This window comes from Cryptomeria japonica, chromosome 9, assembly GCF_030272615.1.
Source record: "Cryptomeria japonica chromosome 9, Sugi_1.0, whole genome shotgun sequence".
NCBI classification, from domain to species: Eukaryota; Viridiplantae; Streptophyta; class Pinopsida; order Cupressales; family Cupressaceae; genus Cryptomeria; species Cryptomeria japonica.
The window spans coordinates 147493000-147565088 of NC_081413.1; positions in this window are offsets into that span (position 1 = coordinate 147493000).

The following is a 72089-nucleotide window of genomic DNA, read 5'->3' on the forward strand; positions in this document are numbered from 1 at the left end:
GTAGCAAGCTTGACCTTCTTGAGTTCTCTTCTTGTTTTACTTAGTTCCTCAAGATAAAATATAATCTCTCCTTCTAAATCCACTTTAGCCTCAATATCTTCTTCATCCTCATCTTCACCAACCGGTTCATCAAGTGCCATAAAGAGATTATTTTTTTGTCATTCTCATGGTAGTCATCTTCTGATGCACTTTCTTCATCTATGGTATCATCCTCAATAGTATATAGGCTATTCTACTTCATGTATCCTCTCTCCTTCCTTGCTGGTAGACATTTATTTCATTATCTTTACCAGCAGATCTACTAAGACCTCTTGACTCATCTCTATCGGTTTCATTATAAGGACATTTTGCACTAAAGTGTCCAACTTTACCATAGTTAAAACATTTTAGTGGTAGCTTTCCTTTATACTTTTCGGATCCTCTTTTGAGATTTTTGACAAAGTTTTATACCTCTCTATCAAAGTCTTCACTGGATCCTTTATGAGCAGCTACTTCTTTTCCCTTCTAGGTGGTGTTGAACATCGCCTCTTTCCTTAAGGAAGAATCACCAATTGTTCTCATTTCATAGGTTGTTAATGAGCCAAATAGATCATCCATTGAAAATATCTTTAGATCCTTGGCTTCTTCTATGGCAGACACCTTTGTATCATACTTAGGTGTAAGGGACCTAAGTACCTTCTTGACAAGGATCTCATCTACAATATCTTCTCCAAGTCCTTTGATGGTGTTCACAATTTTATTAAATCTGTGAAGGTAGTCAGCAATCTTTTCACCATTCTTCATCTTGATGCCCTCAAGTTGGCCCCTTAGCGCTTGCAGCTTGGCCTCTTTGACTTTTGCATCTCCTTCAAATAACCTCTGCAATTTATCCCATCTCCTTGGTTGATGCACAATGCATGACTTTGACAAACTCATTATCAGATAGCCCACTCAAGATAGCATGTTTGGCCTTTGCATTGTTCTCATACTCCTTCTTGGCATCTGGATCAGTGGGAGGAACACTAGGAACAACATACCCATTCTTGACAGACATCCATACATCAAAACTAGGGAGGAAATATAGGTCTCCATTCTTTTGCTCTAGACGGCATAGTTGGATCCATCAAACATGGGGGCTTTTGAGGAAGCAGACTCATTTATTTCCATTGTGTTATAAGTCCAGAATCTACCCAAGGTTTATAAATAACTGATAACCTAGGCTTTGATACCAATTGTTGAACACAAAGTACCACTGAGAGGGGGTGAATTAGTGGTTCCTAATCTTTTTTATTTTTAAAGAAACTTCAAAATACCAGTTGTTATCTTGAGCACTAAATAATCAAACTAGTAAAGAAAATGAGGAAACCAAAAAGGAAAATCACACATATGCAACCCATGACACCAGATGTACAAGGAACACCTAATATGGGAAAAACCTTAGTGAGAAATGCTACTGGAGACTACTGCTCTAATCCAGCCTCACAAGTGAAACATTGAATTACAAAGTTTTAGGGCACCAACCCAAGGAGCACCAACCCTTGCACCAAGCTCCAACTTGGTTATTTTTATTGAAATACAATTTGATACAGTTATAGCTTCTTGTTGCAAATGAGTGATGCAACTCTTGATCAAATAGGTTACTGCTAGTTGACTATCTTTTCTTCTCCACTAGATCTCACACTACCGGTTATGAGATCACTCTCTCTAATTCTTGGCCTCTCTTCTCTCTCTCTCACTCACAGTCTCACAACTCACTGTGTCACATTTGGATGCCACCTTTCTCTACCGCACCTCAATAGTTTTCTCAACTGTTAGACTTGCTACAGTTATACTTGTACTCAATCACTATCGATTAAACCCTCTCACTAGTTTTCTTGTTGACTCACTCTCCAACTTAGTTAGAATAAATTCTAAGGGAGATGATTCTTCTTAGTAGTCAAGCTCACTTCACTCTTCTTCTTTTCCTCAAGCATCAATCATTTATGTTTCGAGCGCATCTATTTATCATCATGGATTCCTGCCAAGAATGCATTCAAACACTGCCATGCTAGGTTTATTCTTCTCCAACTCAATCTGAATCTGATTTAATTCGATATGTTTTTCAAGGGATAAGATCTTCATGACATCGATCAATCACCAGCAAAGCTTCGCATTCCAATGTACGTTTTCTAAATCTAGTGGTCTGCACCATGCTTTTATGCTTTTCTCTGGCATTCGCCATTAATGACTTTGTTGTTTCCTTCACCAAACAAGTATGAAGATAAAATCTTCTTTGTAGGATCAATTCAATCGCTTTGCCACCTTGCCTTCCTCGAGCCACAATCCTCTGGCATCCTTTGTGACTTGCAGGTTCCTCAGTAAAGTGGACCAGCTCACAAATTGTTACATTGATGCACACTCCAATGACCTATGCAGTACCTCCGCCTGACATCTAGTTGTCATGCTTGTCGACATCCACCTCTGCTTGGATTCCTATGTTGGTTTGACATTCTTTGTCAACCAAGGTTGACTATCGGTTTAGTTTATCTTACCAGTATGACCATCAAACATCCTCTTTGTTTTGTTCACCAGTTGTTGTACCTTCATAACACACAGACAAACTTCATCTCAGTTTATGCATTACTAGTAAGCCTTCTTTACCGGTAGATGACACAAGTCACATTTACCGGTAGCCTTCCTTCTGTCTTGCTCTTCTTATACCTATCACCATTTCTTACCTACCACTAACCTAGCCAAACTGGTTGACATCAATGTAAAATTAATGCCAATAATGCCAACAGTACCCACAAAGATCAACTATCTATAGTATAGAGATGTAAGCGGCTAAGGTCATACAACACCTTGTTAGGGGTACACCCAGTGAAGAGTGTTTTAGCTTGGTTAAGAACTATACAATAAGGAATGTTAGGAACTAGCCCTATTAGGAGCTACCCACATTACTGGGATTTACAAACACAAGCTAATGTGTCACCTTGTTAGAGGATTTCACCTTCAGAGACGCTAGGATCCTACCACACCCTATTAGGAGTGACCTTGTTAGATGATTTTCTTATTGCAACTGTTAGGAAGACAACACATTCAACTGATATGAAGTTAGAACCTATGTGCCTGATTAGATCCTCTTTCTCTCAGCCTTTATTACCAATTAAATATCAAACCCTATCTTCTCCTTTAACCACATGATCAAACTCTCACTTTTGATCCATGAAACCATACAACTTACATGTCCTTATAAATAACTCTATTAAGTTGGCTAAGAACCTTGGAACAATTCCCTAGATTCAATGAATCTAGTCACCTTTTATATTTTCCCACTCATTACATTTTTCTCATGTCGGCCAAACAATTAATAACTTAAAAACATAATAAGTCTACCAGTTACTGATCAAAGTAACTCTGCTTTACCGGTTCTCTGCTCTTCTTGACTGTAACTATTGTTCTGATCATAACTCGCTCAATATGTTGAATCTGCTGATGCGGTTTGGAACATAGGTGCATGATCTTGTCTCCAACACTCCTATAAAAATCATGATGTCTAACTCTTCACCAATCATTCATACCAGTTTCTTGATCATTGCTTTGTTCTTGTTTACTAGTTGACAACAACTTAGTAGTTTTGTTGTCTAACAAATTCCACTACTAGCTAGGCTATACTGGTTGGTCTAGATGATTTAGATGACTAAAAAATCATGGTTGTCATCAATGACAACACAAACAAAGTCATCAATCAACCTATTACAAGAATATCATCATTATCAAGACAACAATCTCCCCCTTTGGCATTGATGACAACACTTTGGAATTTTTTTGTCTAAGTGTCACATTACAACAATCATGATTGTCTCAACTCAGATACAAAATTCCCCCTTAGAAATTACATGCTATTACAAAATTTTGACTGACTTATACTGCTCCCCCTTTTATAGCAATAATAAAAGTAAGAAAATACATTTGAAACAAATGAATACAATACTTCAAAATTTGCATTACCAAATGTAAAAGAGTACAAAAATTTACAATTACATTATGAGAAAAAAATCAACAAAATTAGTCTTCAAGAATTTCAAATCATTCTCCTATGTCTCCAAAAGAGTAGATGTAATCTCAATGTATGTCCTGACTTGGTATGCAAGCTCTTTTATAGAATCAAGTGTACTCATTTCAGGTGTAGTCAAAATTGCCTCTGTCTCTTTGTATCCTCTCTGCAAGATTTCTAACTTGGGGACTAGGTGAGTCTGTAACTCCTGCAATGATGTAGTCCTCTTACTCTATTCTACCTCATATGCCTTAAGCTTATGTTTTATCACTATCATAGATATACCAAAAATTGTTTCTGAATCATTTAAAGGGTCAAATGATTCACTCAAACTCTTTAGCTCCTGCTGAGCTTCCTTTCTCTTCTTGTCAATATCATCAAAGAACAATGAAAAGTTGTAGATTGTAGAAAGAATTGTACCTCCACTCTTCAATGCTTCTCTAATTTGGTCCATATTAATAGTAATAGCTACTTTATCTTTGTCAATTGTCTTGATCAATGTCTCAATTCTTTTCTTTTCATATATTTAATCTACATTGCATAGAGCGGCCTCTCCAAGACTCTTCATTTTCTCTCATGCAAATGTGACCAAGTGGTCCATTTTTTCAATGGGAGTTGTGAGACTATTAGTGTCACTCTCCTATAACAGACTGGAAAATATATCAACTGCAGTCTATATAGTTTGAGCTTCTCTCCTTTGAGCTCTCATCATCTTCTTCTTGGCCTTGGATTTCATTTCAGATGCAATCTCCATTAATTCAGTGGGACTCAACATATCCATGTTTATCTCTCCTTGGATAGAAATTGTATCATCATCATCATCATCATCAATGATTGTCTTTGAAGTAAGTGACTGGTAGGTCACTTTCTTCTCATGTCCTTCTTATTTCTTCTCCTCTTATGCCTTTACTAGTGACTTTGTTGTTTGCTCAACATCAATTTGTTCACTTCCTTGAGTATCTTTCTCCAATTCTTCATCTTTCTCTTGTGGCTTAGTGATTGGTGCATCATTAATTTGTGCATTCACCTATGTATCTGTCTTCTATTCATCTTTACTAGTTTTAATCACTTCTTGTAACACTAGTTCTTCTACTATGATAGTAGGAATTGATTCAGTACCACCTTTTGGTTCTTTCTTTGTTTGAGTAAATATCTCATCAATTTCAAATACATCCAGTAGTTCACCTTCAATTATTGGTGCCTTAGGAATATCTTCTTCCTCAAAAGTTTCTATCATCTCCAGTTCCTCTTTTTCAATTCCTAAAAACTTTTTCAAAATTTCCTCAGTCTCAGCTTGCATAGACTAGGACTTACTAACAAGCAATATTATTAACCTCTTTTTGGTAAGAAATAATGGTTTTGATTCTGAAAGAATTTCCTACACTTCCTCCTTAGATGTCTCCGATTGTAAATGCATAAGTACATACTCTATCATTTCTTTATCCTTCCTAATTGTATTCTGCCATCTAGCTTCGAATTTACTATACAAAGAATCAGGTATCTGTCCTTGTAAATAAATCAATTCTATGCTATAATGATTCATAAACCAAACAACGAAATTGTTAAATTTTTTATGCTCATCCTCATCAAAATGATTATATTGCTTATGTACACCAGCCAATATACCATAATTCATTATATTCAACAACAATTTCTCAAGAGAACTAGGATTATTTACCTTAACTGATTTGACAATGGGTGCACCAACCACTTTAGACTTCTTCCCACTTGCCACTTGCCCTCAATTATTTCTTTCCTCCTTCTGATTCAGTTTTCTCTACTTCTTCCTCTACTACAACCTTGAAAACATTTTGTGCTTTTTCTTTCCTCCTTTTCCCTATAGCTTTAGGTGCTTTAGGTTCTTGAGGCTCATCCTGCTTTTCTTTTCTTTTAATTTGTATCTTTGGAGGAGGGGGCTTCTCCTCCTTGACATTTTCACTCCTAACTTGTCTACCGGTGGGTGCACTAGAGGTTCCTACCTTCTTTTATTCAAATCTAGTTCTATCCTCATCAATCATCTCCTTTGTGAATCCTTGTGCAATAATAAATTTTTCAACTTCTTTCCTGACCTTTTTTACTATTACCACTGTGCCCAATACAACATGTACCTATAATGATTTCTCTTTAAATGTCCCAAACCTAGGGACATTTGGATCTACCGATTTAGATAGGAGGTGGTCAGTATAAATAATAAAGATATCTTCTCCTACCTCATACCCGGTAGGCATGACCCATGAAGTTCTTGGATTTGCAACCTCCATCTAACAAGTATTAGTATCAACCATAAAATAGATAGATTCTTCATAGCTTTTCACTACATGTTTCGATATCCTTTCTCTGTCATACATTCTCTTCCGAAAATCCTTGAAGTATCCCTAGATAGTCTTTGTAAATTCATTGCCAAGCATCTTAATGTTGTTCTTAATTTTCAACATTGCTGGTGTATCCATAGACCATTGAATATCACCTATACCGAGAAAGAAATTTTGGAAATAGAAAAGCAATCCAATAATCAACTGACCAAATTTGAATTTTTGTCGCTTGTCCTTCTTGATTGATTCAAGATTCAATACCAGTTAGGCTCTCAAAGCTTCTAGTAGATCATAATCAACATTCTCTTTCAACATCTGGTAAGTTGTGTGGATAGTAGCTCTAGAATGCTATTCATCTGGCTCAAATGGTATACTCTGTAGCTGATGACTAGGGATGCAAACTTCACCTTTGGATCTTCTATACCATTCACTGTCATGTCATGACCATCCCATTTTGATTTTGTCAATCGGATAACTTCATTATTCACGATTGATCTCAACATAGGAGCTTCACTGGTTGCCCATAATCTGATGATAGCATGGATAGCCTCTTTTGTGATCTTGTGTGGTTGATCTAACCACATAAACTGATCACGAATCCTGCTCATAACATATCTCACGTGCTCTTCTTCAAAATCATCTATAAAGTTTATAGCATGGTGAAAATTTTTATCAGATACCCTTCTGAATTCATCCTTCATCAATCCTTATTTATCACACAGTAATAAGTATTGATCAAAGATGGAAAATGTGGCCAAATCCTCCAGTTTGCAATGGATGTATGATCTGAAGTCTTCAACATGCAAAACTCCGTAGGGTATGCTGGATAGGGCTCTAGTTGGATCTATTTCTATGGACTTATAAGGATGTCTCTTGAATTCTGGTCGAGGCATTTCAGTAATATCAACAATATGTGGTGTATCCATTGTGAAAACTCAAACACAAATTTTGATTCATAGAGAAATGCCTTTAAACTTCTTCGCAACTAGGGTTTCTGGTCTGAATGCACTTCCACCAATTCACTTTTCCACAAATATTCATAATTCGCTATCAACTTCGCCAAAGTAGCAATCAAATTCTCTTCCGTGCTTCTGTCTCTCTCCAAATGTGCTCTCAAAAATACTAGTGAGAAATGAGATTGTAAAACACCTTTTATTTCCCTTTTGCCATTTGCATTTAATGCAAAACCTGTTGAACATACCCTAATCACCATTCAACCCTAAGACTTGCTATCGGTTTACATACCACATCCAATTTATAGGTTTCATCTCAAAATCACTTCATAACATCATATTGCATCAAAACATGCAGATCTGACTTACCACACACCATTTAGGGGGTTCAGAAATGGATCTGACAATATGCTACCCCTAAGCTTCATACATAGCTTAGTTTTTCGATGAGGGATTTTCCACACCAGGTGAAGAATTGGAGTCCTCCGATGGTTTCTCCTCACTTTTATTCCTATGTATCTTATTCATCTCACTTCTAGTTTCTTCCACATCTACCTTCTTCTTTCCTTTCCGGTCAATAGACTCATTAACTAGTTGGTTCATTCTAGCTCTACCAAACCTTGCAATTGTAGTGTCATAAAATTGCAAACTTTGTAATTTATGACCATATTAAGGTCTTCACGTTGGTGATTTGAATCCCCAAGCCTAATCGGAGACCCAAGACTTGCTCAACCCCCATAAACTGCAATTGTTCTGCCCTTTGCACTACCTAAATATTCTTCCTATCTTTAGACAATGGCATGACAGGGGTGTGGTGCCCATGTCCCCCTTAGGATAGGGGCATGGTGCCCTTGTCCTTGCCCTATTTTGGGGCCCCCTTTGTCCTATCTTTGCATTGGAATTTTCATAAAGCAAGAAAAAATTTCGCTGTGTCGGCCTGTGATGAAAAATCAGTCAATTAACCCTAATTGACAAGTATATATGTCGCATTTTTCCTTCCCATTTCTATAAGTGAGGAGTGGGATAAGTGGGAATACATGAGATCACACATTCAATAATTCAAGAGCATTCAAGCATTCCTTTCTAGCATTAATCATTCTCAAGTCTCCCTTCAAGGCTAGGTGTTGCATTCAAGTGAAGGATTCAACCATTGAAGATGAGATCCCATTCAACATTCAATTCCATACAAGAAAATCTACCTACATTCTATCTACAGCCTCCCTTGAGGTGACTTACATTTCAGTCTTTCATTTACATTTACTTACAAGTACTTTCATTCATCAATTGGCTAATTTTAAAATTGTGGTTTCACTTGAAGGCAAACCCCCAATCCCAACCTCCTTTCCACTCTTTTTGTGTGTAGGTTATAGGTGCGTAGCTCTGTTTGTAGATTTAGACTCCATTTGTAGAGGCAGAAAAAAACTTTTCATTTCGCAGATTTTCTAGAGGACCGTGGACACTTTCATAATGGTCCCGATAACTTTTCCTCAAATTTTTAGGGCAGCTTCATCTTGATATATTATAGCCATATCTAGGTGCACAACTTCATCTCACGATTCTATCTCAAGTTATAATCAGTTCTTTGCTGCTTTTACACTTAGTCTTACAACACAATTCAATCATTTTCTATTCTAAAAGAGGGGTTAGCTTATCATTTCTATCCCATTATCAATTCATTTAGTATTCAATCTTTTCCCTAAGAGTTTGGATCTAGTGAATTCCCCCCTCTTTTAAATGTAATGTAAATAAGGTGTTTGAAGGGAAATCCATAGTGAAACTTTCATCTCTCCTTAGAGGGAAGCAAAAATTTCCTCTTGATGTCTCCATCATTCACCCTTTTTCACCATTACAGCAATGTGTCCTATTTTGTGATAGTGGAAACATGCCATTCTAGATGCTCTCCAAGGTCCAACATTACCTCTATCAGTTCTTCTTCGACAATTCATAACTACATGACCATAGTTCTGATACATTGAACATGTCACATTCCATCTATTCTCCTTTACATATGGATTAGACTGATTCAAATATGGTCTCTGCCAAGTAGGGTTCCTCTGGTCATTGTAAGATCTTTGCCATTCACCATTAGACCTTTGATTCATGTAATATCTCTGATTGTTTACTCTTGAACTTCACTCAACAACTCTATGCCCATACTTGTTGCAATTGAATCAATATCCATCAAAAGTACTAGGCTTATATCCTTCATATGCATTAGGTCTATATCCATAAAAAGTATTGGATCTACTTCTACAAACATTTGTAGTATGACCTACCTTATGATAGTTAAAACATACTGGTTTGTAGGTTCTTTTACCGGTGTTCTTCTTGGTCTTTGGTGTAGATTTGGCTTCATGTATGGTGTCCTTAGTACTCGATGGCTCTCCTTGTTCAAAGGTTGTGTATCCCAAGCCATGTGTATCTCCATTCTACCTTTGTGTTTGAATCTGCTCATCAAACATAGCAGTGCTCTTGTTGGATTTATCTAGTAACTCATTTGCATTAGCCAACTCCATGGTAAGCTCCTCATTCTTCTTTGTGAGACTTTCTCTAAGAGACATAGCCATGTCTAGATCATCTTGTATTTCCTCTTTTTCCTCTTTTTCCTTGTGAAGATGTGCATGTAGGGTACCAATCTCTAGGTTCAACTTAAATATCCGATGATCCTTATCTCTTATTTTGTCCTCAGTTGTCCTCTTGGCTTCTAACTCTTGACTCATCCTGATGGTAAGGACTTCTAGCTCTCTCCTCAAATTTGGCTTTTCATCATTTAGCTTTTCCACCTCATTAGACAAGGCATCAATGTTTGCTTCCTCGGATGAACTATTTTCACTGAGTTCCAACAATTGCTCAGCTAGTTCTTTCTCTTAGCCAATGAAGCTTTGTACTTGATCTTTAGTTTACCAAGGGCTTCTTCAGATTATACAAGCCTTTGTAAAAGCTTTCTGTAAATCATTGAACCTTCACCCATGTTAGCCTTAGAGATCCTTCTCAAGTGGTTAAACCTTAAGGGAATTAGGCTCTGATACCAATTGATAAACTTATAAGGCATTGAGAGCGGGGGGGGGGGGGGGGTGTTGAATTAGTGTAGGAAAAAACTTAATAAATTTGATAACTGCTTTCACCAACCTGAAAATCAATATGCATGGAAGAAATATAACCACATAAAAAAACATCCAACAAAGCTTGCAAACCATAACACAATGATTTTTCACATGGAAACTCAAATGGGAAAAACCATGGTGGGAATTAGTAACCACAAAGATTAACTACCTGTAGTATAGAGATCTGACCGGTTAAGGTCATACAACACCCTATTAGGGGTACACCCGATTAAGAGTGTTTTAGCCCTGTTAAGTGCTATACAATAAGGCCTGTTAGGACCTAGCCTTATTAGGAGCTACCCACATTACTAGGATTTGCAAACACAAGCTAATTGATGGCATTATGTATGAATTGATTATGTGTTGCATTGATGTTTTGTCATTGATGTCAACACTAGATGTTATGGCTGGTTATGGGCAGACTAGTTTGGGTTACCGGTAGAAGATATAGTGTTAGCGGCAGAAGAGACTTTCTATTGGTCACTTTCGACATGTTTGGATCAGTGAAATATGTTTGATTTCATGTGTTATATTGTCCATGAGCATGTTCTGGTTAGTTGGTATTGGCTTGGCAATCAGATGCTATCGTACACTCTGGTAAACCCTTACCGACATTGATTTAAGGCTTTACCAATAGAGCTTTCATTAAGGAATCATGATAGGATGCATAATTGGTGTTGGTGTAGCTTCTTCATGGATTTCAGGATGCTAAAGATGTTCTTTGATCATGCTTCAACTACTTGAAGACATTGCTTTGGCATGGTGGACCCAGAATAGGTCTGGTACCAATCTAGGTTATGGACTGGTATCATGCTAACGTGTACTCCACACATTACAGGGATGCTTCAAGAGGATTTATGGATTTGTTATTATTGTTTTTGGTCTTAAGACAACATGGCATATCACTGTAATATGGAATTATGTAATGATCTTATTGTAATATCTTTTAGGTGGCCGACCTAATTGGTTTAGGCCTTAGGGTTTGTATAAATAAGAGGTAGAAACTATTTGTAGAGTATCATGGTTATAAAAAAGGTCATGGTCAAGGAATGTAATGTGTGAATATTGTAATATCATTTAGGTAGAGGAGTTGGTCAATCATTGGTGATCGAATTGGATTCAAAAAATTATTTAGTCCTCCGACATTGTGCTTAAGCAGGATTGTAATCAGGCATGGTAGATGCTATTTCTGGCAGTTCACTCTATTGGATTGTTGTCCATTTATCTTGAGATGGTTGTAGCCTCTCTGTAGTCAATGAGACTCTTTTGTAATGAGCAGTACGCTCTAGGCAGTGTGCCTTCCTGCATGTGCAGGCCCCTCATTGTATCACATACTTTTTGTAGAAGTATCATCCGACCGTGGGTAGGCTTCCCATCATGATTTTTCCCTTTCTGAGTTTTCCATGTACAAATCATGGTGTTATGTGGTATGGTTTCTTTGCATTGATTATCTGGTTAATTGTTAAGTTGTATTATTTACCAGTATCTGTTCCTACCGGTATTTGTATATGCTTTACCGATACTTGATTTGTTTTAAGGTTGTATTGTGGATTAAAAGCTATAATATGTTAACAACCAATTCACCCCCCCACCCCTCTCAGTTGTTCACTAGTTATACTAAAAATTGGTATCAGAGATTTGGTCCTATTTTGCAGAAGCTTAACCGCTTGAGGTTGATCCTATGGCAACTAACACTTCTAATCCACCGACAATTATTTTCAGAAGAGAAATCCCTAAGCTTGATAGAACAAATTATGGGATATGAAAAATTCAAATGGAGACTCATCTTAGATGTCTTGGGAAGGATATTTGGGAGATCACTGAGAAAGGATACACACCTTATGATCTAGCATCTAGGAATCTTGCTCTTGCAGACTTGGATAAGAATATTGAAAATGATTGCAAAGCTAGAGAAGCCCTCTTGTGTGTACTTACTGATTAGCAGATCATGCGATTGACTGATAACTAATCGACTAAGGTTTATGTGGGATAAATTATAAACTCTGAATGAAAGTGACCCTACTATCAAAATTGCTAAACTTGATGGTTACTGAGTAAGATGAAAAATTGAAAATGTAAGATAATGAAAGAATTGTTGTATTTATGGAAAGAGTAAATGAGATTGTTATGGGAATTCAATGTTGTGGAGGATTTCTAAGTGAAGATGAAATAGTTTCCAAAGTCTTGAGATCCCTTCCACAGACTTACAAGATGAAGGCAACTGCAATTAATGAGCTAAGAACAATGGAAAACACTTATGTTAACTGAGACATTCTGATTGGGAAATTATCTACTTTTGAGTTTGAAGAATTTGGATCTTCTAGAGCTATAAAGTCTGAACCTAATTTTCATGCATCATCATCATCATCATCTACCAGCAAAAGTGATTGGAAAGCCCTATATGCAAAAGAATTGGAAGACATCAGGAAAGAAGATGAAGAACTTGAGCAACTTGAAACCTTATTTGCTAGAGGAGTACTTAAAGGACCAACTGGAAGTAAGTATGAAGGAAAAGCACCTTTAAAATGTTTTGCATGTAATAAGATTGGTCAATTGGCATCTAGATGTCCTGAAAGGAATGTAAGGTATGAGGAAAGAGTTAAGAAATCTTTTAAGCCTAACCAGAACATATATAGATTCAAGAAAAGAAAACAATGATACATATCAGACAAGGAAGGAGTAACTGATGACTCTAGAGATGAACCGACAGAAGACTTTGCTAGTGGATCTGGCAATGGAAAAGAATGGGCGTTCTATGCTTTGAAGGAAGATGAACCGAAGCCTATTATCAAGAATGAAGAGAAGGCCCTGGCAGCAAAATTTGAAGATAAGGATGAATGGGTAATTGGTAGTGGATGCTCACATCATATGAATGGAGATAAAGGGAAATTTCTGTCCCTGCAAGAATATAATGATGGTCAAGTCAGATTTGGAGATGACAAGGCATGTATGATCAAAGGTAGAAGTATTATTTCTTTGGATTACAAGCATAATACTAATAATTTCTATTATGTAGAAGGTTAAAAGCATAATATTTTGAGTGTTGGTCAATTGGCTGATAAGGGTTTTCAACTTTAGTTTAAAGATAGAAAATACAAAATCATTAACAAGACTGGTTTGGAGATTGCAATCGGTATTCAGATAGGAAGTAATATCTTCCACTTAAACATTGGTAATAAGACATGCTTGATTTCTCATATTTATGAGAGTTGGCTATGGCATAAGAGGTTGTGTCATATTAATTTTGATTGTATTGTTAAGAATAGTTCAACTAAGGCAGTTAGAGATATACCTAAGATTATGAAGCTTCATAATCTGGTATGTAAGGAATGTCAATTGGGTAAGCAAGTTAGAAGTTATTTTATGAACATAAATGATAAATCTAATGATATACTTGATTTGATTCATATTGACTTATGTGGTCCAGCAAGGACTAGAGGCTTTCAAGGTGATAGGTATTTCATGTTGATTATTGATGACTATTCAAGAATGATGTGGGTGACTTTTCTAAGGGAGAAGTCTGAAGCTTTTGAGAAATTCAAGATCTTTAAAGAAAAGGTTGAAACTGAAACTGGATTCAAAGTCAAATGTCTAAGATCGGATCATGGAGGTGAGTTCACTTCTCATGAATTTAATAGTTATTGTGAGACAAATGGAATCTGGAGACAACTATTTGCACCTAGGACTCCTCAACAAAATGGAGTAATGGAAAGAAGGAATGGAACCATTTTGGATGCAGCAAAATCTATTATAATGGAAGCCAAATTGCCTCATATCTACTGGAGAGAAGCAGCGAGTACAAAAGTCTACATATTCAATAGAGGTCACATCAAAGGTGAAACCGGTAAGACCCCTTATGAACTATGGTTTGGACATGCACCTACTGTTAAATATTTCATAATTTTTGGAAGTAAATGCTATACAAAAATAGATGATTCAATTGGAAAGTTTGATCCTAGATGTGATGAAGGGATATTTCTTGGTTATTCAATTCATATAAAGCATATAGATGTTATAACAAAAGATTGCAGAAAATTATTGAGAATGCTAATGTGAAAGTGGATGAAAAGTACAAAATTAATTGTATATCATATGACAGGGAATGAACAGTGGAAATGATCATAACTGAACCGACAATGCCTCAACCGGTACAGGAAGCTGAGACAATTACACTGACACAATCAGAAAATGCAACTATGACTGATGGTCAGAGCAGTGAGCCTGAAGTTCAAAAGACACCAAGGTATGTAAGATTAAATCATTCTGAAGATCAAATTATTAGAGATAGGAACAAGGGAGTTATGACAAGAAGAAAACTGACAAATGAAGAGGTATGTCTTATATCTCAAGTTGAACCGGCAATTGTTATTGAAGCTTGTAAGGATAAACATTGGTTAAAGGCTATGAAAGATGAATTAGATCAGATAGAGAAAAATGAAACTTGGTCTTTAGTTTCTCGGCCTAAAAATAAGAATGTTATTTGTACTAAATGGGTTTTTAGGAATAAACTGAAGGAGGATGGTCAAGTTGTAAGAAAGAAGGCGAGATTGGTTTGCAAAGGTTATTGTCAAATGGAAGGAATTGATTATGGTGAGACATTTGTACTTGTAGCTAGAATTGAAGTTGTTAGACTATTTCTTGCCTATGCAGCATATAAGAATTATAAGGTTTATCAAATTGATGTTAAATGTGCATTTTTTGAATGGTGAGCTTGAGGAAAAAGTATACATTGAGCAGATTGATGGATTTTCACTGACAGATGATAAAGATATGGTTTGCAGGTTGAAGATGATAACTCAATGATGAACCACTAGTACCAAACCGATACTGAGAGGGGGGGGTGAATCAGTACAGACACAAATACAGTCCAAAACTGGTTTGATAGCAAACACTCACAATGACTGATAAATAGAGATACTGGTAAAATAGAGTGCAACTGATAACATCTAGTATAGCTCAGTCAGTCATGAACTGGTCACTCACTAAGCTTTTCTCTTAGCTCAATACCACATTATCATAATATTCACATGCATGAACTAGTTGACTTAACCATCAAATCTTCTCAACAGTGAGTTCAATATGCTTTATAGACAGGCATAGAACATAGAACCTTCATGTGCATAACAGATAAAACAAAGCATCACAAGACAAAAGCACTTCACATGACACACATATTTTTCACGTGGAAACCCGACTGGGAAAAACCATGGTGGGATGAATACCCACAAGCTACTTTTTGAACTCTTTAGAAGTCTTCTTTGTTAGGAGCCTTGTCCGGTTAAGAACATTACAATAGGTTCTGGTAGGAACCGATCCTTTTAGGGATCACCCGGTTAAGGGATACCTAGTTAAGGGTTAAACCCAGTAGGGTCACCTTGTTAGAGGATTTTAAGAACTCAATAGCTGAAAGGATCTCCTAAGCTTCTCTAGCTTCTCAGAACTCATTATCTTTGAGTTACCCAATTAAGGGATTTACAGCAAGCCGGTTAAGACCACCCGATTTAAGGGATTTTGAATCAAGCCAGTTAAGGCTACCCTGTTAGGGGATTTTACAACTGTTGAAGTGGTTAGAGATCAACAGGTATTACAATGATCTATTAACAACACTTAATACTAATACAAATCCATTTAGGCTCCTCTTTTCCTTCTACACATTCACTTTGCAGGTATCTCTTTTCTCCTATGGTCTGGCAAGAATCTTGTATTGCTTTCATTGTATACACACTCACAAATTTTACCAACAACTTCAGACAGAAACCTAACATCGACCTTATGGGGAACATATAGGTCAGTAGCAAAAACCTAAAACCCTAAACTTGTTAGGTTGAGAAATTCAAACGGTTCGATCCTGACCATTGAAACATACTGCATTAAATGCACCAGTCTTGAGTCAAACTCAAGACATTCTCCATCGTCCATTATCCACCATTTTCATGGTGGCTGATAACCCATCACGCGTTATCACTATTTGATAGACTTCGCACATTCCCGAGGTAGATAGGAATAGTCTTCTTCATGCAAGATCCTTCACGTGCACAGAGCTTACGTGGCAACATGATCTTTCCTCCATCATACTGCTAACTCATCACACAAAGATCACCGATTGAGTCACACAGACTTGAGATACTCCAACCAGAAACCTCGAAGTGGAAGCTGCCTTACCAACCGGTAGTCATACAGTGCTTCCATGTGCCAGTTCCCATAAGTACATGTCGGTTCACTTTGAACAAATGTGTCGCTTCACTTTGGCATATACCGGTTCACACATATGCCGGTACCTCTTTCTTCACTTATCTCATGTGTTAGTTCACACTATGTCTCATATTGACATCAATGACAACATACAATATCATTATGTCTTCATGCCAGTTTACATAAGGCTCATGCCGGTTCACATAATGCCAACAGAAGAAAGCTTTATATTGTTTGAAACAGGCTCCTAGAGATTGGTGTGCAAGGTTGGATAAATATCTTTTGAAGATTGGTTTTACTAAAGGTAGTGCTGATAGTAATTTATATTATAAGATCACTAATAGTGATATTTTGATTATTGAAGTATTTGTTGATGATATCATTTTTGGAGGAGAAAATAAATTATGCATGGAATTTGCTAACAACATGAAGAATGAATTTGAAATGCCCATAATTGGTGAGATGAAATTTTTCTTAGTTTGCAGATTACTCAAACTGATAAAGGCATTTTTATCTGTCAAACTAAGTATCTGATGGAATTGTTGAATTTTTTTGGTATGGATAATTCCAAACCAGTAAGTACCCCTATGGCGACAAGTGAGAAATTATCTATCAAGGATACTTCTACACCACTAAATCTGACAAGGTATAAGTCTATGATTGGTGGTCTATTATATCTAACTCAGACTAGACCAAATATTATGAATGCAGTGAGTATTGTTTCAAGATATCAAAGTAATCCTAAAGAAAATCATGAATGTGCAGTAAAGATGATATTCTAGTATTTGCAAGGAACAACAAAATATGGTTTATGCTATTCTAAAAATGATGATTTCACTTTATGTGCATATACTAACTCAAATTGTGTAGGTGATACTGATGATAAGAAGAGCACTTCTGGTGGAGCTTTCTTTCTTGGAAAGAAATTGGTTTCATGGATCAACAAAAAATAGTCATGCATTTCTTTATCTACTGTAGAAGTTGAGTATGTTGTAGAAACAACTAATTGCACTCAAGTCTTGTGGATGAAGCAAATGTTGAATGATATCAGGGTAAAATATTGTGAACTGGTAGTTATCTACTATGATAACTTTGCATCTATTGACATGTCTAAAAATCCGGTATTTCACTCTAAGACTAAGCATATATCAATAAAGTACAACTTTCTGAAGAACAAGGTAGAAGCAAAGGAAGTCAATTTGGTTTATGTGAACGCTAAAGAATAGATTGCAGATATATTCACTAAACCACTGTCTAAGGAATAATCTGAGTACTTAAGAGACAGGTTAGGGGTTTCTGCCCCTGTGATAGAGACTTGATTGATGAAGTTTATCATCAGTCTAGAATGCATTATCAGAGACATTATTCATTCTGACACTGATGAGTGGTGCTATTACTCAGGGGCAGTAGTCAGCATTGAGATTCAAAGGTAATTTACATTATTGCTTTGATATTTTTTTCATATTTATGGCATTGATGTCAAAGGGGGAGTGATAGTGATGTGAAAAATCAATTCAGAACCTTACAGAGATATCATTCATAGGGAGAGAGCTATTGATATTCAGGAGATTGTTGGTTGTCTTCCATAGGGGGAGACTTGTTTGGCACTTCTTGGTACTTAGATGTTTTTCACATCTAGTCTTGCCATCAATGGCAAAGGGGGAGATTGTTGGCATTACAGATGAATTATTTATGTGTTGCATTGATGTTTTGTCATTGATGTCAACACTAGCTATTATTGTTGGTTACTGTTAGAAGATCTAGAGTTACCGACAGAAGAGACTATCTGTTGGTCACTTCCAACATGTTTGGATCAGTGAAGTATGTTTGATTTCATGTGTTATATGCTCCATGAGCATGTTTTGGTCAGTTGGTATTGGCTTGGCAATCAGATGCTATCATACACTATGGTAAACCCTTACCGACATTGGTTTAAAGCTTTACCGATAGAGCTTTCATTGAGGAACCATGACAGGATGCATAATTTGTGTTGGTGCAACTTCTTCATGGATTTTAGGATTCTGAAGATGTTCTTTGATTGTGCTTCAACTGCTTGAAGACATTGCTTTGGCGTGGTGGACCTAGAATAGGTCCGGTACCTATCTAGGTTATGGACCGGTATCATGCTAACCTGTACTCTACACGTTACCGAGATGCTTCGAGAGAATTTATGGATTTGTTATTATTGTTCCGGTCTTAAGTCGACATGGCATATCATTGTAATATGGATTTATGTAATGATCTTATTGTAATATCTTTTAGGTGGCTGACCTAATTGGTTTAGGCCTTAGGGTTTGTATAAATAAGAGGTAGAAACACTTTGTAGAGTATCATGGTTATTGAAAAGGTCATGGTCAAGAAATGTAATGTACGAACATTGTAATATCATTCAGGTAGAGGAGTTGGTTGATCATTGGTGATCGAATTGGATTCAGAAGAGGATTTAGTCCTCTGGCATTGAGCTTAACCGGGGCTATAATTAGGCATGGTAGATGCTATTTCTGGCAGTTCACTCTATTGGATTGTTGTCCATTTATCTTGAGATGATTGTAGCCTCTCTGTAGTCAGTGAGACTCTTTTGTAAAGAGTAGTACACTCTAGGAAGTGTGCCTTCCTGCATGTGCAGGCCCCTCATTGTATCACATACTTTCTGGTGGGTAGGCTTCCCACCATGGTTTTTCCCTTTCTGGATTTTCCACGTACAAATCATGGTGTTATGTGGTATGGTTGCTTTGCATTGATCATCTGGTAAACCAAATGATCAAATTCTCACTCTTGATCCATGAAATCATACAACTTACATCTCCTTATAAAGAACTCTGTTAAGTCGGCTAAGAACCTTGGAACGATTCCCTACAGTCAATGAATCTAGTCACCTTTTACATTTTCCCGCTCATTACACTTTTCTCATGTTGGCGAAACAATTTTCATAACTTAGAAACATAATATTAAGTCTACCGGTTACCAATCAAAGTAACTCTACTTTACCGGTTCTCTATTCTTCTTGACTGTAACTATTCTTTCGATCATAACTCGCTAAATATGTTGAATCCACTAATGTGGTTTGGAACATAGGTGCATGTTCTTGTCTCTAACACTCCTGTAAAACCGTAACATCTAAATCTTCACCAATCGTCCCTACCGATCACTTGATCATCGCTATGTTCCTGTTTACCAATTGACAACAACTTAGCAGTTTTGTTGTCTAACAAATTCCACTACCGGTTAGTCTAGATGACTTAGATAACTAACAAAACATGGTTGCCATCAATGATAACACAAATAAAGTCACCAATCAACCTATTACAAGAATATCATCATCATCAAGCTAGCAATATATCTCTAGGAGGTCAAGTTTGTACATGTTGATTCTAGATGTGTACTCCTACATCTACACCATTAGTATATATCACAACTAACTTGTGGTAATACCCATGGTTAAAGCAAAGAATGTAGTTTGCATAAAGACTAAAAGTTCTTTTTAAAAAATCATCCACTTGAAACATTAAATAGCTTGTGCCTTCGTGTTTTAATGTGTTTTCTTGTTTTCCTTAAATTTTTGATATAGGTGATGCTATTTTTAAGATTTTAATTCAGTTTTTTTATTTTTGTGTAACTTTAGGCCCTTTGAAAATGGTAGACTAGGGGCTCTACCAGTTTTAGCCTATGGACATAGACTTGCAATATGGTTGGTCCCCTAGGGGCTAGACTTGGCCCCTTCTTTTGCACAACCTAAAAGAGTTGTTTTACAAAATCAAGCATAACTTTTAACTCACTAATCATTTATTTTATTTCCTAGAGGTGTTAGAAATCTAATTTAGAGCTTTATATTATAGATTAATATTTTTAGATGGTATGCTAAAAACTAGGTACAATTGTTCAAATGTCTTCCTTATTTTAAAACTTCAAATACTCATAAATTTTGCATATGAAATTATTTTTAGCATTTTGAGAATTATAAAAAATAAAAAATATCTAATGGTGCTATTCATTTTTTCATTAGATGTTTGTTGTATTTGATCATGTTTGAAGTTAGGCTTACAACTAACTAATCATATTTTTATTTGGTATCTAAATTAAACAAGTATTTTTTTATCCATAAGATTCACTCATATATGTTCTCCTTGTACACTCTTAAGTAATCTAACTTATTCTTTTTAGGAACTTGCTTAGGTATTTCACAACTCTAGGGACATGCTAACTTTTATGTTACAATAAAGTATAAACTAGTATAGATATCTTAAATACATCTATCTAAAGAAATGTCAAGAGATATCAATTAGAACTATTTTATTTACCTCAAAATTATTTATTTCATTATAAATTATATTTAATATTGTATCTACATTATTTATTTTTTCTCTAATACAAATTTTTTATTCGATAATTGACATCTAATTTTTTTTTTAAATATTTATAAAATATATTTTTTTAAATCAATATTATAATTATGAAATGATGGATATTTTTAAATATCTTTGCTTTTATTTTATATTTATATATCTATCTAAAACTTAAAATTTTATAATGGTATATTTTATTATATATGATATTTATTTTTAAAAATGTTGAGTTTGTAATTAATATTAATATTTTAAGATTAATAAAGTGAATTGAAATACATACCTCCCACAAGTGAAAATCTGCCATTAAAACTACAAGATCTACTAACCTTTTCTTACACCCATGAATAAAACAGAGTTTTACTAAGAAGCAACAATGGGATTTGTAGTGGGTAAAATGAATGTTTTCAACTTGTTTGATAATGACACAAATTTCATTTACAAAGAAACAAAAATAAGATGCACCAAGAAAATAATTGATTTATATGATGTTGATGATAGGGTGTTTCTAATCCAATGATGTGATGTTGATTTAGATGTTTTGTCAATGTTTATCTAAGCTATCTAAATATTAGTACTATTGACATAGGGTTGCATATAAATACAAGGTCCTCGATGATTAGCTCAATATTGTTTGGCATGCAATTTAATGTTAAATGGTCAAATCATTTAATATTGAAACATTGGATTTAATAATAAGAGTAATACAATCCAATTAATAGGCTATAAGTTTAGCCTATTATTGAGAAAGAGAAAGGCTATAGGGAGAGGGCAATCTATCCATTGGAGACTACTTTGTTGGTATGCCAATAGATTTTGGGGTAGGGTTGTTTTCCCCAAAATAAACAAACTAAGCACTATAAGATTGCATTGATGACAATATTATATGTAGTGTAAACAAAGGAGTAAAAGAGTGGGTGATGCACTTTTATCCCTTACTGTATGCTATTTATTTGGATAACCAAATGTTATATGCTCTTGTATTTATTTCGAGATAGATGTACAATTCATTAATAAAGAGATTTAATGCACAAAGTAATTCTTATTATTCAAATCAACCATTATCTTTTGTTTTCTTTTATAGAGTCTTTTGCATGTTAAGCGATCCTTACTAATGAGAAAAATATCATGCTCTTATTATTTGTATATGATTAGGATCACATTAAAAAGTATTTTCAAAACATCCTAATATACTTTAAGGGATGAAATTATATCCCTACACTTTTCCATCATTTTTTTATACCACTTTAAACTAGTTCATGTTGCAAATATATCACCAAAGTAGTCAATTCGACCAAGTGGCACATTAATTAACAGGTCTACCCTAGAAATTAATAGAAAATTGCCACTGTAGGCCCCTAGTGTAGATTAATACTAAAATATGTATCCCTTTTCCTACATAGAAGTAGGTCACACAACCTAGCCTATTCCATAGATTAAGGAGATTGGTGTGCCCTAGTCTACCTCATGCAAAGTTTAAATTTCCCATTCCTAAGTTGCCCTTGTAAGAACTAGTCATTATCGTATCATCTAATTACCAAATAAATTATTTGATCAAGGACATGTATATATGGGAATACTAGGTTGTTAGTAACCATTGGGGAATATAATTTAAAATAAACCATTAAGGTCATTCAAATATATGTTTATTTCATAATAAAAATAGTTAAATAAGGCTTATAACATATTGCATTGTGCCTTGACATGATTTTGAACTATGTATATAGGAATTTCATGGCTTGCTCCATATAACCTTGTTGTATTGAGCGCAAGTCCCATGTTATGTTAATTTGAAACAATCTACTTTTAAAAAATGACTAAAACTATGAGTTTGAGTTATTGTATGCAAACATGCATGTCATAAGGGGGTTAAAATTAGCTAAAATTTTTAAAAAACCCAAAAATATAAACTTTAACAAGTAATTTGTGATACCAACATTTCAAATTTCACCATGTGATGAATATAATAATTGTAGTACTCTAAATAAAAATTCTATAGTGCTAGACCTTTTACATAATGGTTAAAATTAAGGGGATTAATGTTAAATACAAACAAAAGTGCTCATGTTTTTATCATTGAAATATTATCAAAATGAATGTAGAGACCAATTTATAGTCATTTGCTAAATTCACCATTTTTTGAACATTAAAATACTATCAAAGTGAATGTAGAGACCAATTTCTAGTCATTTGCTAATTTCACCTAATTCCATGTTATATCCTATGCATAACCCATTCCCATTATTGGAAGGGAAGATAAGATGCAAAAAATGCTTCCTAACACTAATTTAGTAGGGGAGATAATGCAAGTTTTCTTACAAATCTTAAATTGTTACATAATAAGAAACACATACAAAATATACAACATGCAAATAGATAAACACAATAAGCACAAGATAAATGATGGGGAGAATACTTTTGGAAGGAAATTCCCACACCAAAAGCACACTACTTTGTAATACTGAAACAACTATTGCAATACAATAGCAGTACATTTCTCTTCAATAGATGTCTTCAACAATCAATTCAACAATACTTTGAATAAATTTTAGTAGCATAATTCTTTACCTACAAAAAATAACATGACTAATACTCTCCAAGGCTACCCTATATAGAGAAATAAAACAAAGAAGAAATATTCTAGATGAAGAAACAATACAGGTCATTCAAAATACTTGGCATAATATTCTAGCCACCTAAAAGCATGTTAATGACACATGTGTATCTCCAAATGATTCCCCATTTTTACTTCCTAAGTTGGGTGCCCAAAATTTACTATATTAAGGTATGACAAAATATTTTACACCTCTATGTGGAATTCCTTTGTGGCATAGTTCACATAGTGGATGACAACACTATAAAGTTAGCTAGTTTCACAAAAGTGCTTGGATATATCACTCCTCCAACTCAAGTGGAGACATCCCTGCCTAATCTTACATCTATAACCAATGTTCCTACATATGCATCTTCCATCTTGGATAGTGATGCTATCAAAATTGAGATTGTTAGATCAACATGAATTCATAATAAAAACCCCAACTATAAACACAACTTGAATTCAAACTATTTAATAACATATCAAAGAATATTAGCCACAAAAAAAATGAGAAACATAAACAAATATGTAAACCTTACTTCCCCATGATTCTCCCAATGCTATTTTTTCTTCTTTGTCCTCCTCTCCATGATTCCATTGCTACAAGGATGACAAATGAAGATTGGGAGATTGTTAAAGTATTTAATGTGGATTGCTCTCCAAGTACACAACAATAGGAGATGAGGATGATTTCAAAGATGATGGATTGAGACTAAACTTGGACATTATGTGGATGAAATGGATGGATTTTGGATTCAAATTGACATGATATTGTAATGTAAGTGGATGATTTGGGAAGGGGAGGGACTCCAATTTATAGATTTTCAAATTTGGAATGGATGGTGGAGATCAAAAGATGACGAAGGGTCAAAATTGAATGTGAGAGAAAAGGAAAAGTGGGAGATCCAAGAGATTTATCCATACAAGCATTCTTTGTCTCCACGGTCCTCAAGGACATGCAGAAGAGGAACAAAGGACATTGGGAAGAGGAACAAGGAATTAAAAATTCCTTGGGAAGGGGAGCATGGGGAGAATAAAAATAATTTAAAATTCCTTAGATAGATAAAGGTGGGTAGAATTTAATGTTTGGAGGTGAGATGGGAAAGCCATTTATGGAATGTGGTTGACTCATTACTTATCTTTGAGATTAGGAATGTGCAAATGCTTACTGAGGGTGATTAGGCTAGATAATGAAGGACTATGGTGCAAGCGGACAAGTTAGGAGGATGTGATGGGTGGAGAGAGAGTGAGTGGGGAATTTTTAATTGGATAAAATGATAATGAGGTTAGGAATAATGGAATTAGTCTAATTAATTAGGAATTAATTGACCCACTAGATTTAGAAGAATTTTAGAATGTTTAGCTAAGGTTGGGGAATTAAATCAATTTTTAGAGGAAGTGGAGAGTTATATAATTAATCGATTAACACAATCAATATAATTAATTAATTAACTATTAATTTAATTAATTTTGGGTGTCTATATGTTACCCCTCTTTTATGCGGTGGTGAGAATTGGCAACTAGGAAAATAAAAAGATGCCTCAAGAAGGAAAAAGGAGGTGTCACAGACGAGATGTGACCAAGGGATGCCCCCTTGAGTATTTTGTCAAAAAAATTAAATTTGGCAATAAAATCCTTGAAAAGAATGAAAAAAGAGAAAAATGGCAAGAAAAGGGAAAATGAAGGATAAGACAAGGGCCGAGAAGAAGTAGGAGTAAAAATAGAGCAATGATGTGAGCTGAAAGAGCAGATAAAGGACATATATCTAGGCCATGAGGGGACCATAGGAGGGGGTGGAGGTGAATAAACTGGAGCCTTAGGGGAAAAGGGGAGATGAAATGAAAGAGGATATGATGTGTTGAATGGAAGACTTATGAATAAATTGAGGATGGGATTGTTGTTATGCATTATTTGGAGAGATATCCTAGGTTTTATATTGCAAAGAAATATCAACACCACTGATTATAGGAATTAGGATGTTGTGAATATCCCATGCATGGACTAGACTCTCTAACAATAGGTTATCTCAACGCATCTAAGTTTGTAGTTTTCTATGATGGGATATATGAATTATATGAGTGGGGATGACATATTGCTGCACTCAAGTCCTTTGCAGGGACTTGATTTCTAGATACAAAGGGTGGTCATCACATCTATAACAACATACACACTATTAATGCAAGCCTTGTTAGATCAGACATAAGAAACAACAAACACACCATACTAGAAAAACTATACCACAATGTACACCAATCTAGACATACCAAGATATAGGATGATCAAGGTAGCCATGAATAGGTATAGACCTAGGACAATAAATAAATAAAATAAAAAAGATCATTCAATCAAATGACTCATTTGGATAATAGATATCTCTTGCCAAGAGTAGGACATGGATTTTTATAGGTTGCCAGACATGGAAAGGATGTATCTCAATGGGCATTGATTGTGATAGATGGATGAGAGGTAATAGATAAGCCAATTGGGAATCAAGAGGATATGTGCTTGGATTTCGTTACCTTCATTGTGGATAGGTATTTAGATTACACACAAGCCAATTCAATCTTAGATGGATGGGAAAAAACTTAGTTTATTGGGGGAAAGCTTAGTGTACTGGGAGAAAACTCAGTTCAATGGGAATATTCTTATTCACAATAGTGGAGTATCTCATCATCTCGTGTGGAAGGAGGCAGTGATAGGGTGAAAGTGATGTGTGCTGAAAGTGTGTGCCTAGGGTGAAGAATGCTTGCAAAAGTGGATAAGGATGTAGTTAAGGGTATATTATGTAGCTATGATGGATAATGGGATGACTCAATGAAATGTTGGGTGGGTAAATGGGTGAGCAAGAATGGTGAAGCGTCCAAATAGATGGTGGACTCAATTTGTTTACCTTGATGCCTGAAAATAGGTTTTCACCAAGGTACTTGCCCATAACACCGTAGAGTGGTTTTCACTAATGGAAGCAATGATTTTTTCTTTACTTTATTGCATTTTTTAATTTTTTTAATTTTTTTAATTTTTTTAATTTTTTTAATTTTTTAATTTTTTAATTTTTTAATTTTGAAAGTTGGGATTCTTTCAAGATTAGGCATGGAATCTCTTCAAGTTGAAAATATTCATTGTTTCATCCAATGGTTCTCCTTCAAGTGTATCTAATTGGTAGGCTCTCAAGCCATATTTAGCAATGATAACATAAGGTCCAAGCCAATTCGACTCAAAATTGCCTTTATTTTCACGATCCTAGAGATTTCTCTGATTTTATTTGAGGACTGGATCACCAAATTCAAAATCTCGTGTCTTGACTTTCTTTTTGTAAATAAGACAAATGTGATTTTGTTAGACCTTGAGGTGATTCAAAGTATTGAGGCATCGTTCATCTAGTGATTCTAGTTCTTAATGTCTTGCCACTCTGTATTCTTCATCAATAAGAATGTTTTACAATGACATCCTTAGTGAGGGGAGCTTGATCTCAAGAGGGAGGATAGATTTGGAACCAAAGACGAGAAAATATGGAGTGGATCCGATAGGTGTGCAAATTCTTGTATAGTAGGACCAAAGGGTAGGGTGAATTTGCAGGTGCCAGTCATGACCAACTTCATTGACTATCTTTGTATGAATTTTGATAAAGGTTTTATTTGAAGTCTCAACTTGACCATTACCTTGTAGGTAATACGGGGTGGAAAAGCAATGTTGGATACTAAACTTGTGATATAATTCTTTTACATCCTTATTATGAAAAGGTCTTCCATTGTATGTGATAGTGGCCTTGGGAAAGACATAATGATAAATTAGGTAGTTCAAGATAATCTTTGAGATTTGAGTGCCAGTGATATAAGTTGAATTGCTTCCACTCACTCAGTAAAATATTTAGTGGTGGTGATGATGAATTTGTGGTTGTTGGTGGAAGTGGGCTGGGTTTTTCTAATGAGATCACACCCCAACTATGAAAAGGTCCAAGGCATGAAAAATGGCTACAATGCTTGTGATGGTGCATGGATCTTGTCTGCATGCTTTTGATAGGGTATGCATTTCTTCACATAGTGATACATCTCTTGTTCCATGGTAGGTCAATAGTAACCCATTCTTATAATCTTTTTGGTCAAAGTGAGGCCACTTGTGTGTGCTCCACAAATACCATTGTGTACTTCTCATAGTGCTCATTCAACTTCCTTGTTGCCTAAACACCATAAGAGGGTTCCATCAACATTCCTTCAAAAAAAGGTACCTCCAAGAATAGTGTGGTGAGAATATTGATGAATGAATGCTTGTTGTTGGGTTTTGGTGAGATGGGGTGGGATGATTTGGTTTCCTAGGTAAGTGTAGGTGTCTTGATACCAACGGGAACCAAGACCAATAAGTTTGTAGACCATATTAGATTTGGGCATGTCATATGTGGGCACCAAGAGATGCTCAACTAGGAAATCACACTTGGTACTATTCTATGGCATGTGTAGCAAAGATCCAATGGTTTCCACAACATCAATTTCTTTGTTTGTTGCGGGGAATCAAATCAAAATGGATTGAGGTAAAATTCTATTTGAGGTCTTTAACCGTGTAGTGTTACAAAATAAATTTGTCATCTTTTATTTGATACTCATCATTGAAATATCTAATCATGAGCTTGGAGTCACCATAGACACATAAGTCAATGATTTTCCACTTGATAGCCATGCAAAGTCCTATGATGAGGGTCTCATATTCAAAGATGTTATTTGTGTATTGAAATACAAAATTGTAGGATTTAGGGATACAATCTCCATATGGGGTGACAAACAAGATGTCTGCCCCTAATCCTTATTGGGTAAAGGAATCATGAAAGTATAACTTCAATGGCATAGAATACATGACTAGATCATGATAGCATCATTAGCAAAGTATGTTACAAGAGGACGATCTATTGTGAGGGATGCTTTGGCTAGCTGATTTATAATTACTTGTCCCTTTATAGCCTTCCTATCCATGCACTCAATGTAAAATTCAATTAGTATCATGACCCATTTAGCAATCATGCTTGTGAGGGACGCCTTTGAGAGGAGATACTTTAAGGGATCAATCTTAGCAATGCGCTTTTTTTCTAGTTAAGAATATAGTGTCAGAGATTCTAAGTGCTAATGATGATAGCTAAATAAGCTCATTCAATGGATGTGTAGTTAAGCTCATAGCACACTAATGTGTGGCTAATATAGTAGACAACACAGTCTTTTCCTTTGTCATATTCTTGTGCTAAAAGTGCGCCCAATGTGACTATTGTTGAAAATATGTATAGGAGGAGCGGTCTTTTTTAAAATAGCAAGCATGAGTATTAATGGGAAAGATAGGTATTCTTTGAGTATGTCAAAGCCCCTATAACAAAAAAAATCCCATTGAAACTTAGTATCTTTTCACATGAGATGAGTGTAGAATCAGAGATCACTGAGAGGGGGGGGTGAATTAGTGATCTGTCGGAAATCAAATCCACAAACTTATTCTTTATCCACTGATTAGCAATACATAACAGTTTAAAACATAAACTTGCAATAAATAATCCAGAGATCCATAAGACTAGAATTTTCACATGGAAACCTAGAAAGGGAAAAACCATGGTGGGGCTGGAACCCACAATATTCATATACTATGGCCAGGAGTACATAAATATTACATAGATGGGGAACCCACTTGCATTCAGGCTCACTGCCTAGAGCTCACTACTCAATTATAATGACTTGGAAGGCTACAACCTTCATAGAAGTCTCACTAACTTACAATTTGATTACAATACAATAAAATGAACTGTAAGATAGCATCTGACAATGAAAGAATGAGTTCTAGTTAAGCACTAGATCTCTGACTATCCTCACTCTACAAATACTCTGTTTATGTCTCAGTCAGCTACCAGATTGTCTATAAGCCAAATGCGCACATGAAACTACACTCAATTACACCAAAATGGATCACCACAATTGTATTACAATGAGAACCAATTGCCAAATCAATCTTATATATCTGGTCTTAACATAGAATTAATCTCCTCCAAGTCGGCTTCAATCACAAAAAAAAACATAACATCAGACCAAAAGAGTATGATCAACCACTTCCTAAGGATCTTCCCATTCATCGGGATCACAAAATCAATCACCAAAAACACCGCAATCATCGAAAGTCATTCCAAACCAAAACATTGTTGAGATAGCCTTGTTTTACTGGTTAACTATCTATCGGTTAACTCCTGCTTCCGGATATGATAAATCATGATCACCGGATCGAATCACCAAGAAGAGTTGCCATCAATGACAACCCTAGACCAATAAGAAAATATTGGAAGTCACCAGATGAGTGTCAATTGCCAACAATATCCCCATTTGGCATTGATGGTGACACTTGTGAAAAACCTATGAAACCTATACACCAAATCAAGAATAAAGAATTCTAAGGCTCCCCCTTAGATCAACAATCCAGAAATATGCATCATTGAACTGGACACTCCATACACAATCAATTTGGACATTTTTCACCTTATTTCTCCCCCTTTGACAACAATGCCAAAGATAGGGTGTGCAACAAAATATTTTGTACATATACACACATACACACACACCTGGTGATCAAAGCTATACATTCTTAAGTATATCTACATATGCCATCTTAAGGAACCCAAGATAAGTGTTCCAATCTACCCACAAATTATTAAAAATTGAAACAAAACCATTCAAAACATAAGCATGAAATTCTATAGATGCAATCCATTTGGAGTCTTGTGAGACATGTTTTGAATGCAATCCATCTTATGATAAACTAAGTTGTCTAACTGAAGACCAATTAGGTTCCAAAGTTCACCTGTCTGCCTAACCATTCTCTCCTTCTCCTTCTCAAAATTCCTAATTTGCTCCATAATAGTCAAAATTTGGCCTTCAATACTACTAGTTAAGTTAGTTGTAGGATCATAATATTGAGAAATCTTAGCTAACTTTCCTATGCAATTATCTATTTGCTTGGCTATTTCAGTAGTAAAATTTGTCAAAACTAGACAAGACTTTTATAAATTTTACCACCTTCTGCTAAGGCCTCATCAATTAGTTTTAATTCCTTTTCAAGATGGGCCTTATCATTGCTGATCATTTGCAAAAATGTTTGAACTTTGGTATATTTAAATTTCTCCATAGCCTATCAGGCTGATGCCTTGGTCAAAGTATCAAACTGAGTGGATATGTGATCTATTAAGTTCTGAAGCTTACTAGATGAACTAGAATTAGCATCAACTTGTAGTTCCTATACCACCTATTCCAAAACTTTAACTGATTTATCGAGAAGCATCTTCTCTACTGATTCTGATTGCGTTAACTCTTGACTAGCTTGTTCTTGGAGAGTAGCAACAACAACCATCCTTTCTATCAAAGACATCTGATTGAATGGTTTGTCAAAACTGATATTGAACTATGGAAAGCTCCCTTGGCTTTGAAATTTTGATGTGTTAATTGCCATGAGAATCAAAGTTTTTCGTTACCTTACCCTTCCCTTTATCCAGTTCCTCCTGGTTTTCTTCTTCCTTTTTCTCAGCCTCAACCTGTCCGATTTTGTCATCTTTGGGTGCCTCCTGTGTACCGGTGTCACCACTTGGTGCACCATCCTCTACCACAGCTAATTTATCATTCACCTTAATAGCCTCAACCTCAATAGAATCCAATTTTTTCTGCTCTGCAACATCTTGAGTGACCTCCTCTTTATTTATATCATTTACTGGAGTATTTTCTGACTGGGTGACTTCATCTTGTGAAATCATTTCTACTAGCCGGTTCTTAGTGAGAAACTTCTTCCAAATTGCACTGGTTTCTCTCCTTATTTCTTCAACTCTTCCAACCATCAAGTTGTTGACTCTATGGTTGCTCCTAAATTCCTTTTTATTTGCTAACAAAATCAATCTATCAATTTCCTCAATAGTGATACTAGTGCACTGATTGACTAGTTCAATCTCTTTTATTTCTCTATCCATTTGGCTAGCATATTTTCTCCCAGCTTCAATTAAACTGTACAAATATTTTGGAAGATATTTTTCTAATTGAATCAATGCTTTACTAAATACATCCATGTGTTAGGTCCCAGAGACAACTGAGAGGGGGGGGGTGTGAATCAGTTGTCCAATAGATTCAACCAAAATTAACTTAACCAAATCTTAATGCTTAATATCGGTAATCCAAACTTTATGCCAGTAGACAGTCTTAATAGTTAATTGCAATACCAGTAAAGATTAATGCATGAAACAGAAAGACAACAACATCCACAACACATAACACCAATATTTGTATGTGGAAACCCTGTAAGGGGAAAAACCATGGTGGGAAGCCTTACCCACAATCAAATGATACTACTGTAGATAGTATGTGTTTACAATATGGATTCTACACATGTAGAAAGGCCAACTGCCTAGAGCTCACTGCTCAATCACAAAATGAGAGTCACATTGACTACAAGTGGATGGTTAAATCTAATGATAATGTATTGCACAAAATAGCATCTTCATATGCTGGATTCAGTATTGGTGTAGTTCTGATTGTCTTCACAAAACCCTCCTTCAACCTTCAAATGATGTCTGCGTGTATAGCTCTGCTTATTTTCGCATATACCTTATTACAATTATTTTTCCCAATCGCATATCGATCTTACAAACAAGATCTTACATATATACCATAACCTAAGACCAATTGAATAGGTTGGCTCACTAAAAGATATTACAATAAAATCAATTACAAACAAATCAATATCCGATGCATCATGTCGACTCAATGCATTTACAAAAATAATAAATCATCTCCATAACATGTCGTGCTGATCTAGAATAGATAAGTCTTTCGGTGCTTATCTTGGACCTATTTCCCGGTAACATCAAATATGAAAACCCGAATTAACAATTAACCAAATCGCCAAAACCAAATGATAGAATAATGTCTTCGACATAACCAAGTAGTTTCCAAGTCATTCCAAGTGTCGGTGAACAATATAATCTGTCAGTGAACCAAATACCAGTGTTATGCATAAGTCTCTGTCTTGCCAGTGAACATAACCAAAGTTCTCCAAGTGCTGATAAGTGATGATAGGTGTTGACATCAATGACAGAACCATATCAACATATCCAAAATACCAACACCATGTACAAAACTACAACTTCCTCAATCTGTCTTTGATCCTTATCATCCATATTCTCATAATATACAAAAAATTTCTTTAAATTTTTATCTTTAATAATTTCATCTATTAATTCTTGAGTAGACAAAGGAGGAATAATATGATATTCTATTTGGGCGGTTGTCATGCCCAAACTTTTGGGCACGAACAAAATAATTTTTTTTTTTAAAGAACAACCTAATAACATTAAATTTGCTAATAAGAATGCACTAGCAAGTTTTGTCTCAACTATGTGCGAGTTAACTCTACCACTAACTCAAGTGAGCGTGAATAATTTAAATTAAATGCGGAATACTAAAGAGTTATTTATTATCTCATCAATTTTAATTAATAAATTAATTTAATCAAAACTCTCTAAATTAATTGACAAAGATAATATTAATCTCCAATAACCATTAATTGCTTTTAGGAACTAAATAAATTAGTCCCAGCACTTAGATTATTAATGCCTATATTTTATTTTAACAATAACTAAAATGTGATTAATCTAATTCGACTAAAGGGTCAAATAATTCCTTAATGAAAATTGTCCTATAAAGTTTAATCTCCAAAAAAAACTATATCTAGGTGGACTAAAAATAATCCCCCATAGCCAAAATAACTTACCAAATTTGTTATAAAATTTTCTAAAAGATTAAACTTCATAAGTATTTTAAATTTCTAAATCATCTTATTTAACGGTTTATATAATCGTAAATAAAATAATGAATGTACAAATAAAATAATTAAATTAACATTAGATTTATACATTCCTATATTTACCTATATATATATATATATATTCTACACATATATATATTATTATGAGAGGATATTTATTTTCCAATATACATTATTATAAATATCCCCCATTTAACCTAATTAAAACTTATTAAATACCAACAACAAAACAAAACCCTAAATGAACATGATATTATAAAACCAAAACAATCTACAACCTATTTTTTATTTACAATTCTACCTACCCTAACCCAAACCGGGTTAGGGTTTATTCTTTTTAGCTTGCAAGCTTTCAAATTTTACCATGGCGCCCTTTTTGTTTTGCAGGGCCGAGGGTTTATTGGGGCCGCGGGGCACACAAAGGGCAGTAGAGGAGGGTGGTTCTGAAGGAGGGGAGGTGGTGGCGATGGTGGGGGGACTCCCCGCAGGGACGGCCGCTGCCATGCCTGCGGGTCGCGACCCATAGAGGCGGCCTTGGCTGCCACTGTGAGTCGCGGCCCACAGCCACGACTGCGCCGTTGCTATGGGGCATCGCCCATAGGGGGGGCGAAGCCTCCCCGACTATGGGTTGCGGCCCAGAGTGGTGGCTGCGGCCACCACTAGGGGTCGCCGCCCACAACGCAGGGGGGGGGTGAGGCTCCCCCATTTACTATATATTTAAAAATAAAATAAAAATTTAAACCCCTTTTTTTTGTTTCCCTTTTTTTATATATATAAATATATATATTTAAATATATATATATATATATATATTTATAAATGTATATATATATATATGTATATATATATATACATATATAAATATGTATGTAAATATATATATATATATATATATACATTTATACATATATATATATGTATATATATATATTTATATATGTATATATATATATGTATATACATATTTATATATATATATATGTATATATATATATATACATATATATATATATGTATATATGTATATATATATATATATGTATATATATAATCTAACCATAGTTAAATCATAGGTAGGGTTAATATAGATTTTCATAAATGTATAATGTTATATATTTTTTTTAAATATTTACAGGAAATTATTAAAATAACTAGCATCACAACATTAGACCAATATTTTTATTTCATCTTTTAGATCTAGACATAAACCTATAGTGCAATTATTTAATTTGATTTCTGCAATAAATAAAGGAGAAGATAACAAAATTAATTAAATTTAAGCAACAACTATATTAGTCTAGAAAACATTGAAATAAATCTTAGAGATATGCAAGTTAAATTTATTAAACCCTGACATGTATTTGGAAATAAATATTTAGAACTAAATGCAAAATTTTCTTTTACTAACATGCAAGCTTTCTACTTTACTCATTTCCAATTATTTCAATATGCATAAGGAGATAAAATGAACCTTTATTTTCAAAACTAACATGCATACTACAAACATTATTTCATTATCTATAGGGAACTTAATCCAAGATAAACATTTCATTTTTGCAACAAAATAATACTTGGTAAAAATAATGCATTTCTTTAAAGTGTATTTAAAATACAATATAGCCAACAATATAAATGGGTGAGATACCCAACTAGTTTCTCATTTCTATTAAATGAAGACTTTAAATAAAATAGATACATTTTCTTTTTTTTTTAAGTAAATACAACATGCAACTTTTTATTTACATTTCTGCAACATGAAAATATAGCATCCCTTTTCTAAATCTTTTTCTGCAAACCAAGTAAAAGAACAACTCCTAGCTTGACTTTTTTCTTTCCTTTCCAAGCATCTTGGAAATAAATCATATGGCTTGACCATGGAGTGCTCACCTCCCAGCCTAGGCTTACTGGAAGCCACCCCTGAGCTTGGAGAACCAAGCTCTAGACAGGTTACAGACATGCAAACACAACAAGCAAGGGAAAAAGATATAGCAAACACTTTCCCAACTAAGGCTACACTCCATCACAAAATGTGATGATTTTACATGGGTGGTAGTGGACCAAATACCCTGAGGAGACTGCAAGAATGGTAGTTCACAAAGCCACCTCATGGCAAACAAAGATATATCACAAGTTCATTAACCCCATATCCTTATGCCCCCCAAGGCATTCAAGCCATACTTTCTCCCCTTATGACCCCCAAATGCATAAACCAGGCCATGCAGCAAGGGTCACATATACACTCCTTGAGTTCGCTCTCAAATGAGAGTCTCTCACTCGAGGGCTGTCAAACTTCTACCACCCGCAAGACCATCCTACTCTCCCAAGAGTAGAAGGCCTTGGTTACTCCCAAAATATAGAAAATGCATACAAGAAAATAAAAGACAGACCGCATAAAAATAATTTTCACAAAAGAAAATACAAGAGAATCACTTTCGCATACAACCAAACTTTCCAACATAGACATGCAACGTAAAAAGCAAAAAGATGAACCAACCTTCAATCTGCCCAAAGGTATGCTAGAACTAGTTTGAGGATGAGCAGCCCAAATCCATAATCCAAATTTTGAATCCAAAAACCAACTTTTCAAAATGCATAGTCTCCAAAAATGGAGAGTGAGTGATTACCCACAAAATCTCTCATTCTTGCCTATGAAGACCTCAGTGAGAGTTCTCACAGGTTTCTAAAACTGAAAAAGGAAAAAGTAAGAAAAAGATCAAAAAGGATCTCTCATCAAAAGGGAAGGTTATCTAACCTAGATGGCACCTTCTAATTTCAATTTTGCTCACCTTAGGAAACTCATTTTTTGAGGTGACTAAATAGTCACATGGGAGTAGACACATGCCTAAAAAATACTCCTAACCCATAGGTATACCTTATGAGCTTTAGGAAACACCTTTAAACTACCCCTAGGAGTCCATTTGACCCCTTATAAACCCATCTGAAGTTAAATTTCGGGTCAAACCTATGTTGACCACTCCAAAGACTCTCTACCCAAGGAAAATTTAGAACCACATTCAAATGTTTGAAAAAGCTATAGTTGAACAACTCCCTTCAAGAGACAAGTCAAAATTCAAGACATAAATCAACACATGTGCCAAGTGGCACAATAAAATACATTACAAAATTACACATGGAAATTGTCTCTTGTTGGATTTAAATAAATCAATAAATAAAATTTAACACACATGCATCATTTACTATTACAAATAAAATATGATACATATGGGGTGTTGTCTCTCCAAATAGACAACCCCTGGCTTTACAAACGTGCATAGGTCTAGGCTTGGTTCTCCATAATGTTTCCATGGTCACATGGATAATTTTCCTGCACATCTCAATTACACATTAGTACTTCCAAATAACCTCATATAACATTTAAACACATGAATAAGAATACACATCAAATCCTCTACATACAATTTACATTAAACAAAATCAATATATCTTGTATCAAAATAAATCCACATAAGCAACTATCATAATCCTTATAATTTTGATCCATACATAAAACATGCATCCTATTTCTATCATCATAGTAAGGTCCTGCAATTCCAATAATGACATACATCATCACAAAGTAATCCTATTCTAGAATCATATAGAGTTCTATATCTATAATGCATAGAAATGAAGCATCAATATATATAAATGTTATCCAAATCATGGAATCATATAAGTTCCAAATCCATAATGAATAAAAATAAAGCATCCATAATAGTCTCAACATGAAAAATACTGAAATGCTAGGATGAGTCGGGGTAGGGCCTCACACCGGTCTTCATATTACCATATTGAATTGCCTCATCGAGATCAGATTTCATCTTCTTATCTCGCTTAGGCATGCTTTTTGATACAGGATCAAACTTTCCCTGCTTCTCCTTCTACTCTTTCCTCTCAACACCGGATTGGGGTTTTTGGATAATCCTAGCAAACGCTCCTTTCTTCAGAGCCTTAGGAATGTTCGCATCTAACTCAGTTTTAGATCGCACTAAAGAAACTACCACATACTCTCTTTGGGGTTTTTTTTTCTTCCTCAAAATACCTTTCCCCTTTGCAAATGAACCAAAGGGTTCTAATTTAGCATGAGATGTTTTCATTGGAGTGAGAGAAGATCCTGTCACCTTGACCTTGGCTAGAGTAGGTGCAGTCTTTTGTTTCTCCTCCTTTTCAATTGCATCCCTTGTATATCTTACAACTCTAACTTCCTCATGAGAATGACCTTCCTCAACAAGGATGTCCTCTACTATCTTATCAACTTTTCTTTTCCTTGCCGGTTTGGTGAACTTGGTGTGTAATTTCATTGATTTTTATTGGAAAGTTCTGAACCTTTTCTCTTTGGAGTCTATTAGAGCATTAAGCAAGTTTTGTGCATAAGCATCCAAAGTCCCTACATCAACCTCATATCCCATAGGAATTATCCACATTGTCTGAGTTTGAACCACTTTCATGAGATATTCATCTTTACTTACCATGAAGGAGATAGTCCCCTCATCATTCTTCACAATTTCCTCAGGCATTCTGACTCTGTTTCATCTTGTCCTAAATTTTTTTGAAGAATTCCCATAATGCAGCATTCTAGTTGTCCTTATTACCAAGTCTGTGAAGACCCTTCTTTATTTGTTGGGCCAGTGGTCTATCAAAAGCCTACTGCACTCTCTTAGTTCTGGGGATCTGATTCATAAACTAATGTGCCAGACAGATAAGCAAGGAACCAAATTTGAAGAAATTCTTTTTTTCATGCTTAATTTTCTTCAAATTTATCTTCAACTCCTCCAATAGAACACCACACAGATCATAATGAGCATCTTCCTTGACCATCTGGTAGGTTGCATAAATGGCAGTGCTAGATACAGAATTGAGTCGGTTAGATTGATATACCTTGTAACTGATTACCATCATAGAAAACTTAACATCATCTTCCTTGATTATGTTGATCTTTATTGAGCATCCATCAAACTTTGCATCGGTTAACTTGTTGACAGTAGGGTTTGTGACTTTGTGTAGTGCTGGCTTCTCACCAGTTTGATTCAAACAAGTTACCCTAATTGATTCTGAAGTGATTTTATAGGGTTGTTCTAGCCATATAAATTCTACATGAATTTTGCTCAATACATACCTCAACCATTAATTTTTATTGAACAATGGAAAGTTCACAAATTGAGTGAAACCCTTCCCCTACAAATGCACAAATTCTGGCTTGGGGTTTCTGATTTCATCCATGATGTTGTCGATATATAGGTCCAAGATATCATCAGTATCAGTTGATTTGATTTCACAGTGGATATAGGCTCGTACATCATCTATATGCAAAAATCCATGTAGAATGGAAGAGAATACTCCAATTGGATCAACCTCCATGGATTTGTAAGGGTGCTTCTTAAACATGGGATGAGGTCTATCCTTGAATTCAACAACCAGTGGAGTAGTGTGAGATTTTGCCAAGATCAAGAGGAAATGGAAAGCACAAATAAGAGAGAAAAAAATAGATGATAGAAATAAACTATATTCTATCAAGATGAAAATACTGATCAACTGGATCATCAATCGTTGTTCCATACAATGAATATGAGCCTTCTTATATAGGCAAGCCTATATGGATATGTGAGCACACAAACATGACATGTGGCTCAATAAGAAACAAGGGTAGGTAGGAAAGAGGTGTGGGTAGGTAAGAGAGACAATATAATATTTCACATGAGGTGGATCACCCACTGAATGTGGAGTGTAACAACAAGATCACACCATAAAAGGTGGAAATTCTCCTACACACACTATCCCAATGTGGCACAAACACCCAAGTGTCTCATACCCAACCTACTATGAAATGTATGTACCTAAGTAAACTTAAGTATAGTGTAATAATATCCATGCTGAATAATTATTTACACCAACACACCACCTTAAGTGAAACTTAGGGGAATGTACTTAAGTCTACAATGCAACTAAGCAATGCAATATGGGTCCCGACTACTAGGCCATGTTAGGTACCCATGTGCAAATGCAAATGCATGCAAACCAATGCAATGAAATCTCTCGCAAAGCAGGGAAAGAGAGAAAAACCCTCCCCCAAAAGAGAGATGAAAACTAGATACAAAGAACTCTCATAGAAGTATGTAAAGGACAAAACCCCATGTGAGGAAAATGTCCCCCCCATATGAGAGAAGAAGAAGAAGAAGAGAGACTAGGAAGCCCCCCCTCAATGTAGAATTTGCACCAATGATAGAAGCTCGATGTATGAAGAAACTGCTCCATGAATGTTGAACAACATTCCTCCCCTTAGGACAAAACAAAACCAAAGGTGTATCCATGAAGTCTCCTCAATCATGAAGGGAAGATGTATGAAAAAAACTCACGATGAATGAAATCTCTGAAAACTGCTCAAGTGTCCTCATGTCGATGCTGAAAGATACCTCCTCCAAAGGTGGTAAACTGTGCCACACTGTTGAAAAAGGCACTCCAAGATCTAGTGGAGAAGGATGTAGAACATGTCCCAAAGACTCACATGTCTCCTCAAAAGATAAATAGACCTCCTCCAACTGTTGTACATAAGTATCCACAATCATGTCAACCTCAAAAGAATGATCATGTAGAAATGAACAAGAGGGTCAGAGTGTGCCCTCACAACAATCAAAGAAGGATCATCTTCATCAAAGAGAAGATGAATGTCATCAATGATGTCTCCCAATCTACAATGTAGGATTCCACAAACAAACCTGCAATGTCTATCAAGTAATCATTCCATGAATCTGAAGCTGGAAGACTATGAATATCCTACTGCACTGTATCACATGAAGGCAAAAATGTCATGCTATCTACATCATCAGGTGCAATAGGTGATGTGATATCAATATGAGGAGATGAAATACAAGGCTCAAGAATGGGGTCACATGTGAGAATCCCCATGTTCAAGTGCCCAAAGTTCTCCTCAAAATATGAACCATCACAAGAAGTGTGATCAACATGTGTAGAATCATCAAATGTGAAATCATCATCATCAATAAAATCTGAAAAGGAGTATAACTGAGATGCATGATCAACCACCTCAGCCACAATGATAGCTCTAGTCTCCAAGTCTCTAATGAAAAATGACTCAGGTGTGAACTCTACAACTCTCTTAGTTGCACCATGTGTGATTTGATAGATGGAAAGGAGATTGTTTGTCAAGTGGGGTACACACAACACATCATTGAAGGAGTTATCCCCAATGTCAATAGATCCTTTCCCAATCACATCCATGTATGTATGATTGCCCATCAAAATTTGTAGCATGGTGCAAGGCTCAAATGTAGAGAACATAGACTGCGAAGATGCCATATGATGAGAAGCCCCTGAATCTAGAAGCCATCTCTCTGAATCATGATTGGTAGTAGCACATAGAGCTTTTCCTTTTCTTATCCCAAAAGAGTGAGTCTTCCCACTTGTAGAAGCCATGAATGCTTTCCCTTTTCCTTTTGAATGCGAGGAAGTGGAAGTTGATGAATCATCCTTCTTGTAGACATTAGGCAAATCAATTGTATGCTTTTTGAGGATATGTGTGAGCTCATCAATCTTCTTAGAATGGCAAAGATGCTCCTTACGACCAAACTTTTTACAATAGGCACAAGTAGGTCTCTCCCTCTTTGGCAAGTTATCCCTCTTGAAAGAGGATGAATCTCCTTGTTGTGGAGAGGATGATGCTTTGTCCTTAGGCTTTGATTGCCATTTCTTCTTGTTTGAGTTGTCCTTTCCTTGATTTCCTTTATTCCCTTGATTTTTTACTAATTCTTGAGACTTAGAAGCCTTAAGAATGCCCATGCTTATCAACTTAGCTTGTTCCATCATCAACATTTCATTGAAAGAATCAAATGTAGGCATTGTGTATCTTGAGCCCATTGTCATCCTATGGGTTTAGAAACTAGAAACAAATGCTGCATATTCTTGTGGAAACTTTCCCATTAAGTTGAAGATCAATTGAGTATCCTTCTTATCAGTGCCACAATCCTTGAGTTGTGCCCTCAACTCATTTGCCTTAGTGACATAATATTGTATAGTATCAAAGTTCTTGGGAGCTAACAGGGTGAGATCACTATCAATCTGATATCCCCTAATCTCATCAACTTGACCATACAAGTCTTGAAACTTTTGCCAAGCATCCTTGGTTAGAGTACACTTTTCAATATGAAAAATGAGATCCTTTGATACATACTTTCTTAAGGTACCAATTGCCATGATATTTTTAGTGAGCCAATCCAAGTGACCAACTAGATCAACCTTAGGATCAGTGAGAGCAACAATAGTTCCATCAATATAATGAGTTAGTCCTTTTTCCATAAGTTTACTCCATCCATCAATTTTCCAAGTAGCATAATTATGAGGAGTTAAGAGAGGAAACTTAGAAGAACCCACAGCAGCAAAAAGGAATGAACACAAGAGCACAAAAGCACAAGAGACACCCCCCAAATTCACTCAATCAAAGTACCCCCCCCAAAATGATGATTTTGGCACTTTATATGTAGTGCATGTATAATAGGCCACTTGCAAAAAATGGAAAGGTGGACTTTTGATTTTGTTTTACAACTGCCCCAATAGGTTGAGAACTACAAAACAAAATATCAAAAAGATAGATCTATGCAATACAAATGACAAATTGTCCAAATAAGATCATATGATGAAAGTACAATTTATACCCAAAATTACTGAAAAATGATAGCAGATTATGAAAGTAGATGAAAAATTATGCACTCTAAAAAAAATGGCATTTGAAAAGGGGTCCTTATGAGCCCAAATGAAGCCTCCAAAGTTGTAAAAATTGGGGTTTCATGATTTTCGAAAAACATGTATCCGAAAATCCAAAAAATCCTGCATCGTTGTACAGATCATGAAATTCTACCCGAAAACCAAAAAAAATTGCTTGAAAAAAAGAGTCTAGATGAGTGAGATGTCGCTATTTGAAAATTGCCTGCAAAATTATAATTTTTGGAAAATGTCTGTCGCAGCTTCAAACTTCAAATGCCTCTAGATTTGGCCTTTGAAGTCCAATTTGGATGAAACAAAAGGCAAAAATGACTTTCTTGGATCTCCTCAATCCAATAGTGACCTCAGATTTGACCCAACAAGCTTCAATAATAACCTGCAATAGAAAGCCCCAAAATGCAAACCCCAAATAGCATCAAATTTATCTCAATTGATAGACCAATGACACTCTAATGGCTCTGATACCATGTGAGATTTTGCCAAGATCAAGAGGCAATGGAAAGCACAAATAAGAGAGAACAAAATAGATGATATAAATAAATTGTATTCTATCAAGATGAAAATACTGATCAACTGGATCATCAATCATTGTTCCATATAATGAATATAAGCCTTCTTATATAGGCAAGGCTATATGGATATGTGAGCACACAAACATGACATGTGGCTCAATAAGAAACAAGGGAAGGTAGGAAATAGGTGTGGGTAGGTAAGAGAAACAATATAATATTCCACATGAGGTGGATCACCCATTGAATGTGGAGTGTAACAACAAGATCACACCATAAAAGGTGGAAATTCTCCTACACACACTATCCCAATGTGGCACAAACACCCAAGTGTCTCATACCCAAACTACTGTGAAATGCATGTACCTAAGTAAACTTGAGTATAGTGTAATAATATCCATGATGAATAATTATTTACACCAACAAGTAGCAATGGAAGACGAGGATGCCATTTAAAATTTTGAAAAAACCAAACTTAGAAAATGCTCTTCGAAATATACCACAACTGAATGTCAAATACCCTAGATCACTTGCTGGATCTCTTTTAGCTCACTGATCACCTAGAAGCTTTTATCGCCTAATTCTGTAGCTTGTAAATACTATTCACAAAGTGAAGAATAACTCTTGTATTTGGCCTTTTATCTTGCAAAACCTAATTTTACTTTGAAATAAATGTGCCTCAAATATCCAACTGGATGCCAAAATTAGTCATTTGAATCCCGGATATCAACTAAAATTTGATTTCAACCATCTATAATCCATCAACTATAGATCTCATCAAGGGGTACTACAAGATTTGCATGAGTTTGTCTTCCCCTAAGGCCTAAATCCCTAGTTACTGAATGAAGGTTCTACACTGGATTTAGGCATAGATCCACCATCTACAATAAATTCATCCTTCTTTACCCACATCCTCTTATGTTGATATCTGATCTCATCTACCTTTCCCTTTCCCTTTTCATCTAATTTGTTCTTGTCTACCAGAGCACTATTTTTGCTTCTGTAGTATTTGACAATGTGACTAGTTTTGTTGCATGTTATGAAAACAACATTATTCTGCATAGGTCTGAAGTTCATCTGATTTGGTCTTGTCCTGCACTGATTAGAGATATATCCAAACATTCCACAAGCATAGATTCTTTTGTTTAGAAAGCTATTCATTACTGTTCTACACATATTTGACTTGTGTCCAAAGTTATTACATATGAAACATTGATCAATAAAGGTAGGAACATTATTCATATTGTTCATCATATTGTTACTGTTCATCATTCCATTATTCATCCTACTTTTGCATTGACTTGCCATGTGACTAAACTTATTGCAAGTAAAACATCTACCATTGGATTTATGAGCATTATGTTGTCTTACTAGTGGATTCTTACTCTTCTTCTGATCAAGATTTGTATTTCCTTATCCAAATCCAGAGGATTCACCTTTCTCAAATCCTAAACCTTGCATATCCTTTCCATGCCTCTGACTTTCTAGCATCTCATCAAGCCTTGCTAAACTAGCTTTGACTTTTTCTTTTTACTCATTAGTAGTAGCAAGTTCATCCCTCAAGGTAGCAATCTGTCTTTCAAGCTCTTGACTGTTATTCCTTGATTGTGTCAACTCAAGATTCAACTGATCATTCTCATAGGTAATCCTGAAGCATTCATCAGCTCTTTTCTTTAATGATTGTGCTAGATTCTCCTCATTCTTCTTCTAGTCCTCAATCTCCTTAGTCAGCCTCATCACAATGGATTTCATCTCATTCTTCAAAGCAACATTTTTTCTCTTAAGCTTGTTAACTTCATCAACTTTGTCTTGATATTCCATGATCTAATCTTTTTTCTCCTTCAACTTGTCCATCAATTCCTTCCTCTTCTCTCTATAGAAACTTGCTTGATTCTTCAACTCACTAATGAATTCATCAACATCATTCAGGTTCTTCTTTAGGGTATAGATCTCATTTCTATCTACATCAAGATCCTCAAGTGACACATTGAGTCATCTCTAAAAATCAGAATCCATAGATTCAATCTCCTAGAACTTCCTCAAGCGGTTAATCTTCCTCAGAGGAACTAGGCTCTAATACCAATTGTTAGAATTAGAGATCACTAAGAGGGGGGGGTGAATCAATGATTTGCTGGAAATCAAATCCACAAACTTATTCTTTATCCACTGAATAGAAATGCATAACAGAAAAGAACATAAATATGCAATAAATAATCCACAGATCCACAACACCATAATTTTTACGTGGAAACCCGAAAAGAAAAAAACCATGGTGGGGCTGGAACCCACACTATTTATCTACTATGGGAAAGTGTACATAAATATTACATAGATGGGGAATGCACTTGCATTCAGGATCACTACCTAGAGCTCACTACTCAATTATAATGACTTGGAAGGCTACAACTTTCAAGGAAGTCTCACTTGTTGGCATTGTGTTGTCATTGACATCAACTGGTAATGGTTGTCATTGATGTCAATCGGTATAACATTTTACTGGTATAGACTATCACCAATAGGTGTGGAATGTCAAATGGTCAGTAAGTATTGGAAATCAACATGAAATGTTGACTAGTGAGTAAGTATTGGAGACTGGTATGGAATGTCAACTGGTGAGTGATGTGCTGGCAGTGTGTTGTTGCGAATCGCTAAGCATGTGACTGGTAAGAAAGAAAGGTTGAACTAATGAAGAAGAGCAGACAATTGGTATGTAATTTGATTGATGACATTCAACATGAATCCCACTGGATGAAGATGCTATCACAAGATGAAGAGAAGACTGACATAAATTATGTTTCCTCGAGATAGAAAGTAAGATAAATGGGAAGTCTACTAGATCATATATTTGGTTGAAGATATGTTTGCTCAATTTTAGTAAAGTCATGTTAGTGCAATGCTGGAAGAAGATAGCATAATGTAATGACAATTGATTCCCCCAGTTATTGGCCAGTAGGTGACAAGGATCCACTCCCACTAAGTGTTTGGCATATTGAGTGCATCGGTCCATCTACTCCCACCGGTTGGTGGAAATATCATAACCCTTTGGGATAAGACAGTCAAAGAAGTTAAAGGTAGGTGGTTGAAGGCTTATACCGGATGACCAAAGTAAATCATGTGGAAGCCTCTATTATATGACACCAAATATATGAACCAAATCAACAAGAGAAGGCATGATGAGCTACCGGGACTGAAAAGGAAGAATAAGAAATGATGTGTTTACCACTTTGGCAAATCAGTTTAGATGAGGATCAAGCTAATGAAGAAGAAAGGAAAGGCTTAGAATTTGCAGACATGGTATCATTTCAGGATGCTGATGTCAATCGGCATACTGATGGAGATTGGTGTTCCTACAGATGGAGATAGTTGAAGATTGTTGGGATGGTGTTATTATCGGTGTTACTAGTATGCAGGTAGATGTATTATCAACTAGTAAGTGAGCAAAGAGGAAAAGAAAAAATCTCTTATCAGATGGAGATGAGAATGATGACTCACTCTTGGTACATGTTTGGTGATGTTAGACAATTCAGATAGCTGAAAGACAAATGAGAGGATGGGGGTGAATCAGTTGTCTCAGATTACATGAACATTCAACAATTAAAACTTTAATACCAGAACCCAAGATAATAATAACAGAATAACAGTTAATCAATTAAGCATAAACAATAACCACAAAATACAAGTCATCTACATAACACCAAGATTTGTATGTGGAAAACCCATTAAAGGGAAAAACCACAATGAGAAGACTACCCATAGTCAAATAATACTTCTGCATTAAGTATCTGAATTACAATGAAGGGGCCTGCACTTGCAGAAAGGCCAACAACCTAGAACACACTTCTCATCACAAAAGGAGCCTCACTAACTACATAGAAATCCATACTACAATCCGAAGAAGTGTTGAACTACAAAAGATAGCATCTCCTATGCCCAAGTATAGTTCCGGTTAAGCTCAATACCGGAGGAGTAAATCCTCTTGCATAAACCCAATTCGATCTCCAATGATCGACCAACTCCTCTTCCTAAATGATATTACATTACTCACACATTACATTCATTGACCATGACTTTTTTTATTAACCATGATGATCTACAATGAGATCTTACATCTATTTATACAAACCCCTGACCATAAACAATAAGGTCGGCCACCAAACAATAAACCGATTACATAATTGCAAACCATGTCATCCTTAGACCAAACAAATAATATCCAAAACATAAAACATACTAGAAATACATCAATAGGTACTATCCACATGTTACATTAAAGTCAGTCCATAACCTAGATCAACCAGAACCAAGTATAGGTCCACACACTTCAGCAATGATCTCCATCCGCCAAGTCTTGAACATGATCAACAACAACATTCTAAAATTCCACCAGAAGCTGCACTAACACAACTTATGCAATTAATCAAATATCTCCATCAAAAGCTCTGCTGGTGAAACCCTCGTCGGAACCAGAAACCAATTATCTAAGGAAGCAAGATAGCATCCAATCACCAGACCAAAACCAACTGACCAAATATGAGTATATGTATCATGAACAAGCCAATTCCATCAGTAGATTATACTGGAGCCTACCGAATCATATTGGGTCTAGGATAACCAGAAACCACTCAACCTATTGGGACAAGAAGGGTGTCGGTAAAGCATCCAAACAACTAGTATTGACATCAATGACAAAACAACAATGCAACACATAATCAATTCCACCAAATGGCCAACAATCTCCCCCTTTGGCATTGATGTCAACACTAGATGTGAAAAATATATAAGTACCAAGAAATGCCAAACAAGTCTCCCCCTGTGGAAGACAACCAATAATCACCCACATATAGTTTTGAATATCTCTCCCCCTTTGACATCTTCTTTTTCTTTCTTTAACTTTTCACTAGTACATTTAGCCTCAAATTCTGACAGCAGTTCGTCGGGATTTTGACTACAATTCATCAGACTACCGACAAGCAACGTCGTCAACAACATGTAGTTGGACATTCTGACAGTGCTCAAGACCGTCAGAATTTTGATGGAGGTGAAGACTCTTTCAATGATGGCCATGACTATGCTTAGTGGTCGGTAAAACTTGATAAGTCATCAAAATTCCAATGCCTTACAGGTAATGTTCTCATGGCTAAGGCTTTCAAATAAATTGGAACTCCGACGACCCCCTCACTGCTTAGCCCTCGATAAAAATTGATAAGTTGTCAGAATTCCAATGGCAACTAGGGCATCCACATCGATGAGGATGATGTATGTGCAACGGTTTGGGAATCTATATTCAAATGCCCCATCACTATGTGGCCGTCAGAATTTCAACGACATGAGGGCATCCATACTGACGAGGATGTTATATGTGCGAGGGTTCGGGTATCTGAATTCAGATGACCACATCACAGTTTAGCCACTGGACATCCGATGGATATGATGACATCCACACTGACAAGGATGTTGTGTGTATGACGGTCTGAGTGTCAGTAAAACTTGATAAGTCATTGGAAAAAATTGGGTGCGCATCAGAACTCCAATGACCCCTCACTGCGTAGCCGTCAACAAAACTTGACAGTCGTCAGAATAAATTGGGTGGGTGTCAGAATTCTAATGCCATCACACTGCTTATCCAATGAGGATGTTGTCATACATACAACATCCTTGTTAGATGCTTGGTGGATGGAAAGGTTTGCACTTATTCACCAATACGATAATACTAAAGATTCATTATTCTGTATCAGCCAACCAAATGACAATAAAAATAGTTTGACATTCTAATCATGGGACGGTTTGGGTGTCGAATTCTTGGTGGATGGAAATATTTGAACTACTTGACCAATACGATAATACTAAAGATTCATTATCCTGTATCAACCAACCAAACGACAATAAAAATAATTTGACAATCTAATCATGCAATGGTTCGAGTGTCGAATGATTGGTGGATGGAAAGATTTGAACTGATTGACCAGTACAATATACTAAAGATTCATTTTTTTGTATCAACCAACCAAATGACAATAAAAACAATTTGACAATCTAATCTTTCCACTCAAAGATCAGCCTCAAAAAACCATGTATAGAATTGTGTCCCACGTTAAGTTATTCAATCCCATCAATAGCCACATATAGGTGGCATACCATAAGTTGGCATGGGAGGCATTACCATTCCACTCATACCTGGATGAAAGCAACCTCCCATGCCCACTCCCATGCCAGGCATTGGAGGTGCTGGCAAAGAAAAGGGGAAGAAGCTAAGCATACATATTCTGTAAATAAAATAGGCACATATTTATTTCTACAGAAGATTTAAAATGTTTATTAAAGAGAAACTTGAAATATTCACAGAATCATCAGAGTATATCAAGAACCTGAAGTAGGTATGGAAACACAAATTCAATCATATTATTCATCCAAGCAAGTTCCAAAGCCACATCTAGTTTGATCAAGTCATAGCATATGAACAAGCATGAAGCAAAGCATTCTTTCTTGCCCTGCAGTTCCAAATGCAAAAGTAAGCCCCATTTTAATGCCCCAATTCAAAATGAAAATTCAAAATATACTTTAGCATGTAAGAGAACAAACAACTATATGTTGTACCAATTGTATACTTGTAGGGTCTACCCCTAACTTGACTTGTTTGACTAGAGTTGACCTTTAATTTATGTGTGATAGACACTATTGGGCATAGGCTATTTTAGATGATTTATATGATGTTGATACTATAATTATTGATCGTGTGATTTATTAGTCACTATATGCTTATTATGTGATTGACTATTGAAAGATTATATTGATCATGTGATTTGATGAGCATAATTGTTGATGGATTTTACATGCCTTACTATAATTGTGAATTATACTAATCATGCACTTGATGATGTTTTTATGTACTAACCATATTTAATGATTATCTATGATGAGTTGATCTTATGGTGTGTTTGATTGTTGTATGACTATCTTCGGGATAGAGACAATTCCACATCACTCATTGTGAGTGGGATGTGTCGTTGCAATTCTCTAACCCTTGTCTGTTATAATATATATATATGCATATGTCGTATCATTGCTTTGTGGATGCAGGATTTGCAGGTACCAGACATCGACTCCACCTGGCAACATAGGTCTGAGTGTGTCTTTAAATCCCAATGGTATGTGGTTTGGAGTTGGCACAATTTCACCTCACATACTCTAGGTCTAGGTTGTTCACTAGGACTCGTCAGTGTCTTGGTGCAAGTCGTCATGATAGTTAGTAAGCTGGGTTTCTTCTGTGTTGTGAGTATGTTAGTATTGGCTGATTATTCCTTTTATGTTAAGATTGACTATTTGATCATTGATTCGAGATTAAATAATTAATGATGTTTATTTTAATTATTTTGATTAATAGCGATTTGATTATTTGGTTATCTAATGTTTAATTTAACTTATTGGATTCTTTTCTTTTTGGTTATTTGATTATTTGATATTTAAATGTTTATTTATTTTAATGATGATTTAATATTTATTTAATTTTTATTGTCTAGCTTATGATGTGTTTTATATTTATTTGTGATTTGACCTTTATTGGTATTTATTTATTTATTTAATCGCTTATAGCTTATTTTATTTAATTTCTCCATTTGATTTATTTAATTGTGGCTCATGTTTTATTTATTAGTTTGACTTTTATATTAAGTGGGTTGTATAAATAATAAAATGATAAAACATTCCCATCAAATTGTAAAAAGCATGATTTATATTTACCTTACCTACCCTCTTCTCTTATTGGTTGAATTTAAAAAGGGAGGTAAAATTATATTATATAGTGGGGTTGGTAAAATATATTATAGATTGGAATATTTTGATTGGCTGAGATTGAGGCTAGGGTTTTTGGTTAATGTTTGTCTTTTTATTTTTTTTCCCGTGAAGGTTTTGGGGGTTGGTTCCTCTCTTCAAAATTTTCTCTAGCAAGTTTTCTTCTTGGTTTTGCTTTTCTTCTCTCTTGGATTTTGGCTGGAGTTTGGGTTGGATTTGGTTTGGCTGGTGGAATCTCTTCTTTAGCTTCTTCCATAACACGAGTTGCAGGTTGGAGATGTATTCTACCTTTTATATTTTATTTTATAGTTTCCCTGTATCCTCTGTGTCTGTAGATTGAATGTGTGAGTTTGGGGAAATGAATCTAAAATTTGTATAGTGAGAAAGGAAATATATGAAGGCATACATTTGTTGTAAAGTTTTATTCTATAGTTTGTGGGAAATATTTGTATTTCTGGGTTTGTTGAAAGCCTTTGGTGTCCTTCTGAGTCTGTGTTGTGCATGGAGTTTTGATTTAATATTGGCCTTCAAGTGTTTATTATTTATTTAATATTGAAGTGAATTTTATTTATTGGGTAATATTATTTTACCCATTAAGTAATTTAAAAGGGGGTAATTTGTATTCTTTTATTTAAAAGTCATTTTCACCCCAGGTCAATGGTTTAATTTATTTTATCTACCCTTGGATTTGATTGGCTGGATGTTTATGGTAGGTAGAAAATATATTTTATTTTCTTGAACTTTGGGAAGGTAGGTATGGAATATAATATTTTTTTGAAATATTTTGATTGGAGGATGGTTTTGCTTGTCTTTTTTTTTTTTTTTTTGATAAATAGGCCTTCTTGTGCATTCATGGGGGTTGGCATATTTGGTGAATGAATTTATGAGATTAATTTTAAGATTGCTGGTGGTTGGATTTAAATTGGATTAAAGGCTTGGATTGGTTTTTCTTGTAGAATAATTTGCTATTTGTTTGCTTGTGTGGTACTTTCGGGATTAATTTTTGTACCAGAGGCTTTATTTGAGGGCTTTTATATTTTTCAGATTTGGCTTTTATCAGTTTTGATGTACTTGGATGGTCTTATGTATATTTTCTCCTCTGCACCATTGTGGACATTATAGACTCTCTTCCATGTGAATAGGCCATGGATGATTGAGGTGAATATATATGCTATTTTGGACCAGCAAGTGAGTAGGCCTTGTTGTGATGTTATCTTCTATTTGATGGCAGCACTTGATGGCTTGATATGCATTTGTCTATTGCTAGCCAAGAGGCTCATTTTGTTATATTGATGTTGTTGTAGCCTTGCATATGTTGTGAGAATATGTGTGGAAGTTATTGGCTACATTGAGTATTATTTTAATGTATTTATGTTGGTAGAGCCTCTTGTGATTTATTGTTGGGCCATATTAGGAGGAGTGGGCTTCCTTGTGATGACCGGGGTCATGAGAGATAGACTAGTATGAGGTTCCTTGTAAGGATGCATGAAGTCTAGACCACAAGGGCACATTGGAGTTTTCCATTATTTGTAAGCAAGTGATAACATTGATAATAAATTAATTGGGATGGGAAAATTATAACTCATTTAAACAAGATAATGAATAGTTTTGAGCCTCATGGCTTAGTCCTAGGGAGGATGTTTTAGGATAAGCATGAGAAGGCTGTGAAGATGGTAAGCTAATCTCCCTTGGTCTCTCATAGTTTGAGATGGCTCCACATGTCCATCAGGCTAGTGACTTGTGTTATTATGTTATGAGGATGGCATGTGATGACACTCCACTCCTACATGTGTTCCCCCTTTATGATTTATGATTATGCTTATTGGATGCATTTATGTCCTGATGAGTTTTACGCCTTTGAGAGTTTATTCTTGTGGATCTATGTGAGTTCTTGCTTGAGAGTCCTTGTTGGTTAGTCTCTTTGGTTTTGAGTGTCATCCTAGATGTAGAGTGTGTGTTGGGATCTTGTGTCATCTCCTAGCATGGGGGGTGGATCCTTTGGTTTCTCATGGTCGGGTGGTTGGTGCTTTTAAACCATTGGGATGTTCCTGTCTTTGGATTCTTCTTGGGTGGATGAGGATGCTTCTTTAGATAGTTCATGAATAATAATTGCAGCAAGAATGTAAATGATGGTGTGATTTATGTAATAAAGTTCTTATGTAATGGTTGTAACAGAAATCATGCTTATGAGAAATGATTATGTTGTTCTAGTTATAGTGATAGCTTTTTGTTATGGTATGTGATTGTAATGATGAACCTTGAGTTGTATTGTAATAGATTTATATTAAATGAAATGGATGCATGAGATGTGGATAAGTATTGTTGTTTAAAACGAAATGATGTATTTTGTATTCTTGATGAGCCATGTTAAAAGTAAATTAGGTAAATGTTATGATAATGGTATTAGATTTGAAATGATGTCTTTAACTAATGATTTAAGTAGAAGAAATGTTATGTCTTGATAGGATGTGTAAGTTTGAGTAATGTTGGAAGATATCTTAGGACTTGTTTATGAGTTGTGATTCAAGAATTTAAAATTATAGTATCATACTTTGTAGTTAGTGATCTAATGGTAGGATTGAAAATCTTATAATGTTTGGGATGCAATTGAATGTTCCTTATGAAAATATTGTATGGATGTCCCTAGTGAATGAATTGCTAATCTTATAAATAGAAATTACTAGTAAGTGTATGGGTAGAAGAAATTATAGTATGAGTTGTGATTAAAGAATTTGAAATAAGAGAAGTGTCTATATGTTCTTACTTACTCTATAAATTTCTAGTGCTTACTTGGATGATTAGGGTTGCTTTCCTTATACATAAATAATTTTTTGGTAGATTGAGAAAAGAATGTGTGTATCCTCTTAACTAATGCGATGATCATAAAATTAGTATGTTATGTTGATCTTCCTATGAATAGAAGGATGAATTGTTTGTATTATACATTTAGGAAGAATTTAGTATAGATCATGATGTGAAAATTGAAGGAATTGTATGTGGTGCTTAATAGAAGTAGTTGGAATGCCTTTTTCCTTATTTAATCTCTTATGTGAAATGTAAGGAGGTTAGTTGGTAATGTAATGATTTCCCCATAGAACTATTGGTTGTTTTGGTATATGTGTGATTTTGTATGTAATAACAGATTGTTTGAGGAAATCATAGCTATCAAAGGATTTAGGATTGCTAGTTGCATGTGTATTGGTAGGAGATCTTATGGAAGTTGAAATTGCATACCTTTAAAAGTGGTAGCTATATTTGGCATGACTAGAAAATTCAAACTAAGTTTAGATAAATTTGCATGTATTGATTTGTGTGGCAATATCCCTTCCTTTCTCTTCTCTCCTTGTGGTAAAAGATTCAAATACTTGGGGGTTATTGATATTAAGCAAAAGGATTGGATAATAAATGATGAATATGACTTGTAAATGCTAAAAGGAAGATTAGATGAAGTTAATTTGCATTGGAGACTAAAATTTATGTATTGCATTCATGATCCTTGTTCTTTAAGGGAAGAATTGATTAAATAGAATATCCCATCATTTAATTAGGAAATGTATTGCGAAACTAAAAGGAGATAAATATGTGTATTGAAGCAAGGATTGGTGAATTGCATATGTAGAAATTAAAATGATATCATTGCGTCTTTATTTGGTTTGGCATGATAAAAGTTTTAGCTTTGTGTAGGAATTGTGTGGCATTGAATAAATATTTCTCTTAACTAGATGGATAAATTAAGAAAGGTTACTATATCATTTGCCTTATTTGAATTTTAAGAAGTTCTTCCTTAGAGATTTCTAATGAGATAAAATAATAATTAGTTATATGAAATTGTGTTGGGATTCTAAATGCCGATTTTTCTTGAAATGTTGAAAATACATAGTCTATGAATGATAGTAATCAAGTATTAATAGGAAGCGATTTTAAATAGAATGATGTGTGTGTTCTTGTAATTTAAGTGGTATTAGATGAAAAGAAAACTAAGTTCCGGAAGTGGGACTGAGATATTCTTAACTTAGATAACTAGAAGTATGTCAGGAGATTATTATTGGTAAGAGTAGAAATTGATATTAAACTTTGGATTTTTTAATGAGACCTATTTTGCTTGTTTAAATATATGATTGACTAAATTGCTTAAAGACCTTATGAAGGAATTTCTAATCTTATATAGGTTATTAGTTGTGCATTAATGGAAATAATGAGTGTTATAGTTTACTATCAAGTGAGTAATTGAATCTCTAACCTTTGTTTATGTTATAACTTGGTGAGTATGATCATGGTAGAGATAAGATATCTTGATCATTAGTCATGGTATAAGTATATTCCTTGTGCATGTGTGAGTGCGTAGTTTCTTTATCTCTTCCTACTTATGTCAACTTTCATAAAGGATAATTGCCTATATTTTTGAAAATTTGAATTGCTTTAAAAAATAATGAAAGTAATACGGACATATGGATAAAATAGAAGTCTTAAATATGGCGTGCACTCTCTAACACATTCAAGGCATTTCACCCTTGGATGTTGTGTAGCGATTACTCCCTTTAGTGTGACTAATGTTGGTCGCCTCATGATGTGAGTTGGATGAATTAGTTATTTTGCCTTGAGTTAATTTTTAATTTATGTGATGTGTCGTAAGGATTAATGCGTACTTTTTAGATTTATTTACTTTTGGATGACCACCGATTTCTTCTTTCTTTTATTTTTTCCCTTGTGGTGGCACTTGTCACTTAAATTTCTTGATTGATTTTGCCAACAACTTTTCTTCTCTTTTAATTTAATGAATTGATTTGAGGATATTTCCTTTGACCTCCTCTTTTGTTGTCTATGGTGGTCATTTCGAGTGTCAATGTATTGTTTGCTCATATCTTGAGCCAGTGTTGTCTCTATCATGTTCATTGTGAAAATCTGATAGTGTGTGTGAGGGAGGACATCTCGGAAAAATGCACTAGACTAAGAAAACAATTAGATAATACTGTTATTAGCTGAGTAAATGAAAAGTCTTAATAAGATGAAATTTATTGGTAACTTTCTAAAGTTTATAGTAGATAGAAGTGCCTTGGAATTGTGAAGTCTGAAATTTATGGAATAGTTAAATAGAAGGAATTGCTGATTTCTCGCCTTCAAAATCTTTGTGTACACATAATGGATTAAGAATGCCCTTTGAATGATTTGATTGGATATAAGGATTGCAGCTAATGTTTGTATAAAGTATAGCGCAAAGTAAGCATGGTGGAAATTAGGATATTTGAATGCCATGAAATTTGTTGTTTAAAATAAATAGGTTATATATGCTTGATTATCATGTGATGTCTAGAACATATTTAATTTGAGGAAGCTTAGTTCTAAGAAAACTTCACTCATTTAGGCTTATGACATGATTTGTTCAATAATATAATAGGTGCATATGTGTAAGATATTATGTAAATGTATATATATCTCTTTCTCTATTGCATGCAACTAGATGTTGAGGGAGTATTATTATGAATACTAGTGCAAAATGTAGTGATTTCTTCTTATTGATGCTTGAATTAGTGATTGAAAGTACAACTTTGTATTGCAAGTGTGGTTAAAATGAAGTTCCCTTGTAAATATTTTAACAATTTAGTGTACATACCATAATTAATAGCAGTTGGTGCTTCATTTACCCCTTGTGTAACATGTTTATTTCGAATAATTGAAGCATAAAGAGGAAATTTATTTGTCTTTATCTTTATTGGAGTTAGAAAATATTATAATGTGTTTGTGATAAAAGGAAGTTTTTCATTTATGTGTGCTAATTTTCACCCTCACTCTGACGACTTCCAGGAGTAAGTCAGGTCTAAGGGGGGGGGGGGGGGGAGGATGTAGGGTCCACCCCTGACTTGACTTGTTTGACTAGAGTTGACCTTTAATTTATGCGTGATAGACACTATTGGGCATAGGCTATTTCAGATGATTTATATGATGTTGATACTATAATTATTGATCGTGTGATTTATTAGTCACTATATGCTTATTATGTGATTGACTATCGAAAGATTATATTGATCATGTGACTTGATGAGCATAATTGTTGATGGATTTTACATGCCTTACTATAATTGTGAATTATACTAATCATGCACTTGATGATGTTTTTATGTACTAACCATATTTAATGATTATCTATGATAAGTTGATCTTATGGTGTGTTTGATTGTTGTATGACTATCTTCGGGATAGAGACAATTCCACATCACTTATTGCGAGCGAGATGTGTCATTGCAATTCTCTAACCCTTTTCTGTTATAATATATATATGCATATGTCATATCGTTGCTTTGTGGATGCAGGATTTGCAGGTACCAGACATCGACTCCACTTGGCTCCACAGGTTTGAGCGTGTTTTTAAATCTCAATGGTATGTGGTTCGGAGTTGGCACAATTTCCCCTCACATACTCTAGGTCTAAGTTGTTCACTGTGAGTCATCACTGTCTTGGTGCAAGTCATCATGATAGTTAGTAAGCTGGGTTTCTTCTGTGTTATGAGTATGTTAGTATTGGTTGATTATTCCTTTTATGTTGAGATTGACTATTTGATTATTGATGTGAGATTAAATAATTAATGATGTTTATTTTAATTATTTTGATTAATAGCGATTTGATTATTTGGTTATCTAATGTTTAATTTAATTTATTGGATTCTTTTCTTTTTGGTTATTTGATTATTTGATATTTAAATGTTTATTTATTTTAATGATGATTTAATATTTATTTAATTTTTATTGTTTAGCTTATGATGTGTTTTATATTTATTTGTGATTTGACCTTTATTGGTATTTATTTATTTATTTAATCGCCTATGGTTTATTTTATTTAATTTCTCCATTTGATTTATTTAATTGTGGCTCATGTTTTATTTATTAGTTTGACTTTTATATTAAGTGGGTTGTATAAATAATAAAATGATAAAACATTCCCACCAAATTGTAAAAAGCATGATTTATATTTACCTTACCTACCCTCTTCTCTTATTGGTTGAATATAAAAAGGGAGGTAAAATTATATTATATGGTGGGGTTGGTCGAATATATTATAGATTAGAATATTTTGACTGGCTAAGATTGAGGCTAGGGTTTTTGGTTAATGTTTGTCTTTTTATTTTTTTTCCCTGGAAGTTTTCGGGGGTTGGTTCCTCTCTCCAAAATTTTCTCCAGCATGTTTTCTTCTTGATTTTGATTTTCTTCTCTCTTGGATTTTGGCTGGAGTTTGGGTTGGATTTGGTTTGGCTGGTGGAATCTCTTCTTCAGCTTCTTCCATAACATGGGTTGTAGGTTGGAGATGTATTCTACCTTTTATATTTTATTTTACAATTTTTCTGTATGCTCCATGTATGTAGATTGAATGTGTAAGCTTGGGGAAATGAATCTAAAATTTGTATAGTGAGGAAGGAAATATATGAAGGCATAAATTTGTTGTAAAGTTTTATTCTATAGTTTGTGGGAAATATTTGTATTTATGGGTTTGTTGAAAGCCTTTTATGTCCTTCTGAGTCTATGTCGTGCATAGAGTTTGATTTAATATTGGCCTTCAAGTGTTTATTATTTATTTAATATTGAAGTGAATTTTATTTATTGGGTAATATTATTTTACCCATTAAGTCATTTAAAAGGGGGTAATTTGTATTCTTTTATTTAAAAGTCATTTTCACCCCAGGTTAATGGTTTAATTTATTTTACCTAACTGTGGATTTTATTGGCTGGAAGTTTATGGTTGGTAGAAAATATATTTTATTTTCTTGAACTTTGGGAAGGTAGGTATGTATAATATTTTTTTGAAATATTTTGATTGGAGGATGGTTTTGCTTGTTTTTGTTTTGTTTTTTTAATTTTGTATAAATAGGCCTTCCTGTGCATTCATGGGGGTTGGCATCTTTGGTGAATGAATTTCTGAGATTAATTTTAAGATTGTTGGTGGTTGGATTTAAATTGGTTTAAAAGCTTGGATTGGTTTTTCCTATAGGTTAATTTGCTATTTGTTTGCTTGTGTGGTACTTTCCAGATTAATTTTTGTACCAGAGGCTTTATTTGAGGGCTTTTATATTTTCCAGATTTGGCTTTTATCAGTTTCGATGTATTTGGATGGTCTTATGTATATTTGCTCCTTTGCACCATTATGGACATTATAGACTCTCTTCCATGTGAATAGGCCATGGATGATTGAGGTGTATATATATGCTATTTTGGACTAGCAAGTGAGTAGGCCTTTTTGTGATGTTATCTTCTATTTGATGGCAGCATTTGATGGCTTGATATGCCTTTGTTTATTGTTAGCCAGGAGGCTCATTTTGTTATATTGATGTTGTTGTAGCCTTGCATATGTTGTGAGAATATGTGTGGAAGTTATTGGCTGCATTGAGTATTATTTTAATGTATTTATGTTGGTAGAGCCTCTTGTGATTTATTGTTGGGCCATATTAAGAGGAGTGGGCTCCTTGTGATGACCGGGGTCATGAGAGATAGACTAGTATGAGGTTCTTTGTAAGGATGCATGAAGTCTAGACCACCAGGGCACATTGGAGTTTTCCATGATTTGTAAGCAAGTGATAACATTGATAATGAATTAATTGGGATGGAAAAATTATAACTCATTTAAACAAGATAATGAATAGTTTTGAGCCTCATGGCTTAGTCCTAGGGAGGATGTTTTAGGATAAGCATGAGAAGGCCGTGAAGATGGTAAGCTAATCTCCCTTGGTCTCTCATAGGTTGAGATGACTCCACATGTCCATCAGGCTAGTGCCTTGTATTATTATGTTATGAGGATGGCATGTGATGACACTCCACTCCTACATGCGTTCCCCCTTTATGATTTATGATTATGCTTATTGGATGCATTTATGTCCTGATGAGTTTTATGCCTCTATGAGTTTATTCTTGTGGATCTATGTGAGTTATTTCTTGAGAGTCCTTGTTGGTTAGTCTCTTTGGTATTGAGTGTCAGCCTAGATGTAGAGTGTGTGTTGGGATGTTGTGTCATCTCCTAGCATGGGGGGTGGTTCCTTTGGTTCCACATGTTCGGGTGGTTGGTGCTTTTAAACCATTGGGATGTTCCTGTCTTTGGATTCTTCTTGTGTCAATGAGGATGCTTCTTTAGATAGTTCATGAATAATAATTGCAGCAAGAATGTAAATGATGGTGTGATTTATGTAATGAAGTTCTTATGTAATGGTTGTAACAGAAATCATGCTTATGAGAAATGATTATGTTGTTCTAGTTATTGTGATAGCTTTTGGTTATGGTATGTGATTGTAATGAAGAACCTTGAGTTGTATTGTAACATATTTATATTAAATGAAATGGATGCATGAGATGTGGACAAGTATTGTTGTTTAAAACGAAATGATGTATTTTGTATTCTTGATGAGCCATGTTAAAAGTAAATCAGGTAAATGTTATGATAATGGTATTAGATTTGAAATGATGTCTTTAACTAATGATTTAAGTAGAAGAAATGTTATGTCTTGATAGGATGTGTAAGTTTGAGTAATGTTGGAAGATATCTTAGGACTTGTTTATGAGTTGTGATTCAAGAATTTAAAATTATAGTATCATACTTTGTAGTTAGTGATCTAATGGTAGGATTGAAAATCTTATAATGTTTGGGATGCAATTGAATGTTCCTTATGAAAATATTGTATGGATGTCCCTAGTGAATGAATTGCTAATCTTATAAATAGAAATTACTAGTAAGTGTATGGGTAGATGGTAAAATGAATGCTTGTCTTTAGGGAAGGATTATAATGTATCATGTGTTATGGTTTAAGGTTATATCTCCATTTGGTGGATGCTATTAGTGGTTATGGAATTAGGATATTGTATCATAGTTTATGTTGAAATGAATTCGTGTAGTTACCTGATTTGTAATGAGATGATTGTTGGTTAATTGATATAGTGCAAAAGATTTTATGATTATTAAACGAGCTATGGGTTAAATTTTTAAGGATACTTTGTTAGTATTGCATTATGTTCTTTTGGAATCATGATGAAGTAATAGGTATGCTAGGAGCATAGAATTATAAATGACTATGTAGAAGCTAATTGTAAATGGAAATCACGTTAATGCAATGCAAGGGATTAATCTTGGTATGTGTATGGTGATGTTTATAGTTAGAGGTTGGTTAATGATAATAGGAACATTTGGACTTGGTGTATTAAATGAATCTAAGTGAAAAAGGAAATAATGGTGCATTGAAAGATAGAATATTATATTAAATAAAAGACTAAGAATGTTGCATATCATGAGTGTTAGGCATTGCTATGTTGCACCTATGTGTGTATAGTGATTAAGATTATGAGGTATTGAACTAGAAGAAAGTAAATGCTTATTTCTTATGTAGGTAGATTAAGTAATGTTGTTGAGATACCCAAGGGAGGCAGTAGTAATGATTTATTGTATTTCGCTTGCGTAATTGTTTGAATAGCTTGAGTGAATTATTCTATGTTCATAACACTTAAATGTTGTTGTGTGCTTGCTGCATTTCTTAAGTGATTTTATGTGTTGTATTGTTTTAAAAAAAATTAAATTAAATTAGCATGCTTTTAGCTATATTTCTCTGGGGTATTTTGGTAGGCATTATAATACCTGTTCCACAAAATACACCACCAATTCCTTTGCAAGTTCACGATCACCCAATTGAGAACTAGTTTCCATAACATCATTGTAAAGATTATCCCTTTTAGACAGTGCAATAAGTTAGCACATAATTTTTCTATAATTTCTTGAAAAATGCTATTTTTCTACAATTTCCTTAATTATTCTCTTAAAAATGCTCATGCTATTTTCTATAAATTTCTTAATTATGCTCTTAAAATGCTATATTCTATAAACAAAATAGGCACATATTTATTTGAATTTTTAAAAACCATCATTAGAGTAGAACAAGTGCTCCTTGAGGTTCAATTAATAAAAATGCATACTTGTTGAGCAACAAGATCTTTCTCTTCTTTCTCCTTGGATTTCTCTTCTTGCACAACCTCTAACTCATTCCACAAAATACCTATTCCACAAAATACACCAACAATTCCTCTGCATGTTCACGATCACCCAATTGAAAACTAGTTTCCATTGCATCCTTGTAAAGATTATCCTTTTTAAACAGTGCAATATGTTAGCACATAATATTTCTATAATTTCCTTAATTATGCTCTTAAAAATGTGCATGTGATTTTCTATAATTTCCTTAATTATGCTCTTGAAATACTATATTCTATAAACAAAATAGGCACATATTTATTTGAATTTTTAAAAACCCTTAGTAGAGTAGAACAAGTGCTCCTTGAGGCTCAATTAAGCAAAATGTGTACTTGTTGAGCAACAAGATCTTTCTCTTCTTTCTCCTTGGATTTCTCTTATTGGATAGCCTCTAACTTGTCCTTAACAAGCTCATCAACTTTTTTCATGTATTCTTGAATGAAATTTGAAAAAGAAATTCTTTGAATATTAGCTATTTAATTGTGCAAAAGATTTAAAATATTTATTAAAAAGAAACTTAAAATATTCATAGAGTCACCAGAGTGTATCAAGAACCTAAAGTAGGTATGGAAATACAAATTCAATCATATTATTCATCTAGGCAAGTTCCAAAGCCACATCTGGTCTGATCAAGTAATAGCATATGAACAAGCATGAAGCAAAGCATTCTTTCTTGCCCTGCAGTTCCAAATTGCAAAAGTAAGCCCCATTTCAATGCCCCAATCCAAAATGAAAATTCAAAATATACTTTACCCTGTGAGAGATAACAAACAACTATATGTTTTACCAATTGTATACCTATTCCACAAAATATACCACCAATTCCTCTACAAGACGATCATCTGATTGAGGTGAGGAGGCATTGGGATACAATATACTGATGAGAAAGTGTAGCAAGCTAGAGTTGTACTCATTGACATAAGTTATACTGATCAAGGAGCAAAGTTGAGGAGAATTGATGCATCGACAAAAACTATACCAATATTGGCATAGTAAACACTAGCAGCAATAGTGGAGAATTGTCTTGCCAATAGCTAATGAGGGTATCGGTAAGACTTATACCAATAAGAGTGGTGAAAACAAGATTCCATTGGTATATCCAAAGTGATTGGTATGGGTTAATTTGAGCCACCCTGACACCCGAAGAAATCATCAGTGAAACATATACTAATGGAACATACTCTATCGGGAAGACTTTTCTTATCAGTATGTTTCATTTCAGATTACCTCGATACCCAATGAAGGAGCAGATTGATTGAGTGGAGCAAAGACACTATCGGGAAGACTCATGGTGATGAAGCTGCTTGCATCGATATAGCCAAAGCGATCGGTATGTGTTACTTGGAGCCACCCCTATGCACGAAGAAATCATCAGTGAAACATATACCAATGCAACATACTCTATCCAGAAGACTTTTCTTATCGGTATGTTTCATTTCAGATTACCCTGATACCCAATGAAGGAGTGGACTGATTGAGAGGAGCGAAGACACTATCGGGAAGACTCATGATGATGAATTCGGTTGCATAGAGAGGATCTATGCTGATGGTGATGTCCATCGGGGAAACAATGCCTATCGTGATAACGCTAAATGAGCTCACCTGACACTCGATGAGAATATCGATTTGAGATATACTGATGAGGAGGAAAAGGAGTCATCGGCTTAGGGTATTCCAATAAGAGAAAGTAAGATGTCAAAGTAGATAAAGGGTTGTTTAGAGAGTGCCAAAAGGGAAATATTCATCGGGGAGACATATGTCGATGAGCTATTGTCATATTAGAATTCAAAACCAAAATTTTTAAAAGTCTTCTATTTAGTACTTGCAGTAGATATGCATCTATGGTTTGCATGAGGAAAATTTAATGAGAATTTCATTATTGCAAAATAATATGGTGGAACTAGAAATTGCCTTGTCTAAATATTGCATTGGTGAAAGAAGAATACATAGAAAGAACACATTGTGCCTTTGAAAAACAGAGCAGAGGATTGTAATTGCAAAAATAGAAACTTTGAATTCAATAGGAAAGAAGAGGGTGGCCAAGAGCCCTGACTCTAAGGCAAAGAAAGGAAAAACTAAAGATGCCTCCAATCAGGAAGTTAAACCAAGACATGATAGACCAAATGCAGGTACCCAGCCCAAAATCTAGAAGGTCGAAGCAACCCCTGTTGGGGAGAGACCAATTAGAAGACAAGTACAGAGAGGTCGGAGATGTCTAAACCAAGGTAAGGGGACATGAACTGTTTATGTTCCACTATTTGAGAAGGAGAAAGGAGATGTTGCTTTGCAATCCTTGGATGACAAATTTAGGTAAGCTAATAGTCCCAAATGTTTTTGTAAATATAAGATTTCTAGAGGTTTTGGCGAGGAATTATAATTCGATGAAGAGGTGCATTCAGCTCCCAAATGGGAAAGCATTTATTAGATTTTTTGTGGGTACCATAAATGAGGTTTTCAATTTAAACCCTAGTCCTAATAAGCCCTTGTCATTTGGGGAGTTGGAGAAGAATACCTCAGAATGGACACTACATATACCGACTAGAAATTTTCCATTCACAAGAGGTAGGTAGGAAAAATAACAAAGGAAGACGAGCTACCATTAAACATTGATTTGTTTTGACACTACTTGCAGTGCACATATATGTCGTGTGGGCAAGTAGAAGGGGTGGAGGTGCCTGATCTGGCAAGCACTGGGCTGCTGGTGTTAGCCTTTGATATACAAATGTATGAACCTAGGCCTTTTGACTATGCAACATATCTAGTGGAGAGGTTGCATGAAGTTTTTTTAAACGTTAGGGATGATACTCATCTCAATTTTAAATTTTATGCACTATTGATGCATCTAGTGTTATTTTATGGATATGTAAAGGGTTTTTGGCTTGAAGGCCTAAAATTAAATACCAAGAATAGGTAAGGTGAGGAGTAGCCCATCGAATTATGGACATCTCTTTGGGATTCTTGATATATGAGGTCCAACTATATTAAGTTTGAAGAACTTATCGTGATGCCATTGTACCGAATGTATGGGATTTCATGTGAAGGCTCTATCTCTGATGAGATTAAGAGGTTCCTAAGACCCAAGGATTATGATGAAAGACACATTGTTGATCATAACTGGGGGGACTGGTTTGTGAATAAGGATTTTACATGTTTTAGAGTATATGGATTTGAGGGGAGCCCCTACATGCTGCCAAAACTAGTACCAAACAAAATATCTTATCTAGAGATTGTGAGGCAATTGAGTGTGTCCAATGCTAAACATTTTGTAGATATGCATAAGCAAGCCTTCTTGCCTGGGACATTGAATTTTGGTGATTTCACCATAGTGTCAACCAAAGCTTATGAAATAATTGATAAGAAGCTGATAGAAGAATACAATTTGTATGAGCATTATACCAAGAAAAACTATGATCCTGAAGGATACATTCAATCTTGCAAGAAGAGCTAGAAATTGGGAGGTTATCTGCATGTCAGTATTGAGCCTGAAGATATCTTCAGGAACATGGAGGATGCAAAGGCCAAAGAGGTAAGTGATCAACTAAATAATGAACTGGCAGAAAAGAGACGGAGACTCGAGGAAATTGAAATCGAGGAGGAGGAGCCAGAAAGTGAATCTGATGAGAATGTAGTTTTCTCTAGATGGCAAGTACCAGAGAAGGAAGAAGAGCCAAACATGCAGGGGCAAATAGAGACAACATTAGAAGTTCATGATGACTCTCAGGTAGAGGATTTTTCTACGTTTGTTGTTGATGATGTTTTTATTCATTCCAAATAATTTAAAACATTCTTGTACAATTTTAAAGGGAATAAATTGAGGGACTCTATTCCCAACATAATACCTGATAATGAGGCTGCGTTGTTAAAGAAATTAAAAGAGGAAATTGATGCAGAGATAACCACAATGACCCCTCAAAAGGGGAGGAAACTTCTTATAGAGGTTGGGGTGATTTTGTTTCCCGGACGGGACCTCAGTGCTTCTTTTATCTTTGACAGTTTATTGCATTCAAAAAATAAGGAATTCAAATTAGATATACAGGGTATAAATGATGTATTTATTGGTTCAAGATTTGAATAGGATGAGGAATCTTTGAGGTTATGGGCTTTGTACCCTCCCCACAAGAGACCAAAGATCATTGATGTTGACAAGGCCTTTGGCCATATGATGAAACTAAAAGTTGGTGAAATTGATCCAATTGTTTCTACTGATATCGGAGTGGATATTTCAAAATTCAATAAAGCATAGATGGTTAGAGTATTGAAGGAGAGGAACAAGTACAAGGTGTTGTATGAAGAAATGCTACGGAGAAGTGGGCAACAGGTGCCAATGGTTCTTACTCCAGATAGTTGTCAATGGAAGAAAAAATGCGAGGAGTTGCAACAAGAAAATAGAAGGATATTAAAACAGATGCAAAGTGTGAGGGAAGATACTGCTGGTGTATTACTAACTAAAAGATTTGAGGTTTTACAAGGCTTTTTGAAAGAATTCTGGACAGTGTTTCAAAAGAACATGGACAATGCAGTTTCACACAACAAAATTTCAAACAGATTGGGAACAAGGTTGAATGATAAAATAATGGACAAAGCGGAAACAAAAGAAATTGAAAAAATAAAGAGGTTGTTGGCTAAAGACAATAAATTTGATGAACAGTTACAATTTGAATATGATGAATGCAAAGACACTGTTCAACATGGTTTCCCACAGTTAACTGATCAGAAGGGTGAGCTAAGGGATAAATATGTGTGGATCTCTAAATGTCGTAGTCTTCTCAATGCCACCCTTGATATTGCCCAAATTGAGGGAACAGAATTGAAAGAGACTGTGAAACAGATGGAAAAATTTGTCATGCTAGAAGTCATTGTCAGGGATATCATCCATGATGAAAACACATATAAGTCAGAGAAGACTTGGAGCATATCTAGAACTGTGGCAAGATGCTGGGATACTAGACCCAATGTCTAAGTTGGAGCCCAGAGTCATGTTTTTCTATATTTTTATAATATGTTCATATTGTAAAGACAATTTTTAGGAAGTTAGTTTTTAGTTAGTTTTTGTTAGTTTTAGTTTTAATGAAAGGGCATGCCCTTTCACTTTCAAACTGAATCATCATATATAAATGGAGGATCTTTTAGAACAAGTGGGGGAGATACCTAAAATTTTATGATCTTATCAAGACAATTTTATACAACACTTATGCAGTTTGTTTTCTAGAAATATCAAAGGTGATGGATGATACATATTGATATCAAACTGGTTTGATTATCTATTTTCAATATAAATTTCAAGTGTTCTTCATTCTCAATGGTATATACTTTTCAATTGATTGATTAGTTCCATGTGATAAATCTATTTTATTAGATTGTGTCAATGTGCTATCTTATGCTATTGTGATTGAGACCAATTTCCAGTTTGAGCATCAGTTTGAAAGGTTGGTTGGAAAGTTTCAAATTGTCTCATTGGTCTTTTAGAGCAGAGTTAAAATTCAATAAGACTAACTACATTTTATATTTCAATTATAATCCATATAGATGCTTTTGATGTGATGGTCTTATTTTGAAAAATTTATTAAAACTGTCTCCATGGTTATACATAGGATCTTTCAATTTGAAATAGTATGAAATCAGTAAGGGATGAAGGCACTCTTCTATTGTTGATCCGATATAATTAAATTGAGTATTTTTAGAAGCAATATTCATCAAGGAATCATACTTTAAATTTATACAGGCACAACTTCATAAACATTTATAGGTAAGCTTTTCATAATTTTCAGCAAGCAATAAATATAACCAGACAGAATTCAAGAATCATTTGCCTCCTCAAAAATTTGCTATAGAAAAGCCTTTAACCAGAATTCAAGAAGTTCATGTTTCTCATCCTAATTAAAATTCAAGATCATTACAAAACTATTCAAATGCTAAATTACATCCCACTTTAACTTAAATGAAAGAACCAATAGAGAAGTTCCTCTCACCCTCTGAGCAAGACCTATCAAATCAAAGTTATCGTGCATATCTATAGATTATGGAAGCCTATCATAATTTTCATCTTTTACATAAATTTAATTCAAAGCCTCATTAACAATAACTACATTGTTGCTCTGTACTGCAACCATGTATGACTTCACAAGATGGAGATGTCCAATGTGGATAACAAATAGAACAAAACAAAAGATAGTCATGAAATTTTTCCAAACCAAATAGCTGGTAAAGAGACCATATAGAAAAACTTAATACCCAAGTGAAAGACATCTCGGTAATCCTAAAAATAGTTAAAGAAAAAAAAGAGTTTAGAGCCATACCTTATGCATGATGTCAACCACTAGTGTGTGGTCTACCCTAAGGGCAAGGACATTCAAGAGATCATTAATAAGATCTGGGTGTTCTTGCAAATAAAAGTGTACAACTTTGTAGTACAATTCAACCTTGGCCACTTTAACTATAACATCTTTGAATTGCATATGATTCGATGCCTCTAGGGAATGCTTCATGATAGTAGTGGCAGTATTGTCATATTCATCATCTTGAATATATAAATATGTAAGTTCCTTCCAGTGCTGTTGCTCATCACTAACACGAATATGAGTTCATCAAAGTGACCCCTATTTTGATAGTAATCACTGACCTCTTCCAAGTCATCCACTTGGAACAATAAATGAATGTCAAAATCACAAAAATTATAAATTTCTCACCTTCACAGTTACACATAACACTACAAATGTTGTTAGGATTAATGACAGTCCCAAAGACCTTGAGAGGGGGGGGGGTGAATCAGTGTTTAACCAGTTGACAAAATATTTAAACTTATTAAGAACTTTGCATTCCAAAATAGTGTATCGGTAAATAAGAATTAATGCAACAAATAAGAATAACAAAGACAACATAGAGAACACACCATAGCACAAGATATTTAACGAAGAAACCTAGTGTAGGAAAAACCTCGGTGGGATTTGTGACCCACAATATTCACTCACTAGGCAATGAATAAATATTACTTACAATGAGGGGCCTACACATGCAGGAAGGCCAACTTCCTAGAGCTCACTGCTCAATAAAATTCACACTGACTACAAAAGTGAATTATGAAATCTAATACAATGTACTACTTCAAATTGGCATCAACTATGCCAGGTTCAGTATCGATTTAAGCTCAGTCTATAACCAAAACCTTATACAAAATTTGCCTTATGCATTCGCATATAACATCCTTCTTTTTTCTTATTTTCTACATTATCTCATACCATCATACTCAAAATGACCTATAAGATCTCATACATATATATGAGTCTTTTATAATATTTCATATCGGCTTTACAAAAGATAATTACATTAAAATACAATAAACAAAAGTTTATTCCCTATCAGCTGGGGTGTCGGTATGCATTGTTACCACTATTGTGAAGTACTTGTAGGTGTATGTAGAAGTCTATTGATAGTGTCAGTGGCTTACCAGAAGGTTGCCAGATGGTTTCCATCAATGACAACATCAACTATTCTCATAAGAGTGTAGAATGCCAACAATCTCCCCCTTTGGCATTGATTGAAACACTCATGAGAAAAATCCAAAAACCTGTTCCAAAAACTGAAGTCCAAAAAGTTTCCAAAAAGATGTGCTCCCCTTGAGGAAATGATCTTCTCTGAATAAGTATTTTTCTCTCCACTACTCCCCCTTTGACATCAATGACAAAGGTTGTCAAATATAGTCAAATGAGTGCAAAAATTTCACCTCAAATATTTGTAACCGATTGGTTACAATCTGAAAGATGTTTGCCAAAACCAAATTTAGATTCTACATGAATCTTTTGCTATTGTTTAGGGTTTGTTGGCATATGGACACTCCAATGAGACACTGTGTGTGATTGAAGGTTTTGTCATTGATGGCAACCTTGCAATCCTATGGCACTGGAAGACATTATATTGGCAAAGCATTACTTAGGCAACCTTGCAATCCTATGGCACCGACAAGACATTATATCGGCAAAGCATTACTCAAACAAGATAGTGCACCAGCATCAACAAGATCAATCTACACCGGCACTGGCACAGAAGATGTACACTGACACAAAAAAGAACATGTATACCGGCACTGAGGCCGACAAAATTTTTGATATGTAATATTTTGTTTATTATTGTAAGCCAACTTGGCAAATTGTAAAATGACTCTTGTATATAAAAGAGATCATTGTAGGCATTTGTAGGATATGGATAGGAAGCATAATAAATTATAAGGCAGACCTAAAGTGCGAATTGTAGGTCAAGGGTATATGTAAAGAACCGAGCAAGAACCGGTACTGAATCTGACATTGAAGATGCTATTGTAAAGCAGTATAGAATATTGGATTTGTGTAAATCTTCATTGTAAGTCAGTGTGACTTCTTATTGAGCAGTGAGCTCTAGGCAGTTTACCTTCCTGCATGTGCAGGCCCCTATTGTAAGTAATATTCTCTTATTGGCCAGTAAGTGAATATTGTGGGTCACAAATCCCATCGAAGTTTTTCCCACACCGGTTTTCCTCATTAAACATCTTGTGTTATGGTGTTCTTTTCATGTGGATGTTTTTAATTTTGTTATTTGCATTAATTTTTGTATATCGGTATACTGTTACTTTATGTTCTGCATATTCAGTTTCAAGAAAATTACATTACCAGTCAGATACTGATTCACCCCCCCTCTCAGTATCTGTGGGAACCCTAACAATTAGTATCAGAGCTTGGTCCTCTATTTTCAAAAGCCTAACAGCTCGAGGAAGATCTTGACACTGGTAAAGATGGAAAATCTGATGAAGCAGCTTGAAGGAGCTCTTACTGACTATGATGCAAAGAAGTTAAAAAATATCAAATTAGAAGATGATTTAAAAGTAGCTCAGGACATTATTCAGGCACTTCAAGAAAATCTTACTGTTACAAGGAATAAGAGAAGATAACTTTGTGAAAAATTGCAAAATGAGAATGATGAAAAGGAATCACTAAATGATATGATAAGCAAATTGAAACAAGAGATCATGACAACAAAAAATGAAATGCAGGATATGACTATGAGATTTTGCAAAGAGATTGAGGACAGAAAGAAGAATGAAGAAGAATTGACCAGAAGAATAAGTGATGCAGCAAATGAGACCACAAGACTTAGCTATGAAAATGACATGTTGAAGACAGATCTGATGCATACTCAAAATGACTCAAATGAACTAATGAGACAAAAAGAAATCTTGGAAAGGGAATTGGAAACTGCAAAAAAACACAAAGAAAAATTCAAGAAAAGCTCAGAAGAACTTGGTACCTTATTGAAGAATCAAAAACCCAAAGGTGACACTTCTGGAATTGGATTTGAAGTTGGAGAAAGCTCCGGTACTGCAAATACCCAGGATCACAGCAAACCGGTAAGACCTTCTAATACTTACAAATTCAATAGAAAATGCTTTAACTGTAATAAATATGGTCATAGGGTGAATGAATGTAGATCTGGGAATGATCAAAACATCAATCCTCCCACCGGTCAATGCACCAAATGCAACAAAATTGGTCATAACTTTGAAAATTGCAGAATGAATGTAAGATGTTATGTTTGTGGAAGATTTGGTCATTTATCAAATAAATGCATAACACAAACCGGCATAGGTAATGGGAAAGCTATTCAGAAAAATAATGTAACTTGTTATTCATGTAACAAGATTGGTCATATTGCTAAATTTTGTTGAAGTAAAGGTACACTAGTAGATAACAAAAGCACTAGTTTGAAAGGTAAAGAAAAGGTTGAAGAAGTTAAGCAAAAGTTCTCAAAGCAATGGATTAGAAAAGGTGATCTAAATATTGGGGATACTCCACTGGTAGAACCAACAAGTGCTCCACCAGAAGGACAGAGCAATGCTCCACCAGTAGGATGTTCTTCATCAAATTGAAGAAAATTATCCTGAGGGTTTGGCAATGAAAATGACATGTGCTATTATTCCCTCAGTTAGAGAAAAGAAGTTGAAAATCTTTCATTATCGACAAATAAAGTTGAGCTAATAGATTATTGACAAGCAATTAATGTGGTAGGTAGTAGAAAAGACTTTATAAAATAAGGTTTTTGGCTCCATTTCATTTCACCATGAATTCAAACTTTCAGAGAGCGTGAAGATTTTTGAGCTAAGGCATTCTGAGCAAAGAGGCAAAGCACTTCAGCAATCAATCCATCCAAAGGCAGAAAAAGGTATTTATCATCATGGCATCCTCCTCTGCACCTGAATTCATAACAAACCCTACAGTAGTCGAGGTTATAAAATGACCTAGGCCCGTGTTTCAGCTAGTTCCCGAGGTAGCTAAGAAAGATGACAACATAGGTGCTTTTTCAAAAATTCCAAAAGGTGTTGTTTATGCAGAAGACCCTAGAATGTATATTCATTGCAACATAGAGGAATTAGGTGATGAAGAAATAAAAAACATGTATAAGTCTATTATATGTGACAACTCCGAGAATGTGAAACCTGAACATAAAATTGTTGAAACCTTAGGATTCACTGAAATCCTCCGCATTCCTAAATTTCCCAAGGAAGTGGTTAGGATAGTTATGAGTAGGGTACATGGTTCATTCTTTTGGCTTGAGTGAGTGCATAAAATTACAAAGGTAGATGTGAAAGCAGTAACAGGTTTACCTTCTACCGGTAGCAGACATGACAAAACCAAGAAGGTCTCCAATGACTTCGTAACAAACTTAACTGGTGCAACATCTGACAAGAGATCATTGAGGGTTAATGATGTGACCGA